The 71,313-nt window shown below is 42.5% G+C and overlaps 2 protein-coding genes and 3 long non-coding RNA genes across 9 annotated transcripts; 2 read left to right on the forward strand and 3 right to left on the reverse strand.

Annotated features, from left to right (window-relative positions):
- The first annotated feature begins 3,085 nt into the window (after positions 1 to 3,085).
- On the forward strand, positions 3,086 to 6,036 carry LOC145420677 (uncharacterized). Of its 2 annotated transcripts, XR_013901993.1 has the most exons (4): positions 3,086 to 3,322; positions 4,042 to 4,141; positions 5,238 to 5,282; positions 5,841 to 6,036. It is a non-coding gene; the product is annotated as an uncharacterized LOC145420677 (long non-coding RNA). The 2 variants fall into 2 exon arrangements; XR_013901992.1 differs by lacking the exon at positions 4,042 to 4,141 and having other exon boundaries at positions 3,238 to 3,322; positions 5,856 to 6,036.
- Positions 6,037 to 27,118: 21,082 nt separating this feature from the next.
- LOC145420679 (uncharacterized) lies at positions 27,119 to 30,381 on the forward strand. Of its 2 annotated transcripts, XR_013901995.1 has the most exons (4): positions 27,119 to 27,667; positions 28,387 to 28,486; positions 29,583 to 29,627; positions 30,186 to 30,381. It is a non-coding gene; the product is annotated as an uncharacterized LOC145420679 (long non-coding RNA). The 2 variants fall into 2 exon arrangements; XR_013901994.1 differs by lacking the exon at positions 28,387 to 28,486 and having other exon boundaries at positions 27,161 to 27,667; positions 30,201 to 30,381.
- Positions 30,382 to 32,105: 1,724 nt separating this feature from the next.
- Positions 32,106 to 37,820, reverse strand: LOC145420680 (uncharacterized). Of its 2 annotated transcripts, none has more exons than XR_013901997.1 (3): positions 35,733 to 37,820; positions 34,152 to 35,384; positions 32,106 to 32,322 (listed from the first exon to the last, which is right to left on the reverse strand). It is a non-coding gene; the product is annotated as an uncharacterized LOC145420680 (long non-coding RNA). The 2 variants fall into 2 exon arrangements; XR_013901996.1 differs by having other exon boundaries at positions 32,106 to 32,325.
- A 1,570-nt stretch (positions 37,821 to 39,390) lies between these two features.
- Positions 39,391 to 45,451, reverse strand: LOC145420678 (uncharacterized). Its single transcript, XM_080290120.1, has 3 exons — positions 44,653 to 45,451; positions 42,427 to 42,536; positions 39,391 to 40,701 (listed from the first exon to the last, which is right to left on the reverse strand). Exons 1-3 carry the CDS (start codon positions 44,703 to 44,705, stop codon positions 40,310 to 40,312), a joined length of 555 nt encoding a protein of 184 aa, XP_080146246.1. The 5' UTR covers positions 44,706 to 45,451; the 3' UTR covers positions 39,391 to 40,309.
- An 839-nt stretch (positions 45,452 to 46,290) lies between these two features.
- LOC113007005 (uncharacterized) lies at positions 46,291 to 50,715 on the reverse strand. Of its 2 annotated transcripts, none has more exons than XM_026143304.2 (5): positions 50,495 to 50,715; positions 49,547 to 49,671; positions 49,305 to 49,366; positions 48,542 to 48,880; positions 46,291 to 48,444 (listed from the first exon to the last, which is right to left on the reverse strand). In XM_026143304.2, exons 2-5 carry the CDS (start codon positions 49,603 to 49,605, stop codon positions 48,248 to 48,250), a joined length of 657 nt encoding a protein of 218 aa, XP_025999089.1. In that variant the 5' UTR covers positions 49,606 to 49,671; positions 50,495 to 50,715; the 3' UTR covers positions 46,291 to 48,247. The 2 variants fall into 2 exon arrangements, with proteins under 2 accessions (XP_025999089.1, XP_025999090.1); XM_026143305.2 differs by lacking the exon at positions 50,495 to 50,715 and adding an exon at positions 50,298 to 50,480.
- Between the last annotated feature and the right edge of the window lie 20,598 nt (positions 50,716 to 71,313).

The following is a 71,313-nucleotide window of genomic DNA, read 5'->3' on the forward strand; positions in this document are numbered from 1 at the left end:
AGGATCTCCTGTATTCTTGGGATGGGATGTCTGTCGGACAGTGTCTTTGCATTCAGGAGCCTATAGTCTACACACAAGCGAAGGCCACCATCTTTCTTCCTGACGCATACCACAGGCGAAGAATATGAAGAACAAGATTTTTGGATCCAGCCCTGATTCAGTAAGTCTTGTATGTGTGCTTTTACCTCCTGATAAAGGTGTCTGGGGATTGCATTATATGTCTTTTGCACAGGCACTTTGTCTTTTAGCTGTATCTCCAGCTCTAGATCTTTAATGCATCCTGTGTCCCAGTCATCTTTTGCAAAAACATTGCATTCCTCCCTCAGCATCTGTTTTACCTGCTGCTGTTGGTCACTTGTCAGATGGCTCAAATCCACTGGTGGGTCCCAGGGCTCAGTTTTTGTTGTCTGACTGGACTGCACTGTGGGTAAGGAAGTACTTGCATCTGATGTCTTAGAAAGCTCACCCTCCATACATTTTACATGTGGCATGTAGATAGCATCAACATTGTGCAGCCACCCCAGTGTAGTGCGACCATAGAGGGTGATATCATGGTCAGTCATGTTTTCCACAGTCACTGCAACTTTAGCATCACCTTCTGAGGGGAGCTGAATTAGCTGTTCTCTAACAACTAGGCCTGCTGGCCATGGTGTCTCACAGTTCGGCTCCAACACTGCATGTGACCCACTCAACACACTCTTATTTAGCCAACCACATTGCACTGTCATCATGTTACGCTTCGGGATGGTCACAGGTCGCCTTCCTACTCGGGCTATGTGGGGATGGCTGTCAGGCGTTTGTTTCTTTAGGACAGACAGGACAGCTCTTGCAGTTTTGCGCCCCACCTCGAATGCTGAGCACAATCTGTCCAGCATATGCCCTGGGGGGATACAGTCTTTGCTGGTGTCATTTCTCAAAGCTAATTCTTCTATCACATTAAAGCCGATGATGGGACATTCAATGTCACCGCTGGCGACTAGGATTGGAACTTGGACGGGCCTGTTGGTCATCCCAGCAACAGCATTTTTGGACAGGCTGAACTCAGTCTCTATCCATCCTTCATATGGAATACTGGTCCCATTAGCAGCTGAGAGCTCTAAAGCTCCCTCTTCGAGCAGCTCTTCCACTGACCTCATTTCAGCATCAGGCAGGTGTTTCTTTCTCCAGTTCGTCCCCACTATCGATACTTGTGAGCCGGTGTCCCACAATATTGTGGTGTCCACACCTCCTAAGAAGCCACGGACCTGGCATCTTTTGCCTACCAGCTTCGCCATTTGTTGTTGTTTACCAGTGAGGGGTGCTTTGAGGCTGAATGGGTCGGTTTGGTGCTTCTCCCCTTCAGGGTTAAGTATGATTTCGATCTTACTTGAATTAGCTGAGCACTTTTTCCTACGACAACCTGCTGCCCAATGTTCCGTACTGCCACATTTGTAACAGTGGTCACATTTGTTTCCTGTATTGGATGATTGACACTGCTGGCACTGTCTAACGTTTGTGCTCCTAGGTTGTGATTGGTATTTCCGGTCAGGTGGTTCGGCCATTCTCATGTGCTGAGGCTTAACGGTCTGCTGGAGGCTAGCAATGTGAGTGGTGAGGTTCTGCAGAGCCTCACATATAGCCTTGTTGCCTTGATCAACTTTATCCATTAATGTGTCTCGTTTGACCGCTCCACCTTGCTTGATCTTACTTTCTGATGTGTGCATACTGCTTTCTTTCTCCACCTCTTGATCTTCCCCACTTACTGCTGCAACTTTGATAATCTTTGCTCTTGATGCAGCTGACAGCTTATTCTTTCTTTCCATTTCCAGACTGTATGCCGCAGTCATTTTTTCCAGAAGAACCTCATCTGTGATTTTAGGATTTTGCAGGTATAGCTTCACATCAGCTCGGATGGTGTCATCATGGAGGCCAGTGAGTACTGTCTGAAGAAACTGATTTTGGATCAGCTCCGAACTGTACTCTGAAGCAAGAACAAGTTGTTGTCTCAAATCCATTGCTCGCATCAAAAACTGGATTGGAGTTTCTTTTGGCTCCTGTACAGCACGTGTGAGCGAGTGATACAACTCTGTGGCATCTTTCTCAATGTAATGAGTCCGTAATATTTGCCTGAGAGCTTGCAAAGTCAAATCTACTCTACTCTCAAGGTAGCTTTTCAGTTTTGTTCCTGGGGTTATAGCTTGAATGATGGCTTCAACAATGTCTCCTTCATCATATCCCCTCTTCAATGCCCTCTGGATTTGTCTTTCCAAGCTAGTGTATGTTAATTTGTCCTTTTGGTTTGGTTCTCCAATTTGTCCCATTATTTTCAGATCCCGTCGGTACAGTGGGTGTACAAAAGGGACACTTTGAGTAGCGACAGGGGTGACTCGTGTAGCATTCAGATGAGAAACAGTTTCTCTCTGCTCGTCTGAATTACTGGGTGCTATCACATTTTCAGCCACAAGGTGGTGCTCTTGTACCACTTGTTGAGACAACGGGGCATTACTTTCGCATCTCTTTTGCTTCACTTCATTAATTTTGTCATCTAATCCCAACAACAGAGACATTCCTTCATCTTCTCGTGCAGTAACATCCTCTCCCTCTAAGTACTGCAGAATACGCCACCTCAGTTTACGAGGTAAGTCTTTTTCACTTTCATCCACGGCTAAACTGAGGGCAGCACAAATCTCATTCAAATCCGGTGCTAGCAGTGTAAGTAACTTTTCCTCTATCTCCTCAAGAAGTTGCTCCCAATCAGGAGACATCTGCTGTACTTTAGACATGACGAAAAACTTTTACCTTCACTGCCTTTTCTTGGAGGGATGGCACTGCGGTATGAGTTCAGGTGGGGGGTAATGAGCGAGGCTAGTCACATGTAGCTCGTCCTTCTTTGCGGTATAAACTCCAAACCGGGCGGAAACACCAAGATTATGTTGCACCCTCAGAGAGACATGACTCCATTCTCCTTTTTCTTGCAACTTTATTCTCCTCAGTTCAGGTTTGGAGTTTACAGGCAGAATAGCGTATCATCAGCAAAACATCGCTCCCTCACGTCTCAGACACTGTTTGTTTTTTTTTTTCTCTGCGCTTACTGATGACATCACACATCTGAACTCTGACCTCCTGGAGCCAATAAACTACAAAAATTAACTAGAAATGTGTCCAAAAACAAAACACAATTAAATAAGAATAGTCTTTAAAGATTTTCCCCACAATTCAGAAAAATTTAAGTTTTATAACTACTTTTAGAGCGCAACAAATGCTACATCCGGCCTGCGACGGTACACCGCCTCCGCACCACCGTTTAAACATGAAGTGTGGATGTTAGAAGATCCCAAATATGGTGAGCTACTGGGAAATTACTCACGTTTTTGTTCTTGAGAGTGAGCGATAATAAGCGACATTTTATTGAGAAATTACAGTAGTCTGTCTACAAAAACTACAAAAATGACCTAAATAAGACAGAAGTACACATTCATTTTTATCGTTTTGTCAACAACAGGGCGCATGAGGTTTGTTCAGTATTTGTTGTGTCTACAAGGCTCAGGCGCCCCCATGAAGTGTCTTATTTGTATAGTTGAAAGCATTATAAAGGAACGCAAAACTAAATTACATATAATTATAATTCTTGGCACTTTCTGGTGTGTGTGAGTTAGTGTTTCTCTTTTATGATTTGTGGGTCCAGCATCAAATTCAGAATCCTTCCCATCACACATGAGGTCTTGAATAATCATCTTATTTTAAAGACCTCGTAGTTTGATAGTTTGCTCTCAGACTGTGGGCTTCCTTGTGGTTTTTAGGATATTTAGAAGTAGAAGGGGATCATCCTTCTGTGGAACCAGCTCCCAGTTTGAATGCAGGAGACGGACACTATCTCTACTTTTAAGATTAAGTTTCAAAGTTACCTTTTTGCCAACGCATATAGCTAGGGCTGAATCAGGTGACCATGAATCCTCCCTTAGTTACCCTGGGACTACCCTGCTGGGGGATTCCCACCATGTGTTTATACACCTCTCTGCATTCAATAATTAGTTCTTGTTCATCTCTGGCTCTCGTCCACAGTGTGTCTTTTGTCCCCTTTTTCGTCTCCTCATCCCCAAAGGGTCGCAGCGGGCTGCCCCTCCCTGACCGTGGTTCTGCCAGAGGGTGCTTCCTGTTAAAAGTGAGTTGTTCCTTCCCACTGTATTGAGGTTTTTTCTTTTTAATTGTAGACTTTCTACCTTACAATCTATACCACCTCGAGGAGACTGTTGTTGTGATTCAGCTCTGCATAAATACAATTAAATCGAATTAAGTGGGTTCAGCTGTTTTGTGAAATAAATGTGAGTGACATGGTAAGTAATAGCCTGCATGTAACTCATGGTAAGAAGAGCAATATCGCCCCCTCCTGGTTCAACCTTTTTTTCTTTGCAGTAATCTTTCCAATAATAATACATATGCACTAACCTCATGCTTGCTGTTAACAATAGCCTAAAGACACAAAATCAAGTTTAGTTTTTTCCTTAAGTTTATGTTTTTTTTTTATATGGTTGGCATTTATTTTGTTTCTTTTTAATAATTCTATTGATTCTATTGATTGTTTGCCAAGCACTGAGGTCTCTGCTTAGACTGTGCTACTGGGATCACTGATTTAAAAATGAGGCAAAAGCACCAAAGTTGTGCTCAAAAATAGTACAGTGAGCTACAACCTGTTGCTGTAGTAATTCTAACACACTTATTGTTTTTAAATACATACATGTTTAGTTCTTTTAAACCTAATTATTATTATTTTTTTTGCAAAAGTGTCACCTAAACACCCAAATATACGTAATTCAAAACTTACTTTAATTATTACCCATTTGGCTGGTAACATGGACCCAGTCTGATGGATAGTTACTGAACAGATAGTCTTTTCTTTAAAGGCTGCATTCAGAGCAAATCATTGTAAAAACAAGACAAGTCAATAAAAAACAAGTAATAACTATAATACTAAACTACAATAGAGAGAAAATCCAGTAAATATAATTATATTATGTAAAAAATATACAAATATTTACCTCTAATTTAAAAAGACATTACAAGGGTACTAGTTTCATTTTAATCTAAACATAATCTAAATTGACACTAAATCAGTTTAAATATTACAGCTGAAGGTGATTTTAATAAATGTACTGCTGCTTGACTTTGTTTTACTACTGCAGTATAATTTATCATGTACAAAAGCTCCAAATGTTGTTTCTCTGACTTAATGTTCTGATGACGTTTGTGTTACTTTGCAGGAAATAGTCAGGACCCAGATGAACCTGTGCTGGAATTCAGTGTGGGTGAGTAATATGAGCATTTATGAAGGCTGTCCATGACCTGTAATTAAATTTAGCGTCATTAGTGCCACTCATTGCAAGTGACAGTGCACATGCTTTCAGCATGGAGTCTGCTCTTATGGTAGCAAAATAAATTCAGAAAATCTCCATCAAAAAGCAGCTCAGCAGCAGAAATATATATGGTCAGCTGGTTGTGAGTTAATGAGCATGTGAAATCAGTGTGAACATTTTGAAACAACAACTCTCCAACCTCGTAATTGTAAGACTGCCTGTGCAGCCACAGGAGCCTTCAGAGAGTCTTCCTGCTTGTCTCTTGGGTTGATTTGCTCGTGTTTTCTCACCCAGTCAATGACTGTAAAAGGGCTGGACTAATTGGAGGCAGGTGTAATTGATTGCACTGATATGCTAGTCTACTTATAGCCCACATTACAAACACTGCTGTGTTATTTTGTCTCTCAGTGCAGGTATGTAATGTGACAAAACCTCTAATGATCTGATATGTTTGGGATGGATGGGCTGTGAATTATATAGTGAATTGTCTTATTTTGTCGCTCTGTGCAGGCTTTCTACTTACAGGGTGGTGGGTCTCAGAGGACAATTGCTACCCCTGTTGAAGTGAACAACGTGTGGAGTGCAACTGGCTTTGTGGCATAGCTGGCTCTGGCCTTGGACTGTGTGTTTTTACTTTGTACCTAAATGGGACACTGGACTTTTAACTACTATTCATTGTGTTTATAAATAAAATTTTAGAATTTTATTGACTGTCATCTTTTTGCCCATGGTTGGTGAGACCTAGAATCTCTTTGTGTGTGTGTGTGTGTGTGTGTGTGTAACATCAACAGGGTTTTGCATAAAAGAGTGTGAGCAGGTCAAAAGGTCAATTCATTTATTGTAGTTTTATGGCAGCACCCTCTAGTGGCCTTGAAGCAAACAGTCTCCTAACTAAGCCATGGCATCTCTGGTCTCTCCTACTTTTGTGTGCTCTGCTGGAGGAGCAGCATTGGATCTAGTGATACTGAGTAAGCTGATTAGGACAGGCCTGGAGAAATGTGGTTTGCATGAAGTATCAGGAAAAAAACAACCTTGTATTGTAAAATAATAATACACGAATAATAAATACTTTTCATGACATTCAGATTTCTGGACTCACGAGTTCATAGAACATTAATGTTACGAAACATTGAGAAGTCTTAAAACTACATTGTATACTTATTATTTATTTACTTTAATCAGATTTGACTGGTATTTTTAAACATTAAGTTTTTGTTCCTTCAACTATTGTATTTAAGCTTATGACTCACTCACAGTATGTTTATATAACTGCCTAAAAAACGGTGAGGATGTGGCCGCAGTGGCTGAGAAGCAAGAACTTTGCTTTTTCTTTTTTTTTTTCTTTTTTTAATTGGGAAGCATAAATGAACATACCAGAAAACCCTGCACGAAGGAGCCATATTTGTTTTTTGTGTGTGCATAAGATGAAGCTTTAGTATTATTACACATATGATAAGGATGTTAGCATGCAACACACAAACTCAAGTGGTGTTGCCAAGATAGTTGCTGACTGGCAAGAAACTTCTAGAAGAAATCTGGTGACAGTCCAAAGCACAAATGAACATGTTTAATACTCGTGCAAGACCCTGTGGGAAGGTGCCAGATTGCTGTATTTTGTGTGAATCAGGAAAAGTGCACGGTGATGACTAAAGCTTATAAAACATCTCTCTCCTTATGTGTGCATATATGAGAAAGAAAATTCTGCCAAAGCAACTTTAGCTTCTTGCAAGCATCAGTACACAAAGGATGCTAACACAAAGCTAGCCAAGAACCAAGAGTGATTTTAAAGTTGAACGTATGCCGACCCCAGCAGCCAAAGGGAGCTCCGGGGAGAGCTTCTTGGGGTCCAGTGATGTGTCCTGAAGAGACGACATGAGCTCTCCCTCCTGTAGGCCCACCCCAGCAGTAGGTGCTGTCTGTCTCATTCCGAGTTAACTGCTACTCCTCTACATCTAAACGAGCCAGTTGAGGAGGTTCAGGCATCTGACAAGGGTGCCTCTTGAACACCTCCTGGGTGAGATGTTCCAGGCATGTCCCACCAGGACAGACAGGACACACCCAGGACATGTTGGGGAGATCACAGCACTCAGCAGAGAATGCCTCAGTGTCCCCCAAATAATGGAGGAGCTGGCTCGGGAGAGTAAGGTCTGGGTCTTCTCTGCTTATGCTACTGCCACCGAAACTGGACACCAGATAAGCTCAGAAAAATGAACAACCTGTTTAAATAAAGGTTAATTTAAAAAAATTTTTGTCATTAGCTAGTCTGTGTACATGTACTTCTTCTCCAGTGTTGAAAATGTTAAACTCACAACCTGCACATTTTCTGGTTGCATCATCAAATAAATACCCCCAAAAGTAGTCTGAGTACTTTTACACTGGTTTTATGCTGCGATATTTTCAAAGTCTTTCACTGAACACATTCAGTCACACATTGTTCATCATTTATTGGAAGTTTATTGTTTAATGTCCTGTCTAAATAACTTCAGTCACCATTTGTATTCATTAATGAATAACTGACTTCTAATATTAAAAGAAATAGAAACTGTTGTGCTGTTGTTCACGTAGAAGGGCCTGCTGCTGGATGTCCAGACTTTGTGCGTCAGCAGGAGGGTCAGGGTACAGGGTTCGAACCTCCTCATGAGATGTCGTATCTGCTGGATAAAAGCAAGCTACATCACATCTGGGATTGTCCTAGAGCTGCCCTACAGTAACAATCAACTGACTAATATATGAAATACTTGCAGTAGCACAATAATAAACACAAAGCAAAAAAGTGTTTAGTGAAGATAAAAAACCCCATCAAAGTTTTAGTTTGGATAAAGGGAGACAGAGCACCAATCTAAACAAGTCTAAACCATCTGGCACCTCCACACTTGTAAGAACAGCATGACCAAAGTGATTGTAGGAGGAAACAACCTTGACTTCCTTTACATAGCTTAGTACTGAGAATAAAAGAAAAGCATGATTAGAATTATTTGTGCTTCTTCTTCTTTCGGCTGCTCCCTTTAGAGGTCGCTACAGTGGATCATCCGCCTCCATCTCTCTATTTCTAGCATCCTCCTCAGTCACACCAACCCCCTGCATGTCCACCTTCACTACATCCACAAATCCTTTCTGTGGTTGTCTGAAAACATCATCCACGGAGACTCTTGCCTGATCTCATCTGTCAGCCTCTCCATCACCAGTGCAAACAAGAAGGGGCTCAGAGCCTCTCTCTGATGTAATCTCAACCCATCACATACTTCTCTGCCCCTCAGGACTTTCTTATGCAGCACCACAGTTACTCTCTTCGCACCTTATCATAGCCTTCACTCCTACCCTCTCTATGCCTCCCGTCTCCATCCTCTTCAGAGTTGCCTCACTTCCTTCTCTAATTCAATTTTCGTCCAAAGTACTCCTTCTCCCTTCTCAACACACTTTCTTCACATTAGCACATTTCCATCTCTATACTTGGTTACTCTCTTCCAGCACAATTTATGTGCCTTGCCATTCATTAAAAATCATTTTCTCCTTAGTGTCCAGCCTCACATACAACTCACTACTCAGCTGTAACTTTATTAATCCCTCGGGAGGGGTCCTCTGGGGTTTTCACAAAGCTGAATAAACGTCAAACAGAAAACTGATTAAACCAAGTGTGAGACGGTGGAGAATTGACGCCAGCGCCCGGTTACATTTTAGACAGCAAGGAGCAGACGCAGTTTCACTCCACCGAGGGAGCTCGTGACGTACTACGCGGCTTTCTTTAGACCGCGAAGGCGGGTCCTCAGGTGGAAGCAGCCTCTGAATTTGGACACCCCCGCTGTTTCCGGCCAGCCAATAATAACGGTGACATTTAACGTATTTTGTCGAATAAATAAACACTGTAAAATATATTTGCCCCCCCCCCCCAACAGCCCTTTGAATGTTGGCAAGTATGAACCGTCTGCTCGGTGTTTCCTAAAACGTTAAAGCACGTTTGGCTTCACACCGACAAACAGACCCAGCTTCGGCACAAACCTAAACTAATATGACACCGGAGCGGAAAGGCTGATTATGTTTCCAAGATGGTTTGTGTTTTTTAAAAGGAAGGAAACCTTCCTCAAAGCGGGCAGAGCAGTGGAGCCGCCGAGGGAAAAGCACACGATACAAAAACTGTAGAATTAAAAATATAATTTATTATGTTTAAATAGTTAAAAATATAAAATGAATTAAAACAACCTTGGCCAAGGGAAGACACAATAAAAATCAATAACACACAACATTAGAAGTCCAGTGGAATCCACCACGGCCTAAAAGTCACAGAAAACTAAGAGGTCCAGCGTAGTATTAAAAGAGGGAAACCCAGCGGAGTCCTCGCCTTCCTCCCCGCATTCCACGTCCTGGTGCACTGAAGAAAGGGAGGGAGCGGCAGTCACTATTCCTTTGGCAGTTTACTTTATAAAAAGGATAAGTCAAAGACTTACCCGGGTGGGCAGAGCTCTCAACTCCGCCCGCCGCTTCCTCAAACTGCAATCGGCACCGCGGTCTCACTGCTTCTGTTCTCCCGCAGTGCACGAGCTGGCTCTTGTCGTTATTGCCACCAGACTGCCGCTACGCGTCCCTAGTCGCTGGTCATCTGCCTTTTTTTCCTCTGATCGTTTCCCCTTTCCAGTCGCTGGTAATCTCTCTTCCCAATCGCTGGTCGTCTGCTCCATCTGATCATCTCTACTCTCTGATCGTCTCTCGCTCTCCCCTCTGATCGTCTGTGTCTTTCCTCTGTCTGTCTCGCATTCTCCGTGTTACATTTTTGTTGAACACCGGCTCCAAACCTCTTATGTGTCCTTGAGCACTCTGTAAATTACCTTTTCTTTTCTCTCAGGTGTGTCCAATTAGTAAAAACGGGGGAAAAGGCGGAGTCTCTCCAGGACAATTTGCCAGCAACTAAAAACATGCAAACTAAATAAAACACTGCACAAAATACATGCAATATAAAAAATAAATATATACACTTCACATAAAAATACAGCACAGCAAAACAACGTCCGTCTTCCCTGGATGACACTAACTAACCGACCAAAGAGCCGCGTTAAGTGGCGATATCACTAACGTCAGGTAACTTAGCCGAAGGTTAGCTAAATTTGACTTTGTAAGACTTTTTCATTACGCTAACATTTGTGATATGACTGCACTATGCTGCTGTTGTTGACTCCACTTAATTCTACAATTCTTTCATTATGCTAACATGTGTCCTGGTGTATATATGAAGTGGGATAAAAACCCAGAACTAACTTTTAAGAGCTTATTTCTTCTCCGCTTCGACCGTCGGCCATTTCCCCAAAACGTCCTCCAACCTATGATTCCAATGAATCCTGGTGGGTCAGGAACTGCTTTTAAGCATCTTGTAATCGTCGTTCCAACACAGCGTGTTTGTTTTGATTCGTAGACCCCGAAAATGGTGCCGGGCTCCCACAATGCATTGCGGCGTGCCGTTAACTCCAAAGCGTCATTCAAATCTGTGAGCGCGCAAGGAACGCCGCCTCTCCGCGTGAGTTTCTTGTGACGTCACTGGCAGATCAAAGGCGTTCGCGCTGGTCTGTCAGTAACGTCACAGACAACCGAGCCTATAAATAACGGCTCTCAGACAGAAAAATCAGAACTCGATGCTCATCTGTTTGCAAAACGTTCAGCAGTCGGCGCTCTGTAATACAAGAAAATTCTCACACGCTCAAACGGAGAAAATCTAATTTGTGACACAACAATGGAAACCATCAACGAAAATTCAATCGTGGTTACACCAGACCAGATTATCCCGCCAATCAACAGGTGCTTTGAAAGGCTCTCTGAAGTTCAGTGGAGCATTATAGAAAATGGAAAATGCGACTCCAGCGTCCATGCCGTGCTCGCTGATATGATTTCTGAAATCATTCAGATCGCCTCTGCCAGCATCCTGAGGATTGCCCTTTCTGTTATTCAGGAACCCATGATAAGGGAAGAGTTTATGGATGAGGGGAAAATAAGGGTGTCCCTCGGAGACTCGATCTCAGCTGCCATCGCCGGCGCTCTTAATGTCTCAAAACAGCAAGATAAGAGCGCTGACAAGCTGACGCTGATGGTTGAGGAAGAGATCTCAGAAAAGGTCAGCTCAACCATTGCACTGATTGAAAAAAGCCCCGATTTCCCAGTAGACCCTGCCGTTTATGTTAGCGGCAAATTTAGTAGTATTAAGAAACTACACCGCATGGTTTGTTGCGCTGCCTCATGCCTGAAAAGGTATGCAGCATGTAAGCTGCGCTGCCAGTGTGGGACAAATGGGTCTCATTCCAGTACAGAACGTACTGGTTCAAAAATATCAGTGAAATCAGCAATCGCAGAGATTTCTGTTATTCTGTCAACAAGGAGCTCAGATGGAGAGATGACAGGAAAAGATAAAGATGAGCTCCCAGAAGAATCACAAAGCCATATAAAACCCACTGCAGAAACACAAAGTATCCAGGCTCCAACCCCAGTAGAAATGGTTGCAGCTGACATCGTAGGTGAGATACTTGCTAACATGGATTCAAGCAGTGAAGAGCTCTGTGAGAAATGTAACTTACCCAAACCTGCCTTTAATGCAGGCTTAATTATCCACAAGGTGAGACACTTCTTCTCCAAATGTGTGCCATCCACCTCACACGCCAGGCTCAAAGCACGCAAACACAACTTTTCCATGTTTGCAAAAAAACAATTTGAAAAAATGAAAACAGAGCTGAAAAAAAGAATAAAGGCAAACAGGAAACATTTTGTTTGTCTACAAAACATTTGCAATCACCCCAAGAAGGAAACTGCGCCCTCCAATGAAAGTATAGTTTTCATTCTCCCAGGGTCAGTACCTGAAACGGCTGCTCCCCAGAGTACAGAGGCTCATCGCTCCCCTTCTCCACATACGGCAAGCCTGGGAACCGCAATTAAACGTTCTTCTTCAGTCGACTTTAACGTCATTAGATCAGACGTTAATCAGTTATTTGACAAATTAACAAAGAAAGAAGAACTCTTCCTCATCGATAAGACCTTGGGGGACTTTAAAAATAGTGGGCATATCAGGAATTTTACGGAGGACTTAGTGGCAAACCTGTTTGATCTACTTACGGTGGATCGAGGCTATCAAATCCCCATACCTCTAATGGGTAGGTCCCTCTCAGACACGGTCATCTCCAGGACTCCGAAATCAGTACAGGGCTCAAAGCGTCGCATTTCTGCTGAAGTCCTCTATGTCCTCATAGATGACACAGTAGAAAGGTTTTTGCAGAAGCTTTTACTCTTCTGCAATGAAGAGAAAGATCAAATGATTCAAATGGACAAGATTTCTGGGGCCCTGGAAGACATCCACAACTTTATTAAAAGAGCACAGACCACAACACAGGAAAAAAGCCCTGATTCAGATGGCAGAGGAAAAGAATCTGGTGCATCACTTCCAACACCAAAACCTGGGAGCATTTCTCCAGATAAATGCTCTGTGGCATCTGACAAGTCACCTCGAACGCCACAACCTGGGAGCATTTCTCCAGATAAATGCTCTGTGGCATCTGACAAGTCACCTCGAACGCCACAACCTGGGAGCATTTCTCCAGATAAATCATCTGGAGCCTTGAGCCTGAAACACTCTCTCAAAGATTCCTCCAAAATATCAGAGATGGATTCTGTGTCAGGTTCATCTTGTGATGTTGAGAAAATTTCCAATGACCTTGCGTTGCTCCTTATCATGAGAGTCATCTATAAATCTAAACCTGAGACCCAAAAGTTTGCTGCTCGGATCGCAACTACTACAAAAGAAATAGACACGGTCATCAACCGTCTGAGCAATCTAATGCAGCCTGAACTCAGCAGCACAGCGTCTGCCACAAGTCTGACAAATGACAAGACAAAGTTCATCAAGAAAATAGCCAAACGCCTCATCAAGGAGTTTGGCTCCCCAGACAATGTCTTAAAGGCTTTGATGGCAAATGATTCATCTTTTGATGAGGCTCTGATTAGACATCTAAAAATCACTCTCGGAGTCATCCCGGGTCCCCCAAAGACGTCCAAAATATCCAGGTTTTTTTCTGCGGTGGGAAAAACATTGCTAAAACCCTTCAGGTGGTTCACTAAAGCCAGAGATCATTAAAATGACCATTTTGGCTTTTCCCACTGCCCTGCTTCTTTTAAAATCTTGAAGCAGACTTTTAGCACCAAATCCTTTTTTTAAAAACATCACCATAAAATTTTGGGATCAGCCCTCAAATCCAAATTTTAGAACTGTAGTTCACGCCATCTCGTCTCCTTTTGATTTCCATCCCCCCAACCGGTCGCAGCGGATGGCCGTCCCTTCTGAGCCCGGTTCCGTTGGAAGTTTCTTCCTGTTAAAGGGAGTTTTTCTTCCCCACAGTCGCCTCGCGCTTGCTCAGAGGGGGATCATTTGATTGTTGGGGTTCTCTGTAGTACAGTAGGGCTTTGACCTTACAGTACAAACAGGGAGGAGACTTTGGCTTGATTTTTAAAATATCTAATTCGGCATGAAATAAAAAAAATCCAAATTAAAAATGCATTCCAAGTTTGTTTGTGTTTTTCTTCTGTTGTCAAATATGTAGAAAGTGTTACACGTGTGATTTTAGTCATTTTGCATCAGTTTGTAGCCGACGTGTCTGTTTGTGATCATCCTGCATCTGTTTTTGTCTGATTTGTGTCTTAGTTTGGTCAATTTACATCACTTTTGTGGCCCAATTTAGTTGTTTTGCATGTATTTGTGGCAAAATGTGTGGACGCTGTTTGACGTTGCTATGTTTTGTCTTAATGCTTCACTTTGGTTGTTTATGTATGTGCTCATTTTGATTCTAGATGTAGACCTGACATCTGAAAATTAGCACCTAGTCCACTTCGAACATTTTTTTTAGTCCAAATAAAAAAATTTGGACTAATAAAAGTCCAAATAAAAAAATGTTAATACATTTTTTTTTATTTCGCCAACCTTGTAGAGCAGTGGTTCCCAAACCTTTTTTGCTAGGCCCCCCTTTGTTTTACAAGAAAAATGTTCGCTAAAAAATATTATTAGCCAAAGCTTTCACTGGAAGTCAGTTACTGGTGTCAGGCCAGCTCCCACTTCTTCTTTTGTGTTACTTCTGCATATAAGTATACACAAAGAGACATTGAGACCTGAATTACAAATAAAAGCCACCTTCAAGATTAACAAACACTGTTTAAAGAGCTCCGTATAAACTTCTGTGTGCAACAAGGCCTCTGTAGCATCCAGACCACACTGATCTAGGTCTTCTTGGTAGAAGAAGGTGTTTCCTTTTTCCAGATGTTTAAATGCCAGCCTCCCCAGATTCAGAAGAAATTTCCTTTCAGCCACCTCACTTGTTTCATGTCCCCCCACATGTTTGTTCCCCTTCTTCATCTGAACCAACAAGAAGTGTGAGTACATGTCAGTCAGGGTCTTGGGCAGCTCTCCTCTCTGCTCTGTAGTCAACATGTGCTCCAGAACTGTAGCAGTGATCCAGCAGAAGACTGGGATTCTACACATGATGTGGAGGCTCCTGGATGTCTTCATGTGGGAGATGATTCTGGACAGCTCTTCATCACTGAATCTCCTCCTGAAGTACTCCTCCTTCTGGGCATCAGTGAAGCCTCGTACTTCTGTTACCCTGTCAACACGTCTAGGAGGGATCTGATTGGCTGCTGCAGGTCGGGGAGTTATCCAGACGAGAGCCGAGGGAAGCAGATTCCCCTGGATGAGGTTTGTCAGCAGCTGGCTGACTGATGACTTCTCTGTGACATCAGACAGCAGCTTCCCGTTGGTGAAATCCAATGATCCAAGTCTGCTTTCATCCAGGCCGTCAAAGATGAACAAAAGTTTACAGACAGCGAGCTTCTCTGCTGTGACCTTCTGTAATGTTGGATGGAAAACATGGAGCAGCTCCAGAAGACTGTACTGCTCGTCTCTGATCAGCGACGCTGTTGGTCAGAACCACTCTGATGGGTCTCTGTTGGTCAGGTAAGGCTTTAAAGGTGTCGTGACACCTGACTGTAATGTCATCAAGAGCCTCCATCTTGGAAGCTGTCTCCAGCTGCATCACCTCATGTTGGTTATGAACGTCTTCATTCTGTCCCTCTGTGATGTAGAGCTCAGTGTAGATCCTGTTCGGGAGGGTTCCACTTCCTGTATTATCAGTTTCTTCAGTCACACTTTCAAACCTCCTCCTCAGACTGATCTTATATTCTTCTAAAACCTCTTCCAGACTCGCATCTGCTGATTGACAACAAGAAACCAAAAAGAATGAAATGTCTTTAGTGTGTGAAACTGCATGAAAAACAGACTTTTATCTTTTGACGGGAGGGATGGGAATGGTGTTAAGCATTGTAAATTGTAAATAAGCTTCAGAAAATAGTAAATCGTGTAACATGACATTTTCGGCATTAAGTTATAACCAGTGTGTGACTTATTTAAAACATTTTGATTCATAATCAGAACCTTTTTTTGTCACAGCAGAGACAAGAAGCAACTGTTAAAAATGTTCCTAATGAGACATTTTAAGAGGAGGGAAAATCCCCCTCATACTGGCTTCACATCATTGGCTCCCTGTTAAATCCAGAGCTGAATTCAAAATGCTTCTCACATAAAAAGGGCCATAATAAAACAGCCCCATCTTATCTGAGAGGCCTCACAGTATCATATCAGATAGATGGAGCACTTTGCTCTCAGCCTGCAGGTTTTATCCTGCCCTCCTCCCCTCATTCCAACCAGTCGTGGTGGATGGCGGCCCGTCACTGAACCTGGTTCCGTCTCAGTGTTCGACTGTACAAAGAGAGAGTTTTTCTTTCTTAATGTCTCCAAGTCGTTGCTCGTAGGGAGTTGTCTGAGGCTTTATTACTGAGGCTTTACCTAACACTATAAAGTGCCTTAAGGTGGCTGTTGTGACTTGGTGCTATATGAATAAAATTTAAGCGATAGCAGAAAAGCAACAAAAACTGTTAACCCAAGAAAATAATGGAAGGAAATAGTTCTGAATATGCTTAATACGCGAATCCTCATCTTATATAGTTCATGTAATCTGCTACATGTAATTTCATTCAGTGTGATGTTATATGTAATCTGTGTGGGAAAAACGAGTTATTGTCGTCTTAGTGAGCTCTGTGGGTCAGACGTTTCTGGCTCTGTACGAAGAGAGGGCTCGTGAGCGCGCTCCATTTGTTCTCCATGTGGTCCTTTACTCTCTCTGTGCTACTGCGTCTCTTTGCCTGCTGTGCTACACCCTGGGATTACTGTTGCTGTTGTTTGGCCATTTACATGATTCTGTTCTTGTTGTACAGTAGCTGCTTAATAAAGTGTGTACATGAACTCTGCTCTTCTTTAGATGATCTTTTGTTGAGTGTTTTTTTTTGTTTTTTATTTCATCTAAAAATCTACAAATGACCAGCTAAACTTTTGGCCCAGCAGCACACGCAGCCATACAAACTATTTCATTTTGAGCTGCTGCTATGAAATCAGAGCCAAATGGAAAAGCCTGCTGCAGCGTTTTTTACTCTGATTTTCTGTTTGTATTTGGATTCAGCCAGTATCCAGTATTTTGATCATTTATTTCCAACAAACAATTGAATCCTTTCGTTTCTAACACATCACCCAGTTTGCATCAGTATTGATCTCCAGCATGTTTTTCTCCGCGCGAGAGCCATTATGTTTTCAGTGTGTTCCTCTGATTGTTTTGAGTAGTATATATTGAGGATTGCCTGATATTGTGAGCAGGTGGGGAACATGACAGCTGAACTTTAGCAAACCAGGTGAAAAATAATTAAGACAATCACAAAGCAGGAAGTAAAACTAACGTGAGACATGAAAGGAAACAACATTCAAAGTAAAACAGGAAAAAAACCTATACCATAAAAAATCGAATGAAATCTTTTTCATGCACCTACAAAACAAGAAGTCAAGTTTTCAAAAATGTGTTCATCAGCACACGGATACCGACTCTTACTTTGGACAGAGATGCCACAACTGGTAGCGACTGAATCCTCTGAGACATCTTGACCCAAAGCACAGCAGGACAACTGCTCCTCCTCCTCCACACCAACATCACTGTTCTCTCTGAGGACACAAAGGGAAAATTATTATTACCAGTGCAACTGTCAAAGTGACCAAAGTGACTCACACGCAGGTGTTTACAGTGCATTCATCTGTAGTGAATAGTGAAGCACAGTTCAAAAAGACAACAGGACGAGTTGATGCAGGAACTTGCCTTAGTTAAAGGTACAGCTGCACAAACTAAGTTCAAACCTGATCCTTTTCTATGCAGAGCTCTTCTCTAAGGTCAAAAGTGTTCTCCTCAAGGTTTCCCACCCAATGACTGCTTTCAGTTTGTCACGTTAGGTGCAGTGTGGAAGATTATTCCACGATCAATGGTGTTGGTTATATTGTAGTGGTTTTCTTATGGGGAGGGTTTTGTTTCCCTTTGGTTTGCTGACCCCCAGACTTGGTCTATTCCAGATGCTCACCTGAATCAGGTAGAGTATAACAGGAAGCCATTTGCTTTTCAGAAGGGTTGGATTCTTTGCTGTATCACCATGTGTTCTCATTAATAAAGTACATTTTACTCCAGTCTCGTGCTATTTTAGTGGAAGTGACCCATGACCGTCGGCCAAAACTGACAATATGACTATTAAAAGTCTGAGTAATACTGTAATTTTCTGCTGCTCATTCCTGTGCAATATCCCATCTGACCTCCCGTCATATTTCTTTTCAAGATTTTCTTATTTAATCACTAGTGTACATATATTTATAGATACATATATATATATATATATTTAGTCATCTTTTCTCTTTTACCACGTCTTTCAAATATTTTGCTCTTTACTATTTTTCTATTTTTTATTTTATTTTATTATATTTTATTATATTTTCTTCTACTGTACCATGCTGCTGAGTGACTGCTGCTCGTCAAACACATTTCATTGCAATGTTGACCCTGTGCTAACTTGCATATGACAAATAAAACTGAAAACTGATAAAACTGAAAACAGTAAAGGCAAAGGGAACACATCAAGTAAGGATTTCACACTCCCACTCACAACGGCACTTTCAAAGCATAAAGCCAAATGCTTCAAAATTTCATTTTGAAGCATTTTAAAAATGAATGTGTTTGAGTTTCATTGCTCCAAAGCAATGTTTTCATATAAGCAAGATAACAACCAGTTTGCAACCATGTAAGTACAGTCCTCTATTGTGAACAGACGTGTTGGCAATCTGTCTGCGTTTATAAATTAGACAACAGTTATTTGCAGATCTTCATCAATCTGCCTGAGAGTGATTGCAGTCGGTCTGAGTTGGACTGCAACTGTTTTGAGTCAGGTTGCCTCCAAGGAGGCAGTTTATTATTTTCCTTTCCTAGTTGGACAGATGGCTGTTGTTTTGTTTTTACTGTAGTGTGCTGGGCCATTAATGGCTCAGGGGCTGCAGCGTATCCGCGCCAACACCTAAGGCCAACGTGGAATCACCGGTCAGACTAACATAAAGAAAGAATCTGTTAAATTACACATTTGTATTCATTAAGTCACAGACAATGAAAACAAGCAGAAATCAAGATGTAATATTTTTATAATTTTATTGATGTTAAATTAAAGTCCCAGCTTAGTTATGTTATCAGTGCAAGTCACTTCAATCTGTATAGCACCAAAGGAAACAATGGTGTTTTCAAGGTGCTTCACACTGTAAGGTAACAACTTACAGTATTAAAAAGAAAACCCCAAAAGAACAAACCCCTCTGAGCAAGCACGAGGCGACAGTGGGAAGGAAAAACTCCCTTTTAAGAGGAAGAAACCTTCGACAGAACCAGGCTCAGGGCGGGGTGGCCATCTGCCGCGACCATTCCTGGGGATTTCAAAAATGACTTGATCTGATCTAAATGTAAAACTAGCTCATTTAAAGTGTCCAGTGAGTTTTAGAAAATATTTTGCTGTTGATATCACGATGTCACTATAAAGTGGAAACTTTGTTTCTTCCCTTACACCTCCCAAAAAATGCCCGCACCGATGAGAAGCACTTAGATATGCAACTTGGTTCTGTGAATATCTTTCTTTTGAAAGTTTTAACAATATCTTCATCAAGATCTTGGAAGTTTAATTGCCAGAATGTCACCAAAGATGCATGCTTCCATCTTTTACAGAGGGATTTGAAAACCCTCTCGCTGAGTTTCTTGAACTTCTCTGGTGGGATTTTGTCGTATCTGGCCCTGATTTCAGTCCAGATTTTCATGGTAAGCCGGTTGGAGATAGCTTCAGCACTTTCAATGCTGAAGACTGTGCCTGATTTTTTTGAAACCTGGGAAATCAGTCCTTCCACAAAGATTTCCACTGAAAATCTGCATCTTTCTTTCTTTTCATATGATTCCAGTCTATCAGTAACTGTTACTGCCAACAGGTGTTCTTGGAATACTGAAGTAGTTATGATATTAAATATTGGTTGTTCCATTAAATTCATTGAACCCTCCTCCCCACTCCTCCCCATTTTCAATGATATTAGTGACAATTTATGTAATTTGTCACAAATATCAGTGAAAATCGCATTAGCAATGCAGTCAAAATAATTCTGCACTTTTCGGTCTAAATGCAAATCCATCCCCTTGAATTTGTCCAAGAGTAGATCCAACAAACGTTTTTGGTGAGAATGAGGGCACTTTAAAAGTTTACCAAGCTTTGAAAGCACAGCCTGAATTAATGTCTCTAACCATCTTTCAAAGTCTAAGGTTTTTTCAGGTGGCTCACAGTCTACAGAAGATCTGTGATGCTGTATCTTTTTATATGACTCCGTTTGACTTACGTTTGTTAACGGTGGGATGCTGGCTTCATGTTCAACACAGGATTTCTGCTGCTGGGGATCTGGAATTGGATTGTTTTCTGCTTTTGCAGCACTGTGTTGGTCAGCATTTTGACAGCTTTCTTCTGTGTTAGCTGTTTCTTGGCTGTTAGCATCTATATTCTGTGCTGTATCAAACTCCTGCTCAGCAGAATCGTCCAAAAATTTCACACGTGACAAAACCGTTTTGCCAGTAGTGGTGTGGACAGAACAGTTTTCATGTACAGGGGAGTTCTGGGAAGACCTCAGTGGTGATACTGCTACTGACTGTGCACACAGGTCCATTACGTCCTCTACAAAACCTACAAGCCGCTTAGCAGTGAAGCAATCCGGATAGCCTGAGATAAGCTCTCCCCACTGCTTGATCGAATAACTACTGAACAAGTTATTCAAGAGGGATACCAAAGCATGTACTGTAGAATTATCCCCATTGGTCTGAACTGTTTCATCATTTGTCATTGTGTTACAGTTCGAGCTTGCCATTTCACTTTTTTGTTTTTTATGTCTAAAATGTTGTTTTGTGTTAAACTCCGTGTTTGAACGTTTAAAGCGCTGCTGTCCCGCTGTGTGAATGCGTTTCAACTGAACAGCCAGGTCTATATATAAGGTCGGTTTAAGGTTTCTTTGTAACGTCACCTGACGTTTCTTTGTAACGTCACCAGTCAAAGGACTGGCCCGCCCCGTCATAACGAAAGGGGCGGGACAAATCTGTTGCTTAGCAACTGAAAAAAAGGCACACCGCGCTGAATGTGTTGCACCCTCAGAGAGACATGACTCCATTCTCCTTTTTCTTGCAACTTTATTCTCCTCAGTTCAGGTTTGGAGTTTACAGGCAGAATAGCGTATCATCAGCAAAACATCGCTCCCTCACGTCTCAGACACTGTTTGTTTTTTTTTTTCTCTGCGCTTACTGATGACATCACACATCTGAACTCTGACCTCCTGGAGCCAATAAACTACAAAAATTAACTAGAAATGTGTCCAAAAACAAAACACAATTAAATAAGAATAGTCTTTAAAGATTTTCCCCACAATTCAGAAAAATTTAAGTTTTATAACTACTTTTAGAGCGCAACACCCTCCCCCACAAAAGAAAAATGTTGCCACACATTTTCTTTCTAATCTTTGACAATTTACCAAAAATAGAACATTTAACCAAAGATGAGTGAGCAAACAAGTATTTTCACACATATTACACATTACTGGGTGAGAGGCTATACCATCTCTTAGTATCTCAGGACAAGTCTCTCATGGTCACGATACAAAACTAAATGTTCATAGTCCTTTTGTACTGAAGGGACAGCTGGAGCTTCAACCTCCTCCTCCAAACTGCGTCTCTCCTCCACCTGTTCCTCTTCAGGATGCCCCTCTGCTCTGAAAGCAGGCTCAGACTTCTCTCCGAGTGCGTCACTCCGGGGGCAGAAATCCTCTGTTTCTGGATTGAGGGGTGGATCAGCATATCTGAGTGCTGTCCACATGTGACAGTCGTCTTCACTAGAACTGCCTGTGTCTGTTTGGTCAGTATCGGGCTTGGTCTGATGTCTTCTTGCTGACTGTCTCCGTTTGTTTCCACGGCTTTTCTCTTTCAGGCTGCTTTCACACACCCCAGACTCTTCAACCAGGTAAGGACACGGCAACAGTAGGTTACGGTGTAACACTCGTCTTCTTCCTGTTCCCTGCAATGGCTCAACCACATACACTGGACTATCAGGACCTTTCCTCTCGGTGATGACATGAATCATATCCTCCCAATAGCTGCGCAGTTTCCCAGGACCTCCTCTGGGTGTGAGATTTCTCACCAAGACATGGTCACCTGGCTGAAGCACAGAGCTCCATGCACGTCGATTGTAGTTTTTCTGTCCCCTTCTTGCACTCTTTCTCATGTTCTGCCTCGCAATTGTATATGCCTCTTGCATAACTCCTCTCCATTTCTCTGCATAGCCACTGTGTGACTGACTCTTCTCTTCTTCTCTTTTTGGGAAGAGCAGGTCGACAGGCAAGGTTGGTTCACGGCCAAAGAGAAGGAAGAATGGAGAAAATCCTGTTGCTTCGTGCACAGTCGAGTTGTAGGCATGAACTACTTTGTTCAAATGGTCTTTCCATCTTGACTTCTGAGATTCATCAAGTGTCCGGAGCATACCTAGGAGGGTCCTATTGAAGCGCTCTGCGGGATTGGCCTGTGGGTGGTACGGGGAGGTACGAGAATGGCTGATACCGCAGTAGCCTTGAAGCTTGCGGAAAAGATTGTTCTCAAATTCTTTCCCCTGGTCATGGTGTATTTTGGATGGGAAACCGAAGCGCATGATAAAGTCATCAAAGAGCTTTCTTGCCGCAGTCTTCCCAGACTTGTCCCTTGTCGCATATGCCTGGGCATATTTGGTGAAATGATCCACAACTACGAGTATGTATTCTTCACCTCCTGTGCACTTGTCCAAATGCAGATAGTCAATGGATATCATCTCAAACGGCGCAGAGGTTTCAATGCTCTGAATTGGTGTTCTGGTTATTCTGTTAGGCTTCTTCTTCTTTATACAGCGACACACCTGAGTGACATAGTGCTCCATTTCCTGCCTCATTTTAGGCCAGAAGAAGCGCTCCCTGGCGAGAGCAACCATCCTGTCTGCTCCTAAATGTCCCATCTCCTCATGTAGATGTTTATAGACCATGGGCTTTAATGAGTCAGGAACAACAAACTGTTTTCTCCTGGTGGTCTCACGCCTCAGAATGCCATCTCCATCAATCTGCAAATGGGGCCACTGCCGAAGAAGGTACCTAACTGCCTCACTCTCCGCCATCTTTTCTTTATGCTTCAGGTAGGTGTGTGTTCTTTTCAGGGACAAAACTCGGTTTATGGCTATGTCTGCATCCTGGGCGTCTCTGATGTCGTCAACTGCAAACGGCTGAATTGGTTCTGAGACGATGCATCCCTCTGGCAGCGCGTTGACATTACAGGTGACAGCTGAGATCCAGTTCATTTCTCCTGTTTTCTCTCTCTCTAGGGCTTTCCCAATACATTCAATGTCATCTTGCTGATATTCCTCTGTGCATTCCTGCATGATGTCTTCAATGGGCTTTCCTCTTCTTGATAAGAAATCTGCATCTCGATTCGCTGCCCCTGGCCTGTACTTAAGAGTGAACCGATAATCTGCCAACTCCGCCACCCAGCGGTGTCCAGCTGCATTAAGTTTCGCTGACTTCATGACGTATGTCAGTGGGTTATTGTCACTGTACACAGTAAAATGAGGCGCATGAAACAGATAATCACGAAAGCGTTCTGTTATGGCCCATTTCAGTGCCAGGAATTCCAGCTTGCCTGAATGTAGCTTGTAGTTTTTTTCTGCAGCTGTCAGTGTCCGTGATCCATAGCCTATGACTCTCAGGGCAGTCCCTTGACGCTGGTACAAGACTGCACCCAAACCATCCTCAGAGGCATCTACATGAAGAACAAATGGCTTCTCTAGATCTGGATATGCCATGATTGGTGGGTTTGTCAGCTGGTTTACTATTTTGTCCAATGTCTCTTTGTGAACTGTCATCCACTGGATTGGGTGGGATGGTGGCAGCTGGGCAGATTTGCGGTGGCACTCCTTACCCTTTCCACGCTGCTTGTGTTCAGACTTAGGCTTTGCTAAGAGTTCATAGAGGGGTTTGGCTGCCCTTGAGAAGTCCTGTATGTAGGGTCTGTAGTAGCTAAGGAAACCCATCAACTTTCTCACCTCTCTCACGGTCGATGGTTTCTCCTGTTTCAGTGCTTGCACTGCTTCAACTTCTTTGGGGTTCATCTTGTATCCCTTTGCTGAAACCACTCGCCCCACATAGCAGACTTCACGTTTGAAAAAGTCACACTTCTGTGGCCTTAATTTGATACCACATTCTCTTTGTCGCTGTAGCACTCTCCTCACATTTTGGATGTGTTGTTCGAAGCTTGAGCTAAAGACGAGTACATCATCCAAATATGGGACACACATTTCATCCCTGAGGTCTCCCAGGCATCCCTCCATGTAGCGCTGGAATGCTGCTGGGGCATTAGTAAGGCCGAATGGGACCCTCACCCACTCATAGAGTCCCCATGGTGTTATAAATGCAGTACAGGGTCTGCTGTTCTCACTCATGAAACCCTGGTGATAAGCCTTTCCCTGGTCCAATACTGTGAACCAGGAGTTGCCCCCAAGGTTTTCCAGGATCTCCTGTATTCTTGGGATGGGATGTCTGTCGGACAGTGTCTTTGCATTCAGGAGCCTATAGTCTACACACAAGCGAAGGCCACCATCTTTCTTCCTGACGCATACCACAGGCGAAGAATATGAAGAACAAGATTTTTGGATCCAGCCCTGATTCAGTAAGTCTTGTATGTGTGCTTTTACCTCCTGATAAAGGTGTCTGGGGATTGCATTATATGTCTTTTGCACAGGCACTTTGTCTTTTAGCTGTATCTCCAGCTCTAGATCTTTAATGCATCCTGTGTCCCAGTCATCTTTTGCAAAAACATTGCATTCCTCCCTCAGCATCTGTTTTACCTGCTGCTGTTGGTCACTTGTCAGATGGCTCAAATCCACTGGTGGGTCCCAGGGCTCAGTTTTTGTTGTCTGACTGGACTGCACTGTGGGTAAGGAAGTACTTGCATCTGATGTCTTAGAAAGCTCACCCTCCATACATTTTACATGTGGCATGTAGATAGCATCAACATTGTGCAGCCACCCCAGTGTAGTGCGACCATAGAGGGTGATATCATGGTCAGTCATGTTTTCCACAGTCACTGCAACTTTAGCATCACCTTCTGAGGGGAGCTGAATTAGCTGTTCTCTAACAACTAGGCCTGCTGGCCATGGTGTCTCACAGTTCGGCTCCAACACTGCATGTGACCCACTCAACACACTCTTATTTAGCCAACCACATTGCACTGTCATCATGTTACGCTTCGGGATGGTCACAGGTCGCCTTCCTACTCGGGCTATGTGGGGATGGCTGTCAGGCGTTTGTTTCTTTAGGACAGACAGGACAGCTCTTGCAGTTTTGCGCCCCACCTCGAATGCTGAGCACAATCTGTCCAGCATATGCCCTGGGGGGATACAGTCTTTGCTGGTGTCATTTCTCAAAGCTAATTCTTCTATCACATTAAAGCCGATGATGGGACATTCAATGTCACCGCTGGCGACTAGGATTGGAACTTGGACGGGCCTGTTGGTCATCCCAGCAACAGCATTTTTGGACAGGCTGAACTCAGTCTCTATCCATCCTTCATATGGAATACTGGTCCCATTAGCAGCTGAGAGCTCTAAAGCTCCCTCTTCGAGCAGCTCTTCCACTGACCTCATTTCAGCATCAGGCAGGTGTTTCTTTCTCCAGTTCGTCCCCACTATCGATACTTGTGAGCCGGTGTCCCACAATATTGTGGTGTCCACACCTCCTAAGAAGCCACGGACCTGGCATCTTTTGCCTACCAGCTTCGCCATTTGTTGTTGTTTACCAGTGAGGGGTGCTTTGAGGCTGAATGGGTCGGTTTGGTGCTTCTCCCCTTCAGGGTTAAGTATGATTTCGATCTTACTTGAATTAGCTGAGCACTTTTTCCTACGACAACCTGCTGCCCAATGTTCCGTACTGCCACATTTGTAACAGTGGTCACATTTGTTTCCTGTATTGGATGATTGACACTGCTGGCACTGTCTAACGTTTGTGCTCCTAGGTTGTGATTGGTATTTCCGGTCAGGTGGTTCGGCCATTCTCATGTGCTGAGGCTTAACGGTCTGCTGGAGGCTAGCAATGTGAGTGGTGAGGTTCTGCAGAGCCTCACATATAGCCTTGTTGCCTTGATCAACTTTATCCATTAATGTGTCTCGTTTGACCGCTCCACCTTGCTTGATCTTACTTTCTGATGTGTGCATACTGCTTTCTTTCTCCACCTCTTGATCTTCCCCACTTACTGCTGCAACTTTGATAATCTTTGCTCTTGATGCAGCTGACAGCTTATTCTTTCTTTCCATTTCCAGACTGTATGCCGCAGTCATTTTTTCCAGAAGAACCTCATCTGTGATTTTAGGATTTTGCAGGTATAGCTTCACATCAGCTCGGATGGTGTCATCATGGAGGCCAGTGAGTACTGTCTGAAGAAACTGATTTTGGATCAGCTCCGAACTGTACTTTAAACCAGACTTAACTCTCTCTGAAGCAAGAACAAGTTGTTGTCTCAAATCCATTGCTCGCATCAAAAACTGGATTGGAGTTTCTTTTGGCTCCTGTACAGCACGTGTGAGCGAGTGATACAACTCTGTGGCATCTTTCTCAATGTAATGAGTCCGTAATATTTGCCTGAGAGCTTGCAAAGTCAAATCTACTCTACTCTCAAGGTAGCTTTTCAGTTTTGTTCCTGGGGTTATAGCTTGAATGATGGCTTCAACAATGTCTCCTTCATCATATCCCCTCTTCAATGCCCTCTGGATTTGTCTTTCCAAGCTAGTGTATGTTAATTTGTCCTTTTGGTTTGGTTCTCCAATTTGTCCCATTATTTTCAGATCCCGTCGGTACAGTGGGTGTACAAAAGGGACACTTTGAGTAGCGACAGGGGTGACTCGTGTAGCATTCAGATGAGAAACAGTTTCTCTCTGCTCGTCTGAATTACTGGGTGCTATCACATTTTCAGCCACAAGGTGGTGCTCTTGTACCACTTGTTGAGACAACGGGGCATTACTTTCGCATCTCTTTTGCTTCACTTCATTAATTTTGTCATCTAATCCCAACAACAGAGACATTCCTTCATCTTCTCGTGCAGTAACATCCTCTCCCTCTAAGTACTGCAGAATACGCCACCTCAGTTTACGAGGTAAGTCTTTTTCACTTTCATCCACGGCTAAACTGAGGGCAGCACAAATCTCATTCAAATCCGGTGCTAGCAGTGTAAGTAACTTTTCCTCTATCTCCTCAAGAAGTTGCTCCCAATCAGGAGACATCTGCTGTACTTTAGACATGACGAAAAACTTTTACCTTCACTGCCTTTTCTTGGAGGGATGGCACTGCGGTATGAGTTCAGGTGGGGGGTAATGAGCGAGGCTAGTCACATGTAGCTCGTCCTTCTTTGCGGTATAAACTCCAAACCGGGCGGAAACACCAAGATTATGTTGCACCCTCAGAGAGACATGACTCCATTCTCCTTTTTCTTGCAACTTTATTCTCCTCAGTTCAGGTTTGGAGTTTACAGGCAGAATAGCGTATCATCAGCAAAACATCGCTCCCTCACGTCTCAGACACTGTTTGTTTTTTTTTTTCTCTGCGCTTACTGATGACATCACACATCTGAACTCTGACCTCCTGGAGCCAATAAACTACAAAAATTAACTAGAAATGTGTCCAAAAACAAAACACAATTAAATAAGAATAGTCTTTAAAGATTTTCCCCACAATTCAGAAAAATTTAAGTTTTATAACTACTTTTAGAGCGCAACAAATGCTACATCCGGCCTGCGACGGTACACCGCCTCCGCACCACCGTTTAAACATGAAGTGTGGATGTTAGAAGATCCCAAATATGGTGAGCTACTGGGAAATTACTCACGTTTTTGTTCTTGAGAGTGAGCGATAATAAGCGACATTTTATTGAGAAATTACAGTAGTCTGTCTACAAAAACTACAAAAATGACCTAAATAAGACAGAAGTACACATTCATTTTTATCGTTTTGTCAACAACAGGGCGCATGAGGTTTGTTCAGTATTTGTTGTGTCTACAAGGCTCAGGCGCCCCCATGAAGTGTCTTATTTGTATAGTTGAAAGCATTATAAAGGAACGCAAAACTAAATTACATATAATTATAATTCTTGGCACTTTCTGGTGTGTGTGAGTTAGTGTTTCTCTTTTATGATTTGTGGGTCCAGCATCAAATTCAGAATCCTTCCCATCACACATGAGGTCTTGAATAATCATCTTATTTTAAAGACCTCGTAGTTTGATAGTTTGCTCTCAGACTGTGGGCTTCCTTGTGGTTTTTAGGATATTTAGAAGTAGAAGGGGATCATCCTTCTGTGGAACCAGCTCCCAGTTTGAATGCAGGAGACGGACACTATCTCTACTTTTAAGATTAAGTTTCAAAGTTACCTTTTTGCCAACGCATATAGCTAGGGCTGAATCAGGTGACCATGAATCCTCCCTTAGTTACCCTGGGACTACCCTGCTGGGGGATTCCCACCATGTGTTTATACACCTCTCTGCATTCAATAATTAGTTCTTGTTCATCTCTGGCTCTCGTCCACAGTGTGTCTTTTGTCCCCTTTTTCGTCTCCTCATCCCCAAAGGGTCGCAGCGGGCTGCCCCTCCCTGACCGTGGTTCTGCCAGAGGGTGCTTCCTGTTAAAAGTGAGTTGTTCCTTCCCACTGTATTGAGGTTTTTTCTTTTTAATTGTAGACTTTCTACCTTACAATCTATACCACCTCGAGGAGACTGTTGTTGTGATTCAGCTCTGCATAAATACAATTAAATCGAATTAAGTGGGTTCAGCTGTTTTGTGAAATAAATGTGAGTGACATGGTAAGTAATAGCCTGCATGTAACTCATGGTAAGAAGAGCAATATCGCCCCCTCCTGGTTCAACCTTTTTTTCTTTGCAGTAATCTTTCCAATAATAATACATATGCACTAACCTCATGCTTGCTGTTAACAATAGCCTAAAGACACAAAATCAAGTTTAGTTTTTTCCTTAAGTTTATGTTTTTTTTTTATATGGTTGGCATTTATTTTGTTTCTTTTTAATAATTCTATTGATTCTATTGATTGTTTGCCAAGCACTGAGGTCTCTGCTTAGACTGTGCTACTGGGATCACTGATTTAAAAATGAGGCAAAAGCACCAAAGTTGTGCTCAAAAATAGTACAGTGAGCTACAACCTGTTGCTGTAGTAATTCTAACACACTTATTGTTTTTAAATACATACATGTTTAGTTCTTTTAAACCTAATTATTATTATTTTTTTTGCAAAAGTGTCACCTAAACACCCAAATATACGTAATTCAAAACTTACTTTAATTATTACCCATTTGGCTGGTAACATGGACCCAGTCTGATGGATAGTTACTGAACAGATAGTCTTTTCTTTAAAGGCTGCATTCAGAGCAAATCATTGTAAAAACAAGACAAGTCAATAAAAAACAAGTAATAACTATAATACTAAACTACAATAGAGAGAAAATCCAGTAAATATAATTATATTATGTAAAAAATATACAAATATTTACCTCTAATTTAAAAAGACATTACAAGGGTACTAGTTTCATTTTAATCTAAACATAATCTAAATTGACACTAAATCAGTTTAAATATTACAGCTGAAGGTGATTTTAATAAATGTACTGCTGCTTGACTTTGTTTTACTACTGCAGTATAATTTATCATGTACAAAAGCTCCAAATGTTGTTTCTCTGACTTAATGTTCTGATGACGTTTGTGTTACTTTGCAGGAAATAGTCAGGACCCAGATGAACCTGTGCTGGAATTCAGTGTGGGTGAGTAATATGAGCATTTATGAAGGCTGTCCATGACCTGTAATTAAATTTAGCGTCATTAGTGCCACTCATTGCAAGTGACAGTGCACATGCTTTCAGCATGGAGTCTGCTCTTATGGTAGCAAAATAAATTCAGAAAATCTCCATCAAAAAGCAGCTCAGCAGCAGAAATATATATGGTCAGCTGGTTGTGAGTTAATGAGCATGTGAAATCAGTGTGAACATTTTGAAACAACAACTCTCCAACCTCGTAATTGTAAGACTGCCTGTGCAGCCACAGGAGCCTTCAGAGAGTCTTCCTGCTTGTCTCTTGGGTTGATTTGCTCGTGTTTTCTCACCCAGTCAATGACTGTAAAAGGGCTGGACTAATTGGAGGCAGGTGTAATTGATTGCACTGATATGCTAGTCTACTTATAGCCCACATTACAAACACTGCTGTGTTATTTTGTCTCTCAGTGCAGGTATGTAATGTGACAAAACCTCTAATGATCTGATATGTTTGGGATGGATGGGCTGTGAATTATATAGTGAATTGTCTTATTTTGTCGCTCTGTGCAGGCTTTCTACTTACAGGGTGGTGGGTCTCAGAGGACAATTGCTACCCCTGTTGAAGTGAACAACGTGTGGAGTGCAACTGGCTTTGTGGCATAGCTGGCTCTGGCCTTGGACTGTGTGTTTTTACTTTGTACCTAAATGGGACACTGGACTTTTAACTACTATTCATTGTGTTTATAAATAAAATTTTAGAATTTTATTGACTGTCATCTTTTTGCCCATGGTTGGTGAGACCTAGAATCTCTTTGTGTGTGTGTGTGTGTGTGTGTGTGTAACATCAACAGGGTTTTGCATAAAAGAGTGTGAGCAGGTCAAAAGGTCAATTCATTTATTGTAGTTTTATGGCAGCACCCTCTAGTGGCCTTGAAGCAAACAGTCTCCTAACTAAGCCATGGCATCTCTGGTCTCTCCTACTTTTGTGTGCTCTGCTGGAGGAGCAGCATTGGATCTAGTGATACTGAGTAAGCTGATTAGGACAGGCCTGGAGAAATGTGGTTTGCATGAAGTATCAGGAAAAAAACAACCTTGTATTGTAAAATAATAATACACGAATAATAAATACTTTTCATGACATTCAGATTTCTGGACTCACGAGTTCATAGAACATTAATGTTACGAAACATTGAGAAGTCTTAAAACTACATTGTATACTTATTATTTATTTACTTTAATCAGATTTGACTGGTATTTTTAAACATTAAGTTTTTGTTCCTTCAACTATTGTATTTAAGCTTATGACTCACTCACAGTATGTTTATATAACTGCCTAAAAAACGGTGAGGATGTGGCCGCAGTGGCTGAGAAGCAAGAACTTTGCTTTTTCTTCTTTCTTTTTTTAATTGGGAAGCATAAATGAACATACCAGAAAACCCTGCACGAAGGAGCCATATTTGTTTTTTGTGTGTGCATAAGATGAAGCTTTAGTATTATTACACATATGATAAGGATGTTAGCATGCAACACACAAACTCAAGTGGTGTTGCCAAGATAGTTGCTGACTGGCAAGAAACTTCTAGAAGAAATCTGGTGACAGTCCAAAGCACAAATGAACATGTTTAATACTCGTGCAAGACCCTGTGGGAAGGTGCCAGATTGCTGTATTTTGTGTGAATCAGGAAAAGTGCACGGTGATGACTAAAGCTTATAAAACATCTCTCTCCTTATGTGTGCATATATGAGAAAGAAAATTCTGCCAAAGCAACTTTAGCTTCTTGCAAGCATCAGTACACAAAGGATGCTAACACAAAGCTAGCCAAGAACCAAGAGTGATTTTAAAGTTGAACGTATGCCGACCCCAGCAGCCAAAGGGAGCTCCGGGGTGAGCTTCTTGGGGTCCAGTGATGTGTCCTGAAGAGACGACATGAGCTCTCCCTCCTGTAGGCCCACCCCAGCAGTAGGTGCTGTCTGTCTCATTCCGAGTTAACTGCTACTCCTCTACATCTAAACGAGCCAGTTGAGGAGGTTCAGGCATCTGACAAGGGTGCCTCTTGAACGCCTCCTGGGTGAGATGTTCCAGGCATGTCCCACCAGGACAGACAGGACACACCCAGGACATGTTGGGGAGATCACAGCACTCAGCAGAGAATGCCTCAGTGTCCCCCAAATAATGGAGGAGCTGGCTCGGGAGAGTAAGGTCTGGGTCTTCTCTGCTTATGCTACTGCCACCGAAACTGGACACCAGATAAGCTCAGAAAAATGAACAACCTGTTTAAATAAAGGTTAATTTAAAAAAAATGTTTGTCATTAGCTAGTCTGTGTACATGTACTTCTTCTCCAGTGTTGAAAATGTTAAACTCACAACCTGCACATTTTCTGGTTGCATCATCAAATAAATACCCCCAAAAGTAGTCTGAGTACTTTTACACTGGTTTTATGCTGCGATATTTTCAAAGTCTTTCACTGAACACATTCAGTCACACATTGTTCATCATTTATTGGAAGTTTATTGTTTAATGTCCTGTCTAAATAACTTCAGTCACCATTTGTATTCATTAATGAATAACTGACTTCTAATATTAAAAGAAATAGAAACTGTTGTGCTGTTGTTCACGTAGAAGGGCCTGCTGCTGGATGTCCAGACTTTGTGCGTCAGCAGGAGGGTCAGGGTACAGGGTTCGAACCTCCTCATGAGATGTCGTATCTGCTGGATAAAAGCAAGCTACATCACATCTGGGATTGTCCTAGAGCTGCCCTACAGTAACAATCAACTGACTAATATATGAAATACTTGCAGTAGCACAATAATAAACACAAAGCAAAAAAGTGTTTAGTGAAGATAAAAAACCCCATCAAAGTTTTAGTTTGGATAAAGGGAGACAGAGCACCAATCTAAACAAGTCTAAACCATCTGGCACCTCCACACTTGTAAGAACAGCATGACCAAAGTGATTGTAGGAGGAAACAACCTTGACTTCCTTTACATAGCTTAGTACTGAGAATAAAAGAAAAGCATGATTAGAATTATTTGTGCTGCTTCTTCTTTCGGCTGCTCCCTTTAGAGGTCGCTACAGTGGATCATCCGCCTCCATCTCTCTATTTCTAGCATCCTCCTCAGTCACACCAACCCCCTGCATGTCCACCTTCACTACATCCACAAATCCTTTCTGTGGTTGTCTGAAAACATCATCCACGGAGACTCTTGCCTGATCTCATCTGTCAGCCTCTCCATCACCAGTGCAAACAAGAAGGGGCTCAGAGCCTCTCTCTGATGTAATCTCAACCCATCACATACTTCTCTGCCCCTCAGGACTTTCTTATGCAGCACCACAGTTACTCTCTTCGCACCTTATCATAGCCTTCACTCCTACCCTCTCTATGCCTCCCGTCTCCATCCTCTTCAGAGTTGCCTCACTTCCTTCTCTAATTCAATTTTCGTCCAAAGTACTCCTTCTCCCTTCTCAACACACTTTCTTCACATTAGCACATTTCCATCTCTATACTTGGTTACTCTCTTCCAGCACAATTTATGTGCCTTGCCATTCATTAAAAATCATTTTCTCCTTAGTGTCCAGCCTCACATACAACTCACTACTCAGCTGTAACTTTATTAATCCCTCGGGAGGGGTCCTCTGGGGTTTTCACAAAGCTGAATAAACGTCAAACAGAAAACTGATTAAACAAAGTGTGAGACGGTGGAGAATTGACGCCAGCGCCCGGTTACATTTTAGACAGCAAGGAGCAGACGCAGTTTCACTCCACCGAGGGAGCTCGTGACGTACTACGCGGCTTTCTTTAGACCGCGAAGGCGGGTCCTCAGGTGGAAGCAGCCTCTGAATTTGGACACCCCCGCTGTTTCCGGCCAGCCAATAATAACGGTGACATTTAACGTATTTTGTCGAATAAATAAACACTGTAAAATATATTTGCCCCCCCCCCCCAAACAGCCCTTTGAATGTTGGCAAGTATGAACCGTCTGCTCGGTGTTTCCTAAAACGTTAAAGCACGTTTGGCTTCACACCGACAAACAGACCCAGCTTCGGCACAAACCTAATGTTGCACACTTGAATTAAAATGAATTGAAACCAGTGTGGCTTTGTGAGTTCGCCTTTACTGCATCTGCAAATATATACATGGACATAGCACAGCGTTACACACTTTTGCAGTCTCACATAACGCTTATAGGCGCACTGCCTTATGGGTAGTGTTTAAACTCAAACCACTAATATTTCTTACAGTGGAACAATGAAATAAACAAACACAAGGTAGTGTGATCCACCAGTCTACATCTGCTGTGATTACAGCCCGGTACAGGTATAAAGCCACAAAAGTGCCACGAGGTTTCCGCACAAACTAATGAATCAGATCTAGCTGCTAATCGTTAGCATCACAGCTAATTCACATCGCTACCAATAACTTATACACTAATGACACATAGTGGGGATTAACGGCCAACTTTCCCACATTCTCTGCAACCTCGTGGACTCATCTGTAGACACATTTTAAGTTATTTACCATCTTGTATCTGCTTACCTGCAAATATATACATGGACATAGCACAGCGTTACACACTTTTGCAGTCTCACATAACGCTTATAGGCGCACTGCCTTATGGGTAGTGGCTGGCTTCTTTACTCCCGCTAGAGCTGCTCATTTTAGGGGATACTCCCTCTTGTGGTGTAACGGGGGAATAACTACGCTTCCTGCACTATGTCATTTTTGGAGACTGGGGCACACATTATTTTACCACAATCAAAGAAAATACAGATGTGAACAATCAGACCATTTAACTAACTACAATATTGTCACTAAAGATTATGGGGGGTGTCTTGTTTTGTCCACAATGTCTTTCTTGTCCTTACACTAAACTAATATGACACCGGAGCGGAAAGGCTGATTATGTTTCCAAGATGGTTTGTGTTTTTTAAAAGGAAGGAAACCTTCCTCAAAGCGGGCAGAGCAGTGGAGCCGCCGAGGGAAAAGCACACGATACAAAAACTGTAGAATTAAAAATATAATTTATTATGTTTAAATAGTTAAAAATATAAAATGAATTAAAACAACCTTGGCCAAGGGAAGACACAATAAAAATCAATAACACACAACATTAGAAGTCCAGTGGAATCCACCACGGCCTAAAAGTCACAGAAAACTAAGAGGTCCAGCGTAGTATTAAAAGAGGGAAACCCAGCGGAGTCCTCGCCTTCCTCCCCGCATTCCACGTCCTGGTGCACTGAAGAAAGGGAGGGAGCGGCAGTCACTATTCCTTTGGCAGTTTACTTTATAAAAAGGATAAGTCAAAGACTTACCCGGGTGGGCAGAGCTCTCAACTCCGCCCGCCGCTTCCTCAAACTGCAATCGGCACCGCGGTCTCACTGCTTCTGTTCTCCCGCAGTGCACGAGCTGGCTCTTGTCGTTATTGCCACCAGACTGCCGCTACGCGTCCCTAGTCGCTGGTCATCTGCCTTTTTTTCCTCTGATCGTTTCCCCTTTCCAGTCGCTGGTAATCTCTCTTCCCAGTCGCTGGTCGTCTGCTCCATCTGATCATCTCTACTCTCTGATCGTCTCTCGCTCTCCCCTCTGATCGTCTGTGTCTTTCCTCTGTCTGTCTCGCATTCTCCGTGTTACATTTTTGTTGAACACCGGCTCCAAACCTCTTATGTGTCCTTGAGCACTCTGTAAATTACCTTTTCTTTTCTCTCAGGTGTGTCCAATTAGTAAAAACGGGGGAAAAGGCGGAGTCTCTCCAGGACAATTTGCCGGCAACTAAAAACATGCAAACTAAATAAAACACTGCACAAAATACATGCAATATAAAAAATAAATATATACACTTCACATAAAAATACAGCACAGCAAAACAACGTCCGTCTTCCCTGGATGACACTAACTAACCGACCAAAGAGCCGCGTTAAGTGGCGATATCACTAACGTCAGGTAACTTAGCCGAAGGTTAGCTAAATTTGACTTTGTAAGACTTTTTCATTACGCTAACATTTGTGATATGACTGCACTATGCTGCTGTTGTTGACTCCACTTAATTCTACAATTCTTTCATTATGCTAACATGTGTCCTGGTGTATATATGAAGTGGGATAAAAACCCAGAACTAACTTTTAAGAGTTTATTTCTTCTCCGCTTCGACCGTCGGCCATTTCCCCAAAACGTCCTCCAACCTATGATTCCAATGAATCCTGGTGGGTCAGGAACTGCTTTTAAGCATCTTGTAATCGTCGTTCCAACACAGCGTGTTTGTTTTGATTCGTAGACCCCGAAAATGGTGCCGGGCTCCCACAATGCATTGCGGCGTGCCGTCAACTCCAAAGCGTCATTCAAATCTGTGAGCGCGCAAGGAACGCCGCCTCTCCGCGTGCGTTTCTTGTGACGTCACTGGCAGATCAAAGGCGTTCGCGCTGGTCTGTCAGTAACGTCACAGACAACCGAGCCTATAAATAACGGCTCTCAGACAGAAAAATCAGAACTCGATGCTCATGTGTTTGCAAAACGTTCAGCAGTCGGCGCTCTGTAATACAAGAAAATTCTCACACGCTCAAACGGAGAAAATCTAATTTGTGACACAACAATGGAAACCATCAACGAAAATTCAATCGTGGTCACACCAGACCAGATTATCCCGCCAATCAACAGGTGCTTTGAAAGGCTCTCTGAAGTTCAGTGGAGCATTATAGAAAATGGAAAATGCGACTCCAGCGTCCATGCCGTGCTCGCTGATATGATTTCTGAAATCATTCAGATCGCCTCTGCCAGCATCCTGAGGATTGCCCTTTCTGTTATTCAGGAACCCATGATAAGGGAAGAGTTTATGGATGAGGGGAAAATAAGGGTGTCCCTCGGAGACTCGATCTCAGCTGCCATCGCCGGCGCTCTTAATGTCTCAAAACAGCAAGATAAGAGCGCTGACAAGCTGACGCTGATGGTTGAGGAAGAGATCTCAGAAAAGGTCAGCTCAACCATTGCACTGATTGAAAAAAGCCCCGATTTCCCAGTAGACCCTGCCGTTTATGTTAGCGGCAAATTTAGTAGTATTAAGAAACTACACCGCATGGTTTGTTGCGCTGCCTCATGCCTGAAAAGGTATGCAGCATGTAAGCTGCGCTGCCAGTGTGGGACAAATGGGTCTCATTCCAGTACAGAACGTACTGGTTCAAAAATATCAGTGAAATCAGCAATCGCAGAGATTTCTGTTATTCTGTCAACAAGGAGCTCAGATGGAGAGATGACAGGAAAAGATAAAGATGAGCTCCCAGAAGAATCACAAAGCCATATAAAACCCACTGCAGAAACACAAAGTATCCAGGCTCCAACCCCAGTAGAAATGGTTGCAGCTGACATCGTAGGTGAGATACTTGCTAACATGGATTCAAGCAGTGAAGAGCTCTGTGAGAAATGTAACTTACCCAAACCTGCCTTTAATGCAGGCTTAATTATCCACAAGGTGAGACACTTCTTCTCCAAATGTGTGCCATCCACCTCACACGCCAGGCTCAAAGCACGCAAACACAACTTTTCCATGTTTGCAAAAAAACAATTTGAAAAAATGAAAACAGAGCTGAAAAAAAGAATAAAGGCAAACAGGAAACATTTTGTTTGTCTACAAAACATTTGCAATCACCCCAAGAAGGAAACTGCGCCCTCCAATGAAAGTATAGTTTTCATTCTCCCAGGGTCAGTACCTGAAACGGCTGCTCCCCAGAGTACAGAGGCTCATCGCTCCCCTTCTCCACATACGGCAAGCCTGGGAACCGCAATTAAACGTTCTTCTTCAGTCGACTTTAACGTCATTAGATCAGACGTTAATCAGTTATTTGACAAATTAACAAAGAAAGAAGAACTCTTCCTCATCGATAAGACCTTGGGGGACTTTAAAAATAGTGGGCATATCAGGAATTTTACGGAGGACTTAGTGGCAAACCTGTTTGATCTACTTACGGTGGATCGAGGCTATCAAATCCCCATACCTCTAATGGGTAGGTCCCTCTCAGACACGGTCATCTCCAGGACTCCGAAATCAGTACAGGGCTCAAAGCGTCGCATTTCTGCTGAAGTCCTCTATGTCCTCATAGATGACACAGTAGAAAGGTTTTTGCAGAAGCTTTTACTCTTCTGCAATGAAGAGAAAGATCAAATGATTCAAATGGACAAGATTTCTGGGGCCCTGGAAGACATCCACAACTTTATTAAAAGAGCACAGACCACAACACAGGAAAAAAGCCCTGATTCAGATGGCAGAGGAAAAGAATCTGGTGCATCACTTCCAACACCAAAACCTGGGAGCATTTCTCCAGATAAATGCTCTGTGGCATCTGACAAGTCACCTCGAACGCCACAACCTGGGAGCATTTCTCCAGATAAATGCTCTGTGGCATCTGACAAGTCACCTCGAACGCCACAACCTGGGAGCATTTCTCCAGATAAATCATCTGGAGCCTTGAGCCTGAAACACTCTCTCAAAGATTCCTCCAAAATATCAGAGATGGATTCTGTGTCAGGTTCATCTTGTGATGTTGAGAAAATTTCCAATGACCTTGCGTTGCTCCTTATCATGAGAGTCATCTATAAATCTAAACCTGAGACCCAAAAGTTTGCTGCTCGGATCGCAACTACTACAAAAGAAATAGACACGGTCATCAACCGTCTGAGCAATCTAATGCAGCCTGAACTCAGCAGCACAGCGTCTGCCACAAGTCTGACAAATGACAAGACAAAGTTCATCAAGAAAATAGCCAAACGCCTCATCAAGGAGTTTGGCTCCCCAGACAATGTCTTAAAGGCTTTGATGGCAAATGATTCATCTTTTGATGAGGCTCTGATTAGACATCTAAAAATCACTCTCGGAGTCATCCCGGGTCCCCCAAAGACGTCCAAAATATCCAGGTTTTTTTCTGCGGTGGGAAAAACATTGCTAAAACCCTTCAGGTGGTTCACTAAAGCCAGAGATCATTAAAATGACCATTTTGGCTTTTCCCACTGCCCTGCTTCTTTTAAAATCTTGAAGCAGACTTTTAGCACCAAATCCTTTTTTTAAAAACATCACCATAAAATTTTGGGATCAGCCCTCAAATCCAAATTTTAGAACTGTAGTTCACGCCATCTCGTCTCCTTTTGATTTCCATCCCCCCAACCGGTCGCAGCGGATGGCCGTCCCTTCTGAGCCCGGTTCCGTTGGAAGTTTCTTCCTGTTAAAGGGAGTTTTTCTTCCCCACAGTCGCCTCGCGCTTGCTCAGAGGGGGATCATTTGATTGTTGGGGTTCTCTGTAGTACAGTAGGGCTTTGACCTTACAGTACAAACAGGGAGGAGACTTTGGCTTGATTTTTAAAATATCTAATTCGGCATGAAATAAAAAAAATCCAAATTAAAAATGCATTCCAAGTTTGTTTGTGTTTTTCTTCTGTTGTCAAATATGTAGAAAGTGTTACACGTGTGATTTTAGTCATTTTGCATCAGTTTGTAGCCGACGTGTCTGTTTGTGATCATCCTGCATCTGTTTTTGTCTGATTTGTGTCTTAGTTTGGTCAATTTACATCACTTTTGTGGCCCAATTTAGTTGTTTTGCATGTATTTGTGGCAAAATGTGTGGACGCTGTTTGACGTTGCTATGTTTTGTCTTAATGCTTCACTTTGGTTGTTTATGTATGTGCTCATTTTGATTCTAGATGTAGACCTGACATCTGAAAATTAGCACCTAGTCCACTTCGAACATTTTTTTTAGTCCAAATAAAAAAATTTGGACTAATAAAAGTCCAAATAAAAAAATGTTAATACATTTTTTTTTATTTCGCCAACCTTGTAGAGCAGTGGTTCCCAAACCTTTTTTGCTAGGCCCCCCTTTGTTTTACAAGAAAAATGTTCGCTAAAAAATATTATTAGCCAAAGCTTTCACTGGAAGTCAGTTACTGGTGTCAGGCCAGCTCCCACTTCTTCTTTTGTGTTACTTCTGCATATAAGTATACACAAAGAGACATTGAGACCTGAATCACAAATAAAAGCCACCTTCAAGATTAACAAACACTGTTTAAAGAGCTCCGTATAAACTTCTGTGTGCAACAAGGCCTCTGTAGCATCCAGACCACACTGATCTAGGTCTTCTTGGTAGAAGAAGGTGTTTCCTTTTTCCAGATGTTTAAATGCCAGCCTCCCCAGATTCAGAAGAAATTTCCTTTCAGCCATCTCACTTGTTTCATGTCCCCCCACATGTTTGTTCCCCTTCTTCATCTGAACCAACAAGAAGTGTGAGTACATGTCAGTCAGGGTCTTGGGCAGCTCTCCTCTCTGCTCTGTAGTCAACATGTGCTCCAGAACTGTAGCAGTGATCCAGCAGAAGACTGGGATTCTACACATGATGTGGAGGCTCCTGGATGTCTTCATGTGGGAGATGATTCTGGACAGCTCTTCATCACTGAATCTCCTCCTGAAGTACTCCTCCTTCTGGGCATCAGTGAAGCCTCGTACTTCTGTTACCCTGTCAACACGTCTAGGAGGGATCTGATTGGCTGCTGCAGGTCGGGGAGTTATCCAGACGAGAGCCGAGGGAAGCAGATTCCCCTGGATGAGGTTTGTCAGCAGCTGGCTGACTGATGACTTCTCTGTGACATCAGACAGCAGCTTCCCGTTGGTGAAATCCAATGATCCAAGTCTGCTTTCATCCAGGCCGTCAAAGATGAACAAAAGTTTACAGACAGCGAGCTTCTCTGCTGTGACCTTCTGTAATGTTGGATGGAAAACATGGAGCAGCTCCAGAAGACTGTACTGCTCGTCTCTGATCAGCGACGCTGTTGGTCAGAACCACTCTGATGGGTCTCTGTTGGTCAGGTAAGGCTTTAAAGGTGTCGTGACACCTGACTGTAATGTCATCAAGAGCCTCCATCTTGGAAGCTGTCTCCAGCTGCATCACCTCATGTTGGTTATGAACGTCTTCATTCTGTCCCTCTGTGATGTAGAGCTCAGTGTAGATCCTGTTCGGGAGGGTTCCACTTCCTGTATTATCAGTTTCTTCAGTCACACTTTCAAACCTCCTCCTCAGACTGATCTTATATTCTTCTAAAACCTCTTCCAGACTCGCATCTGCTGATTGACAACAAGAAACCAAAAAGAATGAAATGTCTTTAGTGTGTGAAACTGCATGAAAAACAGACTTTTATCTTTTGACGGGAGGGATGGGAATGGTGTTAAGCATTGTAAATTGTAAATAAGCTTCAGAAAATAGTAAATCGTGTAACATGACATTTTCGGCATTAAGTTATAACCAGTGTGTGACTTATTTAAAACATTTTGATTCATAATCAGAACCCTTTTTTGTCACAGCAGAGACAAGAAGCAACTGTTAAAAATGTTCCTAATGAGACATTTTAAGAGGAGGGAAAATCCCCCTCATACTGGCTTCACATCATTGGCTCCCTGTTAAATCCAGAGCTGAATTCAAAATGCTTCTCACATAAAAAGGGCCATAATAAAACAGCCCCATCTTATCTGAGAGGCCTCACAGTATCATATCAGATAGATGGAGCACTTTGCTCTCAGCCTGCAGGTTTTATCCTGCCCTCCTCCCCTCATTCCAACCAGTCGTGGTGGATGGCGGCCCGTCACTGAACCTGGTTCCGTCTCAGTGTTCGACTGTACAAAGAGAGAGTTTTTCTTTCTTAATGTCTCCAAGTCGTTGCTCGTAGGGAGTTGTCTGAGGCTTTATTACTGAGGCTTTACCTAACACTATAAAGTGCCTTAAGGTGGCTGTTGTGACTTGGTGCTATATGAATAAAATTTAAGCGATAGCAGAAAAGCAACAAAAACTGTTAACCCAAGAAAATAATGGAAGGAAATAGTTCTGAATATGCTTAATACGCGAATCCTCATCTTATATAGTTCATATAATCTGCTACATGTAATTTCATTCAGTGTGATGTTATATGTAATCTGTGTGGGAAAAACGAGTTATTGTCGTCTTAGTGAGCTCTGTGGGTCAGACGTTTCTGGCTCTGTACGAAGAGAGGGCTCGTGAGCGCGCTCCATTTGTTCTCCATGTGATCCTTTACTCTCTCTGTGCTACTGCGTCTCTTTGCCTGCTGTGCTACACCCTGGGATTACTGTTGCTGTTGTTTGGCCATTTACATGATTCTGTTCTTGTTGTACAGTAGCTGCTTAATAAAGTGTGTACATGAACTCTGCTCTTCTTTAGATGATCTTTTGTTGAGTGTTTTTTTTGTTTTTTATTTCATCTAAAAATCTACAAATGACCAGCTAAACTTTTGGCCCAGCAGCACACGCAGCCATACAAACTATTTCATTTTGAGCTGCTGCTATGAAATCAGAGCCAAATGGAAAAGCCTGCTGCAGCGTTTTTTACTCTGATTTTCTGTTTGTATTTGGATTCAGCCAGTATCCAGTATTTTGATCATTTATTTCCAACAAACAATTGAATCCTTTCGTTTCTAACACATCACCCAGTTTGCATCAGTATTGATCTCCAGCATGTTTTTCTCCGCGCGAGAGCCATTATGTTTTCAGTGTGTTCCTCTGATTGTTTTGAGTAGTATATATTGAGGATTGCCTGATATTGTGAGCAGGTGGGGAACATGACAGCTGAACTTTAGCAAACCAGGTGAAAAATAATTAAGACAATCACAAAGCAGGAAGTAAAACTAACGTGAGACATGAAAGGAAACAACATTCAAAGTAAAACAGGAAAAAAACCTATACCATAAAAAATCGAATGAAATCTTTTTCATGCACCTACAAAACAAGAAGTCAAGTTTTCAAAAATGTGTTCATCAGCACACGGATACCGACTCTTACTTTGGACAGAGATGCCACAACTGGTAGCGACTGAATCCTCTGAGACATCTTGACCCAAAGCACAGCAGGACAACTGCTCCTCCTCCTCCACACCAACATCACTGTTCTCTCTGAGGACACAAAGGGAAAATTATTATTACCAGTGCAACTGTCAAAGTGACCAAAGTGACTCACACGCAGGTGTTTACAGTGCATTCATCTGTAGTGAATAGTGAAGCACAGTTCAAAAAGACAACAGGACGAGTTGATGCAGGAACTTGCCTTAGTTAAAGGTACAGCTGCACAAACTAAGTTCAAACCTGATCCTTTTCTATGCAGAGCTCTTCTCTAAGGTCAAAAGTGTTCTCCTCAAGGTTTCCCACCCAATGACTGCTTTCAGTTTGTCACGTTAGGTGCAGTGTGGAAGATTATTCCACGATCAATGGTCTTTGATCAATGATTGTTGATCAATGGTCATGACAATTTGCATATTCATGATCAAGGAACTGACGTCACAGCCAGTGGGCTGGTTTCAGTCATTGTACAAATGTACTGTTTATAAGACTGGAAAGCTGCAGTCAGCTGTGTGTGACCACCCAACAATTTATCGTTGATGGAGTTCATCTTGTTCCAGAACAAGGAAGGGAAAATGCAGCTTTTTCCCTTCTGCTGTCTTTCTCGAACTGAGCAAAACTATGACGTGGGAGAAGTGGAACTGCTAGCTGGCGGGAGGGAGCAGAACACCTGCTCATTGTTCATCGTTTGACTGACCACAAGCATCTTGCATATCTCACAGCAGCCACTCAAGACAAACCAGGTGGGCCCTCTCCTTTGCTTGGTTCAACTGTGTTATGATCTATAGACCCGGCAACCCAAAACGAGAAACCCAACACTTTGTCCCGTCAATTCTCAACTTCTGATGCCACGGCAGAGGAGACCATTATTTTCCCGCCCTCCTGCATTGTTTGTTTGCTGTACTAAGAGATTGAGTCATTTTCTGCAATGCATAGCGGGACACGTGTCCCAGATGTTGAACTTCACATCATATCATGCTTTGTAGATACTTGCAAATCTCTATAATATTAAAGCTTGGCATTCTACACAAAAAAGCTATGAAACCCTGAAAAAGAACCAGCTGTTTTTCTGTGTTCTTTAAATTAATATATTGACCATTATTAGCTGCAAAGGCCTTCGAAACGGATTTGCACAGGGCAGATGTATTCAGGTGAAAATGTATGACTATATTATGCCAAGCTTTTGAGGATCTTAATGTCTTTTTCCTTTTTGGCAGTTTTGTTCGCTGACTGTGGCAGATCAATACTGAACTACAGGTTAAAAGTCTTCATATAACAGGAAAATTTTTCAGCTGCATTATTCACTTGGAAACTCAATCTCTGATTTTCAGAATCCATTTGTTCCATTCCAATCATATTACCAAATCATACACTTTTGTTGTTGTTATAAATGTTATTTTGGTTTTAGCGACAGCAATTCTTCGCTTCTTTTTGACTTTTTAAAGATGCATCTTGTGGGCTTCAAGTATTTGGAGTTTCCATCCAAACTTCTACATTCTGAAGCCTCTACAGCTCTGAAGATATTCAGAGATGCTGAACCAAACAACCAACCGTGTCTTCTAAGCCTACATTTTATTTCTTTTTAGTTTGATGACAAAAAGTAGCCCCTCACTCAGCCGTACATCTCTGGGCTCAACTCTAAAGTCCAACCTCCTCCTTAGGTTTGTCCTTAAGGCTAAACGTCCAAATTCTTGAGACGTAACAAAATTCAGTTAAAATGAAGTCTTTATTTTAAACTAATCTTACAAACCAATACCAACTAAAAATTGGCAACTAATATTACCAAAGTCACTTTGACTATTCTCATAAACTGATCGGACTGCATTCATTTTATATATAAAGCTCCAGTCACCTCAAAGTGTTACTGGGCACTGCGCTGGTATGGAATGAGTGATAAACATCTGTACAGGTGTTTTTGAAGTAATAATCATCATAATCTCAAACTTCCAGGAGTAAACTCCACTGACACCAAGTCCACCTGTTTGTCCACATTCTTTTAAAGATTTCAAAGTGAAACTTTTTGCACGGATACTGTGGAATTTTCTCTTCTTCCTGTTAAACCAGTCCTCTCCCACTCAATCTTACTTGTCCTTTTAAACTTGTAATTGTTTCTACATACTGATTTCACCTATGTTCTCTATTTCCTTCGTGTACATTAGAGACAGTATCTTACTTTGTGTCGGTCACAGACAGACGGCTGGATCCTGGAGACTCCAGATCACTCATCTTCAGTCAGTCTGAGAGAGAAACCAGCAGTACTGACTGTGAAAGGAGAACCAGAATCATGGTGAATCTCTTTTCAGGAGTCACATCCAAGACTGACAGAACAAAAAATGAAACACACTCATGGTCTCGTAAAAAGTGACTGTGAGGAGAAGGAGGCAGGCCTTCATCAACACAAATCAAACAATTATTAATTAATTCGATTTTTGATGGAAACGGAAACAAGCAAAATACGCACTTACTTTGACAGTTAATGATAATTATACTACTGTTTAACACCGCGTGTTTCCGTTTGAGTTAATCTAATTATGGTTCTGTGAAATAACACTCAGTGATTTTCAGAGTTCAGTCAGACTGATCTCAGAGTTATGTCCGTGATCACCACTGTATGAAAGCTTTAGTCACATTTAAGGGCAATATCACCAAAATACAGTAAAAGATCTCCTCCTTGAATGTTTCAGATAAAATGGAAAACAGACTCATGCAGTAAATATTCTTTTATTGGAGAGAAAACTGTGCAGTATAATTTACTCGAGATGTTGAAGATATGAGAGCATTAAACAGGCTGATGTTTGGAAGAGGCTCTGACAGGAGAGAGATGATACAGAAACATGGCATCCTTATAAAATACTGACACACTTTATGAACGGACAACTTTTCACAGCTCTTTGAACATTTAAATGAGCTGCATACTTTCCCCACTGAAACCAGCACAATCCCTCTGTGATGGAAACAATATTTGAACTAAATGTACTGCGGATAAATCAAAGCATTATCAAAGTTGTCCGTGGTTCCCTTATTTTTCCTTCTTTCCCTGTCAGATCCTGTCCTGCAGGATAAACATGACTGAGTGGTTCCCTGCATGCAGCTGTTACAGTTTGTGTTGGAGATACTTCTGCAAATACAGGAAGCAAATATCTAAAAACTGTTTTCAATGTTTTTACCAGTCTGTCAACTACAGAGAGCTGTCTGTTGTCCCCCTGTTCTCCTCTATATCTCTCAGCTGATGCTGGCTCCTTTAAATGTAACTTTATTAATCCCTCGGGAGGGGTCCTCTGGGGTTTTCACAAAGCTGAATAAACGTCAAACAGAAAACTGATTAAACAAAGTGTGAGACTGTGGAGAATTGACGCCAGCGCCCGGTTATATTTTAGACAGCAAGGAGCAGACGCAGTTTCACTCCACCGAGGGAGCTCGTGACGTACTACGCGGCTTTCTTTAGACCGCGAAGGCGGGTCCTCAGGTGGAAGCAGCCTCTGAATTTGGACACCCCCGCTGTTTCCGGCCAGCCAATAATAACGGTGACATTTAACGTATTTTGTCGAATAAATAAACACTGTAAAATATATTTGCCAAACTGATCCATTTTATCATTAGGCTAGTATATATGTGTATCGTCACACCTATCTTCCATTTGACAGTCCTCATATTCTCAATTAAAAACTAAAACAGACATTGAAAATAACAAAAGCTAAACATTTAAAGAGGAAACAAAAATGTAAACTAATAAAAAAAAATAAAACGCAAATTCTGCTCTACATTATCTTTATGTGAACCATAAAGACTCAACAAGAGCGGCACACTCAAGTGAAAGAATAAATAGATCTTTATTGGTCTCAGGGTCATGATTGTACAGAGCATGTGCAGAACATACAAAAGAAACGATGGCACTTGGAATGTTCCATTGTAAAAATGTTTTTTAAAAAAGCACAGTTCATAGCAATATACAGACTCACAAAGTAAGAACAAATATTCAAAGTTTGTTTCAAGGCTTTAGTGTCATCATGTCATCATCACAGTAAAAAGTATGGATGCTTTGCCCTTTGTAAAATACTAAACCCAAACTTTTTTGGACCAAGGAAATAAAAACAAACACAATGTTAAATAGTGTAACATAGGAAAGCACATTGAAAGACATGAAACTGTCGCTATAAATATAATGATAGGGCCACTTATCATTACCCTTTTGTTAGAGATACCAAGGAAATTTCATTAACCAGGTAAAAATGTGATCATGTACCTGAAAACATCCATTTCAACAGTTAAAGAGCAGTTATTATTGCTACAAAAATGTATACTCTGTATGTGCCTAATGCATTTCTTGGGGAGTCAAAAAACATACAGTATGGTCCCACAAATTCACTGTAATCAGGCCATGAAGCAGAAAACGACAGAAGATAAAAACGTAAGGCATGAATCACCTTTCTTTCCTTTAGTGATAAGCAGCTGGTAGCCAATGTCCCACAGCCCTCTGACTATGATCCTTCACATTCAACTTTCAACATTTGATAAAGTATCTAATAAAGTGCCCTAATGCTTAATGGGCACATTGTCTACCATACAGTATCACATAATACATAACCACATCTGGAATGCTACTCAAAGTTAAAGACTTCTATTATTCAGTATAATGCAGTGCTTTAGTGAAAATACAATAATGCTTAAATACTTGAACAGCTTGGGGTCGACTGGCGATTTACTTTGTGAACTCTGTAAACATCTCCCAGATGAGTTCATGCTGTCAGCCACCTTTTTCTAGTCTTATGAGATAAACATGATGCTCACTTTCTAAACCATGATCCCCATGAGAGTCATAAGGGAGATGAAGCAGGGTAATACCTTAAGCGTGTGGGTACCCTGTAAGTAAACTCAGTTTTTCAGAGAGATCCATCCCTCATTGTCATGTCCAGTTCGAAAACATCAAGACGGTGTCAGTAAAAATCCCTCATAATTTAAATCTTACTAAACAATTTACGGGACTTTTCCCTCTTAGCACCACAACACTGTTGTTTTTGGCAGCTAGAACAACCTAAAGACAAAACGGATCTGCGAACATGAAAACATTTTACTGGCAGAAAGTAACTTCAATAAAAACATGTTTCTCTTTTCAGGAAATTTGTGCTTGGATGTAAAACACACAAAATTCTGTCGGGAAAACGTAGGACCTTTTTTCATTTAGGAGTTTTAAAAGCACCTTTATACTAAAAACCAAATAAATAAATAAGAAAAAGTTTCAGTGCATTATAATAAATACTTTTGCATAAGGTTTACACATTTAGTGTATGACTTGTTAAGGTTCATGTTGTGAAGTAAAGCTTTGAAAGAAACTTAATTTGGACTCGTTCCAAATTTGGTGCATGAACTTGTTGTGCGCCATAATGTTTGCTCTGTTGACTTCGTTATGAAATATAAATTCTTTCGGTAATTTTTTTAAAATCAAAGTTAAAATTTCATTCTCGATGGGCTCCAGAGCGCTCTTAGTGGTAAACAGTGCAAAGAAATCTCTAAAAAATCCCAGCCAATCTATCACGTGACATATATACGGCCAGCATTAGAAAACATATGACAAAGGCACAAATCAAAGTGGTTCCGAGCCGAACCACAATCTGAATTTGCTTAATGTAGGTTAAACGATAAATGGATCCGAGCTTCTATTATTCTACTCTAATTAACTTCTCTGTGCTTTTCACTACAAGCCACACCTCAGCTTTTAACTGTCATTTTAAGTTTTAGATGTTTGGAATAAATTTGAGGGTCTTTCTAATTTAGACATGCTGAGATGTTGATGTCATTTCATAGTGGGGGGAAGCTGAGGATCCAATGTTAGTTTGGCACCTAATATAGATTAAGAGAATACCAGCCACCAGAATGATCCCTGCAATAACTGACAGTGACACAATGAGACCAAGATGGTTTCTTCCTGTAGCTGCGCCACTGCTGACTCCATTCCTGCTTCCTTCATCTGTCGAGAAAAAAAAATGCATTGGTGTGAATTGTCAGGAGTCAGGGAGGTGAAAACTCTTTTAAAGTGTCATCATTTGACATGAGCACAAACTCACCTGACTGACTGACATTCAGGTTTACGATGCTGAGGATTTCAGAGTCCATCCCTGGTCTTCTCTGGAAGGCTATACACTCGTATGTTCCAATGTCAGCAGTCGTCATGTTCATCAGTATCATTGAGAAATCCCCATTCTGCATGTGGGTATTGGTCAGGTTTACCCGGCCCGTATAAGACGGATCCTGGTCGTCTGGATCAAGTTGGTCATCACGATAGTGCAGCACGTATTCTGTCAGGTCACGTCTGGACCACTGCATGGCGAGGACTACCATATTTCCAGGAGCATTACATGGCAGAATGACCTGCTGGCCAAGTGAACATATGATGTTTTTGCAGTCTGAAGGACAAAAGAAACAAGACAGAGGTTTAAGAATAAAAATATACATCAGAAATGCATGTACTAAACAAGAAGCACTCCAAGAGCGCAAACCTCCACCAAGGGAGCTCACTGTCTAGCCAGTATTTACTTTTAAGGGAATACTATCATATTTCTTTCATATATTTAAGTTGTTTTCTGAGTGCAGTTGTTTGCAGTGCAGTAAAAGTTGATTTTCTAAATCGATACATATAATATCCCACAGCCATAGCAGGGAATGAGCAAGAGAAGAAGAGAGGTGTGAGGAATACGAGGGTGAAGGAAGAAATGACTTTATAACCTATTAATACAGTCAGTTATAACTAATCTTGTTCTCAGTTATAGCAATCTAATGTAACCGAGGATTTAACAGTAGTTTACAAACTTTTTAGCAAAACCTACTTACCCACAGCGTCAACTATTGAAGTAAGCGCCAAAGAAAGCCATATGCAGATTTGAAGACACATCCTGAAGAAACAATAAAGACAGAGGGATACATCCTTTAAATCACAAAGTGTTTCCTGGGTAAAGTTATTTGCTAGAAAAGCTGGTTTATTCTGCCTCAAAAGAACTTTCAAACTAACAGTTTTGAAAACTTTCAGACATATGACAACTCTAATACTAAGTCTATCACAATAAATAACTTACTTCGAGAGGTTTTTGCACGATCTTTGTGGTGACAGGATTGAACGGGCTGTGAAAATCATCTTCTTCCTCTTGAGTGGTTATTGGCAGCTGAGGTGTGGAAATGGAGCATGGGCACAAGTGTCAGACTGCAGGAAATAAGAGAAAAAACGGTTTCATGTAAAATAATACAAATATCTGCGGTTTTCAGGAGACAAAACAATGAAAAATCAGAGTGTCTTCCAAATGACTAAAACAGCTGATTTGTCCGTTTCCTATTTTTTTTGGCAGTAGTACAATGTTAAACTCTTTCTTCTTGGCTACCTGCCTGGTTTTTAATTTGAGACTCAGATGTTATATCCGTTAACACTATAGGGAGGGAAGCAGGAAGTTTAAATGATGGACCTTACATTACTCTGTGCTTTATGCCAGCTCATCCCAAACTCATTAAATTTGATAGATCTGGCAAGTACAGTCTGCTGTGATGCCGAGTGAATATCCATAATGCCAAAATCAGCGAGCAACACATCACAAAAGGACCATCAAGAAAACGCTCAGCATCTGTGCAACAGTTCCTAATATAATGACACCGATGAGTCACATCAAGTGATTTAGCAGTGATTACTCCCAGTACAGTCTTGTATACGATACGAGCTCTGTGCAGCAAACTCTCCGGTGCTCTTCAACACAAACACTGCGTCACACAGCGAGCCACCACTGCCACCACAGATATGCGGCGTGTACTTAGCATTTACACAGCACATAATGAGCGCACGTTTTCTTTGTACAATTACGGAAATCGACACCGTTGAATATAAGTTGGCATCTTGGCTGGCTTCAGACGGTCAGGTCAGACGAGCTAACGTGTCACTGTACTACTGTACGGTCATTTGCTGTTACCGGTTACACAAATACTACCCAAATGTAGGAAGCTAAAGCTAGCAGACTCAGCAACTGGTTCATAGAACTTACTCAGAAGTGCATATCCGAGAAGAAAGTCCTTCAATAAATACAGGAAGAAACCCGCCACACAGACCACTTCCAATCCGAATGATGACACCCTGGACTCAGGTTGCTTCACCCCCTTCGGACAGAAAACCATAGGGGCGTGCTGATTGGTCGGTTGAGTACGAGCCCTGTTTTTGCTCGTACCCTCATTGGCTCGTACTCAACTCACGCGGTGTTTCACGAAGTTTCTGTGTTTTTATCCTTAAATTCCAATATCTTTCCTTATGTTGGCAGAAATCACCGGTTTTCCGAGTATATTTATGACTCAGCATTATTGTACGGACCTTGTATTCTACTTATAATCAGTCAAGTCATTTTTAGAAACTGTCATGTTATATTTGTTGCAATTTAAGTCATTTTTAGAAACTGTCATGTTATATTTGTTGCAATTTCTGACTCTTTCTCTGTTAGTGACAGTTTTTACTGGATAAATGCCAAAACCTGTTGCAGCTTGTACCTTTTTAAGGTAATGTACTTTCTGTCTGTTATGAACCAAATAGGGCCAGGCAATGACATGAGTGAGGCACTCGCCGTCACTTACATGAACAAACTCAGGTGCAGTACACACACTGTCTAGTTGGGTGCTTACCTATCAGCTGCAGCACCTGTGTGTCCTACCCCGAGACAAATGATTTCTTCTACTCCACTCCTACCCACTCCTCCCACAACCAACATGTTTTTCAATGTTGTATAGATGCTTTCCTGTATCACTGATGTCTCAGTACTCCTGCCATGATCTGTAGGTTTAAGTTCAGCTTTGCCTAATGGTATCTGTAAATTAAATGACTGTAATTTCACCTAATGTTTTGGTAATATGTACAAATCCTCATTTCCTTCTACACTTACATATGCAGGAACCCCAAAATCCAACATTTACACCCCCATTTCACAATCTTTGCGAACTTTGATATATTTCCTATATAATATCTAATCTATGTGATTTACCAAATCTAAGACCCATCAGTGCTTATAAACTACCAGATGACTTCTGCTGCTTCTTCTATGTGTCCAGAGAATGCATGGCAAACACCCAAGGAGGGACTGTCGGACAACACTGTAAGCCTAGATGTTCACTCTTTATATATGAAACCAGCAATGAATGGAATTTGCATGCATTCACATTCATTTACTCTGTTGGAGCTCCAGCCACTAGAAAGCAGATCAGCGTGTAGGCTAATTATTAGCAATAATATCACTCAATAAAAAGAGAAGTTCACTTTGATCTGTTGACAAACTGCAGCGATTGCCTTTGTTTACTTTATGAAGCTACAGGACAGAATCAGTGGAGGGGTGGCGATTCGGACACCTTGCAGTCACTGAGATGACCATGAACATCTCTGCACACCAAAGTATTCTACAGTCAAATCTGAGGCCATGTGCATGACAGCTAGAGTTTGACCAAAATGGGTCAGGAAACAGGACAATGATCCGAAGCACAGCAGCAAATCTCCATAAGAAGAGCTTAAAGAGAATCAAAGTGCTGCAGCGATCCAGTCAAAGTCCAGAACTCAACCCGACTGAAAAGTGGGTCCACCATGTGCCATGCTACAGGTTTCTTCAATGTGTTACGTTCTTAGTCTAGGCGTGTATTGAACGCAACAACAAATTGGCCCCACTCACGCACCACCCAAGAAAGAACACAAACAGTAGTATCTTTTAAAGCGCTAAGAAGCCATTTATTTGCTTCAGCAGTGAGCAGTGCCAAAAATAACAAACAAAACTCCCTAATGGTCCCTACACTTTCCTACACAAAATGAAAACCAACCAAAAGACAATTCACTTACCTAACTTTCTAAACGAAAAACAGGAGAAAACTTAATCAACAAAAATGGTTTGTCACGCCTACTAGGCTGCTGCAGTGAACAATATATACAAGGTGAACAAAATACACAATTGCTATTTTACAAATCTCCTGATTGGTTTTGCCTGCTCTGCCGCCGTTGCCGTGTGCACGGTCGGCCTCCGGAACTGTCTTGGTCCTTGTGTTGTCGACCCCCGTGTCGACCCCCTGAACTTTTCTCGGACTCTTGTTGAGCTCTGGTTTTGTTTTTGATCTGTTGTCCTGTGTTCTTGGACTGTTTTCTTGTGTTTTTGGTTTACTCTGGACTCTTGTGCTCCTTGTTTTTTGTTTCGGACGCTCCTTCCTGGATCCCCTCCGCCCACCCTGGTCTGGTGCTCGGTTTTGTTTTGGGTTTTTGTTTAGAGCTGTCGGGAGCCAGCCCTTGGAGGGGGGGTACTGTCACGGTTCTGGGTCAGTTTCGAACCAGTATTTTGAGTTTTGATTGTTAGTTTATTTTTGAATGATTGTTGTGGTTTTGGGTGCTATGATGATTATTATTAGAGTTCCATGTTTCTATTTATTTGTGTTCTCATGTTTTGTGTGGGTTTAGTTCCATGTGTCATTTTCTGTCTGTCTCTCAGTGTCGAGTCTGCGTCTTTGTGTAGTGTTCTTGTTTCCTGTTTTATTGTGAAGGTCTGCGTCTCGTGTGTGCGTGTTCAGTTTTACCTCTGTCTCGTCTTGTTGATTACTCCCAGCTGTGTTCCCTACCTGTGTGTAATCTCCCTGTGTTCTCTGTGTGTATTTAAGTCGCGTCTTCTGTCATTGTAGTTGGTCCGTCTATGTATCCACCATGTTTCATCTGTGTGTTTTTTTTCTACAATTTTGCTTTGAGCGCTTCAAAGCTACACAGTTAAATTCACCTCTGCCGCTTTTAAACTGTAACCGTAATCAAGACCAAATCTGTCTGTGTGGATAAATACATGCACAGAAAAGTAGACCTAAGCTTTCTAAGTAAAGTAAAAATGAGTTAACTTCTTCTCTGCAGTGACAGCCTGTGACTGGCTCTGCCTCTTATTGTAACGTCATAAATAATTCATTCCTGTAAAAACATAAGCTCTAACAGTCCTGCTGTTGTTTAGCATCAAACCTCAAATGAAACGTGACGTATTATTTAACATCTGTTTGTCCTCCAGGCGACATTTAGAAATAATTTCCTTAATTTACTCAGTGATAAAGCAGCTTTAGAAACCACAGAACAGCATAAGGCTGGTACGGCTGTTTGATTTTATTCACTCGCTGCTTCGCTCGTGAGTCAGCACCGCCCCTCTCCTCGGCGTTAGTTGTCGGTGTTTGTCGTCAATACAATACTGTTAATTCTACTCTCTGCAGTGTTTAAATGCTTACATATACACACAGTTACTGTCCCTCCACACATACGACTCGGTTCTGCTTCTATGCCCCAGCTTTGTTTACTTTTTCCCACCGAGGCTTCTAGACTTCTGATTGGCCAACATTTCCGCACGGTTAGGAATCTAGCGCCACCTGCTGCTTTGGCATGTTCATAGCAGCGTTTTCCTTCATTTCTGCCTTTATGTGTGGACGGGATTATTTTTTTAAACGAAAACGGAAAATCTCAGTTTTCAAAAATACCCGTGTACGTGTGGACGTAGCCTCAGTCTCTGACTGGAAGCGCTAATTCGTCATTCGGCTTTTGTCAGACTAAAGTAACTGTTAAAACTGTTTGAAAAGCTCAGCTATACAACAAGGAGAGATTGAGAATTTCCTTTTAGTTTTCAGTTTATTTGATATTGACAAAAGTTAGTCAGTTTTGTCTGTTCTTCTGTAAAACAAACTAAGATTTATTTTTAGAATAAGTGGAATTGACAATTTAGTCTGTTTCGTTTGTTCTATTTTGAAACTTAAACGCTTTAGCGGCTGCCTTTTGTGTAGTTTGCAATATTTGCCTTTATTTATCTGAAAAAGTCTCATGTTCCTTAAGTACATCTACCCTGTTGAACTTATTATGGGAAATAAATATTTAAATAAAAACAAGCTGCTGATTATTTCACATTTTACTTGTGAGCAACGGCACATTTAAATCTTACAAATATAGTTATTTGGCTTATATCGTGATAGATATCGTTATCGCCTGAAATGAAAAAAAAAAACATATCGTGATATGAAAAAATCTCATATCGCCCAGCTCTAGGTCATGGTACTGCCTATTGGACCTTAACTTCCTCTTGAGGTGTTGCAAACGAGCTTCAGCCAGTCGCTTGTTGTTTGGCAGCATGGGTGGAGAGCTGCCCTTGAAAGGAAGTGGCATCTCATAGTGTCCATCCTTCCTTTTTGTGATTGTGCTGCCGAGGAGTTTTACAAAATGAACATCATCTTGAGAAACATATTTATCTTGATAGTTTCTTTCGCTGAAATCCATTTCTAGGACCTTTAACACATCATTGACCGGAGGCAATGGCATTTCCTTTACTGCCACTCTGTGTACAAAGCTTTGATGTTCCTTTCTATCAAGATATGGATTTGCTGATCCTATGATGCTCCAGCCAAGCACGGTTCTTTGAGCAAATGGATGGTTTTCTGACCCTACAATGACTTCTAGAGGGGCCAGTGCTGATGGGCAATCATAGCCAATCAGCAATCCCACTTCACAGTCTTGAAGTGGCTGCAGCTTGTTTGCCAGTTGCCTCAGATGTGGCCACTGAAGTGCGGTGTCCTTTGTAGGAATGTGAGACTTATCGACTGGGATGAAATCCCTTGTGTATGCCTGGCGTAGCTGAACATGCGACTCACTATGGAGCCCACGAACTTGCAATCCACAAGCCACTTTGCTAGCTATGACTGTGTCTACTGCTGTCATTGTACTGAGCCTTAATTGCACTGGCTGAGTCTTCACATTTAGTGCAGAGACCAGATCTCCCAAGATGAAAGTTGAATCGCTCTGTGTGTCGAGCAGAGCATATGTGAGAATCTCACTGTGGGGGTCTTCTGTCAATGACACAAAAACTGGAACAATGCTAGACGTAGCTGAGGAGTATCTTGTCAATGTGTGTGACATGACATTACGGACTTCCTTTGTCTCATTTCCTGCAGATGGTGAATCACTGTTTAACATTTCACTGGCTCCCTCAATTCTCTCTATGTGCAAGCAAGTTGGATGATTTCGACCACATATAGTGCATGTGTGCCTTCTTTTGCATTCTTTACTAGTGTGGCCCTTTCTTAAACAGCCGAAGCAAAGACGGTTTTCACGAATGAAAGCTCTCTTTTCATCAGGAAGCCTTGTGGCAAAGGTTGGGCACTTGGCGACACCGTGTGTTTCATCGTTGCAGACGAAGCATGGTGGTCTTGGCTTTGAAATTAAGGTCCCTGGTTTACCTGCAGAGTGCTTAGCTTGAGCATTGGTGCTGAGTGCCTTGGTTCTCTTAGGAAGCCTTTCATCTGTTACTTTAGTGGTTAATAAGAAGGGAGAAGCAATGGGGTTGCAGGCTATTCTAGCTTCCCTTTGTAGAAATCTGGTGAAATGAGCAAATGGTGGATACTCTTGACATCTGTCTAGTTCATCCACAACAACGCGACCCCATCTGCGTACCAGCCATTCGGGTAGTTTTTTGAGAAGTTTATGATTTTCTTCACAATCATTTAGAATTGCCAGCCCTTTAACATGAGGGATGGCCTCGGCACAACTTTGAAGGAAATCTGAAAACTCTCTGAGGGCTACTGGGTCATTGGGAGCTATTTTTGGCCATTTCATCAGTTTATCCCTGAAAGCCTTTTGGACGACAAATTAACTTCCATACCTCTCCTGAAGAATCTCCCAGGCACCCTGATATGCATCTTCTGAGTTTCGATAGAAGAATCCTTCGACCGCCTTCCGTGCCTCACCTGCAAGATAACTTTTCAAGTACAACATTTTTTCTCCTGCGGGGAGGGGTTTGTGGCCAATCAATGCCATAAAGGATATCTTCCAGTGTATAAACTTTAAAGGGTTACCAGTGAACACTGTGGGTTCAGGTGCAGGCAGACGGTTGGAGACGAACAAGCTTGCAAGCTCCTGTGTTAAGCTGACCTCCTGTTGCTTTTGCAAAATCTCAGGTGGTGCACACTGAGGTCGAAATGATTCAGCCTGTGGATTCAATGGATTCTGAGATTCAATGATTTGGCTATCAAGTTGTGATTTGTCATCTGCTTCATACTTAAGGCTTTCCAATCCATCGTAGTTGTTGTAAGCTCTCACTCTGGCTGCTGCTACTTTTACCTCATTTTCTGCCTGTAGCTGTTGCAGTTTAGTTCTCTCTTCCTCTAGCTTTGCTGTCATTTCTGCAATCATTTGTGCTTCCTTGATTTTCCACTCATGCTCTAAGCTACTCAACTTGGCTTGCTGTTCATGTATTCGTTGCATTGCCTTCGCCTGTTCTAGTTTAGCTGCAAGGTCAGCTTCGGCATCCACACGTTTGCTAGAAGTCGTAGAGGTGGCTCCAGAGTATGAATCTGAGCCCTTTGAATGCTCTGAAATAACTGTTTCTGTTTTCCCAAAAACAGATCCATACTCCTCCTTACTTAATATCATCCTTACACGCTCCTTCTCGAGCCTGTCATTAAAAGTCTTATCTATATCTTCTAGTCGTTTACTAATGAGATCACAAATTTCTGTTGTTAGGGCAACACACGCATTTTCTTGACAACATCTGGAGTAGAAGTATGATTACGTCGGATAGGCTCATACAGTTCATGCATTAATACTTCTTTAGCCTTAATGTCCGTTTGTGTTCTAACAAGGTCTTCGTTTGAGCAGAAACCTTTCAGCTTTGTTCTAACTCCTCTTGCAAACTCCTTCCAGGACTCATATGCCTTGCTAAATGACCTTTCATTTTTCTTGGCTTCCTGTTCATGCATCTCCTGCCCCTTTTCTGTTAGTCTTCGCTCTATGGAGCTGGACCTGGCCTCTTGTGCCTCTGTAGATTTGTCTATTTCTTCAACAGGGGACAACATTATTATTAATTTTATTTTTGGCTTGTTGCACCTGCCCTTTTAAGTGTATATATCTGAACTCAAATGGGTTGAGTGGTGGTTTCAAACTTATTAATGTCACACAGTGGAAAATTGTGTTTTTATATTTTGTTTTGGATCAGACTGTGTTGGTACAGGGTGTCGATTTTATTTGCATGATTTTATTGTAATAGTGATATTGCATGTTTGTTTATTGATATTCCTATTGCATGATTTTATCTCCATATTTATAGTGTGTGTTTAGTGTTGATTGAACAATATGTTTTTTATTATTCCACTGTGGATTAAGCGGACAATTGTAGGCACCTGTGAGGTGGGGGCGTTCCCCGTGGTGGCCTATCAGCCACCAAACTGACTTAAGGGAGATAGTGAGCGCAAAGACTAAAAAGAGAGAGACACACGAAAAGTGGAGAGCTGGAAAACAAAACGTGTGCAAGCCAGCATATGAGAAGAAGGACCTCTGGCCTGACTGTGGGGCGCCACGAGACATTCGGCGATCGGCCAGCACAACCCGGCGATCCAGTCCCGACGGACAGAATAGCGACCGTGGGAGGCGACGCGTGAAATCCACAGTAGGGCAGGGGTACGCCTCTGCCTGCATCTGGCGGAGCTACGAGGGAGGCCGTGCGCGGAGGTGGAGAGTAGCTGGACTGCACGATTGCGCACAGTCAGGTGGAGATAGGAGCCTCCTCCCTGGTCTTCTGCTGGCGAGAGTCCACATCCCAGAAGAGGAGTTCCTCTCCTGTCTCTCTCAGCTCAGGAGAATTTGCCCGTGTGTTGCGGGACTGGGAGAATTAGGACCCTGGGGGGGAGTTTTTAGTATAGGGAAAAACATTCATTTAGCTTTGTGTTTTTAGCGTTTAATCATTCCTGCCGGCAGGGTTTTTAGCGGGTTGTAAACACTATTTTTATTGTATACGGGGATTTTAGCTTGTATTTGGGGTTCTGACTGTGTTTTATCCTGAAAATAAATGGTGTGTTTGAAGCCAGCTAAATTTCTGTCCTCTGAGCTCTGACCCACTCACTCCCCTTTCTGCTTGTATAGGCGTGGTGGTGAAGATTTAGTTCCACCAGTTTAGCGGCTACATAATTTTGGCGTTTGTCGACAGGATACACGTTTGGGGAGCAGTGTTCCGCACCTGGAGTGCAGATATAGAGATGATGATGCCGGTGTATCCGGGTGCCCCTTGGGTACCAAAATATAAGGGTCCTGAAGCAGATGTTTCATATGGAGATTGGAAAGAACAAATACAAGGTTTATTGAATGCTCAAGAAATAGCTGAGGCCCGGAAAGTAGAAATTTTAATTGGGGCTTTAAGCGGTGAGGCAAAGCGTCAAGTAAGCGTGTTAGAAGAAAAAGATAGAGACCAGATTAGGAAAATATTCGCATATCTAGATTCTCTATATGGTGACAATAACTCCCTAGCGGTTTTGAGGTCGCAGTTTTTTAGCTGTATACAAAAACAAAATGAGTCGGTAAAATCTTTTACCTTAAGGTTGAGGGAGTTGCACTGCAGGCTACAACAGCGCAATCCAAATCAAGCACCTACTGAAAAGTGTTTACAGGACCAGATGCTGTTGGGCCTGCGGGAGGGCCCGTTGTCACAAACCCTGCGAGCCTACGTGCGTCACCATCCAGAAGAGGATTTTGCAACAGTCCATTGGGAGGCGTTGCTCCTAGAGGAGGAACAGTTGGGACACCAGGGATTGCAAACTACGTGCTTGGCAGTGGGTGAGTCCAGGTGTGTTAAGCCACCTTATGAACCAGACTGGAAAGAGACATTTAAAAAAGAAATTATGGAGGATGTCGAGGGTCAAATGCGAGATCTCGTCAAAGATGTTGTTAATGAAATTAAACCGCTCTTGCCACAGCAAAGCCCAGCCGGCTCAGCTTTTAATAAATCAAGGTTTAAGCCAAAACGTTCTGGATATGCTAATAACTGGACCCGAGAGGGAGAACCCATTTGCCATCGTTGTAATCAAGCTGGGCATATTGCCAGATTCTTTCAGAGCACACTAGACCAACAACCACCTTTAAACTAATAAACCCCGCTGCCGAGGCCCAGGCGGTGGGGACAAGGGACTATTCAAACAATCAGGGGGCCAGTACAGCTTTTGTGGGAGAATGTCCACTCATTGAGGTGTGTATGGGAGGGGTCAAGATGACGGGATTATTAGACACAGGCTCTCAGGTTACACTAGTGCAACAGCAGGTAATGGATCTCCATTTCCCTGAAGTGAATAAAACTGACACACCCCTGTTGTTCGCCTTAAAGGCAGCCAATGGACTTGAGATACCATACTCAGGCTATGCGGTCATGGATTTTGAGGTAGAAGGGGTGGAGATACCAGGAAAAGGGGTTGTGGTTGTGAGAAATGACTGTTCCACGCACCCTTTAATTATTGGTATGAATGTTATTAGTGCATGCTGGGATGATGTTTTTGCCGAAGGCAAGTCTGCTTTTCATCCTCAAAAGCTGAAGTCCCGCAGAGCATGGAAAGAGGCGTTTGCCGTCTGTCAACAGACTGCTACCACCAAGACTGATGGCTTTCTAGGCTATGTTCGACCTGCTAGCCGCAGAGGAGTCAAGGTGCCCCCGAACTGTGAAGTGATGGTCTGGGGCCGGACGTGTAAAGGTAAGGGTGGGACAGAACGCTTGGCACTAGTGGAGGCCTTACCTGATGCTGGACCCTGGGGGGTAGCCCGAACCCTGTCAGTAGTCAAAGGAGGGAGGCTCCCTATCCGGGTCTGTAACCCTAATCCATACGAAGTGACTATAGGACGCTACCAGAAGATGGGCCAGTTGTACCAGGTGGAGGAGTCGGACGTGGAGATGGACAGTGATCTTAGCCTGACAATGGGATCCGATGGTGTGATCGAGGTGGGCGTAGTTGAAGCAGCTGGGCCCGAAGAGCCTGCGATCCCTGAAGAGGAGGTGAGTCAACTGCTTAACGGCATAGACTTGACCCCCCAGCAGAAGGTCGAGCTCCAGACCCTGCTGCAGAGGTGGCGAAAGGTGTTTGCTGTGAACGAGGAGGATTACGGAAGAACTGATTTGGTCCAACACTAGGTGATACACCACCCATTAAACAAAAATATCGCCCTTTACCACCACTGATGTACAAAGAGATTAAGATACTTCTAGCAGATATGCTGAAAAAAGGTGTCATTCGGGAGAGTAGCAGTCCCTGGGCAGCCCCCATTGTGTTGGTGAGGAAAAAGGACGGCAGTTGGCGATTTTGTGTAGACTACAGAAAATTAAACGCAGTAACTCATAAAGATGCGTTCCCGCTCCCCCGAATTGAAGAGACTTTAACATGTCTGACCAGAGCTGAGTGGTTTTCCACACTGGATCTTGCCAGTGGATACTGGCAAGTGGAAATGGATCCTAAGGATCGGGAGAAAACTGCATTTACCACTCCTCTGGGTTTGTTTGAGTTTGATCGCATGCCTTTTGGACTCTGTAATGCCCCTGCCACCTTCCAGCGCCTGATGCAGCGGTGTCTAAGTAGTCACCTTTCTGAATCTGTTTTGGTATATCTGGATGATATAATAATCTACTCACCTGACTTCTCTACTCATCTACAGCAATTGGAGAATGTCCTGCAGAAGCTGTGGCAACATGGTCTGAAGCTGAGGCTGGACAAATGTAAGCTGTTCCACTGTCAGGTGAAGTTCATGGGGCATCTTGTCGACCAACAAGGGGTAAGACCGGACCCTGAGAAAATCCAAGCTGTCCAGAACTGGCCTGTTCCCTCGACCACCCGTCAGGTCAGAGCTTTCCTTGGCCTGGCAGGTTATTACAGGCGATTTGTCCCAGGGTTTGCTAGGTTGGCTAGACCTTTAAATGCTCTGCTCGTGGGAATTTCTAGCAGGTCAAGCATGCAGGTCCAGTGGTCTGCTGAATGTCAGGAAGCCTTTGACAGCTTGAAATGTGCTCTGACCGAGCCCCCTATTTTGGCTTATGCAGATTTCCTGGAGCCCTTTGCACTTTATACTGATGCCAGCAATCAAGGCTTAGGTGCTGTGTTAGCTCAGGTGCAAGATGGCAAGGAACGGGTGATTGCATATGCCAGCAGGAGCCTACACCCCACCGAACGAAATGACAAAAACTATAGTTCCTTCAAACTGGAACTTTTAGCTCTAAAATGGGCCATTACTGAGAAGTTCAAGGATTACTTGACAGGTGCCAAGTTTGTCGTGTATACCGACAACAATCCTGTGGCCCACTTACAGAATGCTAGACTTGGGGCAACAGAGCAACGCTGGGTGGCACAGCTGGCATCCTTTGACTTCGAGGTTAAGTACAGGGCTGGAAAAGAGAATGCTAATGCTGATGCTCTCTCTAGATTTCCCACAGACTGTCAAACAGCTTACATAAACACCACGAGTGCTCCACGTCGGGATGCACAGGGGCTGGTGCCGCAGATGAATGACTGGAAGGAGGCTCAAGAAAAGGACATGGATCTGCTCATCCTGAGGGAGTATGTGGAACAGGGAATCCCCCCTGATGCACCAACGAGGAGATCCCTACCTAGCCCTGTACAGAAGTTATTACAGCAATGGAGAAGGCTGCAGGTTTGCGAGGATACGCTGTGCAGAGAGGTAACATCACCCTGCGCGCCACCTTTTCCATCTGCTGCCCTCAGGGAGAAGGTACAGGTCTATACAGGCCAGAACATCCAGACTGGCCAACAGCCTGTATCCACAGGCTGTGAGGCTCCTGAACTCTCTGCCCCCCTCTCACGGACAATAACCATATCCAACTTCTTAATAGCAATGAACTGGTCTGCATTGGTGCATCATATCTTTATTCTCTTCCCCCTCCTGCCCCCCCCCCCCTCTTTCTTAAATAGATAACTATCATATCTGATATCATATCTCACAGTACAATAATATTGAATGGGTTGCATTGTTGTATTTTGTCATGTTTCTCAGGTCTTTGTCTGAATTTCTACGAACATTATTGCTAAGGATTGTCTTATTGCATTGGAGTCACACTGGGTTAAATATGTACACTTGGGTTTTAAGGGGTATTTATTATTTTCTTCTTTTTTTTGGGTTGTATGGAAGCCCCAAACGCAATTTCATTGTTCTTGACAATGACAATAAATAAATAAATACTAAATACTAAGGGACCCTAACACTAACGAAATGTACCTTCAGATTCTATGTCCTGCAGAGAGACACAAGGAGGTGTGGGAGAAGTATCACGAGGCAGCGGCACATGCGGGAGTGGAAAAGACACTGTCCAGGATACGTCGCTTCTTTTATTGGCCCAGCATGGAAGAGGAGGTGCGCGAATTCCAGCTAGGGTGTGCTGCGTGTGGCCTACGAGATAGAAATAGGCCTAGAGCCCCTTTGGATCCCGTTATTGTGTCCTATCCCCTTGAGGTTGTGGCCCTGGACTTTCTTACATTGGGGAGGCCCACAGACAGGTACCAGAATATTCTGGTTATGACCGATCTTTTCACACGGTACGCCTGGGCAGTTCCTACCAAAGACCAGACTGCTCAGACTGCGGTGCATGCTCTTTGGGCTCACGTGATTCAGACCTTCGGTTGCCCGACCAGGCTACACTCAGATAGAGGTGGTAGTTTTGAGTCTGCCCTGATGTACCAGCTGTGTAAGTGCTATGGCATTACAAAAAGCAAGACCACCCCATACCATCCGGCTGGAAATGGTGGGGTTGAGAGGATGAACCAGACATTGCTGCACATGCTTCGGTCCCTAGAGTCAGAGAGACAACAGAGGTGGCCAGAATATCTCCCAGAGCTCTTACAAGCATATAATAATACTGTCCATAGTGCCACAGGGTATGCGCCGTCGTACCTGATGTTTGGGCGGCATTTGAGGCAGCCAGTGGATTTGAACCTAGGTGTTGAGCGGGATTCTCCATGCCACAACCTGGGAGGGTGGGTTAAGGACCATCACCAGAAACTATCCTTTGCCTATGAGATGGCTAAGAAGAAGATGAGGGCAGCAGCCACGCAAAACAAGAGGGCTTATGACCAAAGTGCACGGGCCCTGCCGTTGGTGCCAGGCGAGAGAGTTTGGATAAGGGACAGGAATAGGCAGGGACGAGGCAAGTTGCACCCAGGTTGGAGCTCAGAGCCGTATGTGGTAGTGGAAGAAGTTGGCAATAGTAGTAGTAGAAGTAGTATATAGGGTGCATCCGGAGAAGGGGGGGGGGGGGGAGAAGGTCCTCCATTGGAATGCACTAAAGTTGTGCGTTACCCCTGCAGCAGACTACCACTCAGAGGGGCAGGAAGTCAGCGTTGAGGGAGAGGTGCTAGTTGAGCCTCCATTTTATGGTTTTGTGCCCAGCGCCCCAGCCCAGCAGCCGGGAGAGTTGTCAGAGGTGCGGCGCTCGACAAGGCCTAATTTTGGTCAGCCACCCGCCCGTTACAGGTCGCTTGACTAGGGTGACAGGGGCTGTCACAGGTAAAATGTGGGGGGATGTCACACAGTGGAAAATTGTGTTTTTATATTTTGTTTTGGATCAGACTGTGTTGGTACAGGGTGTCGATTTTATTTGCATGATTTTATTGTAATAGTGATATTGCATGTTTGTTTATTGATATTCCTATTGCATGATTTTATCTCCATATTTATAGTGTGTGTTTAGTGTTGATTGAACAATATGTTTTTTATTATTCCACTGTGGATTAAGCGGACAATTGTAGGCACCTGTGAGGTGGGGGCGTTCCCCGTGGTGGCCTATCAGCCACCAAACTGACTTAAGGGAGATAGTGAGCGCAAAGACTAAAAAGAGAGAGACACACGAAAAGTGGAGAGCTGGAAAACAAAACGTGTGCAAGCCAGCATATGAGAAGAAGGACCTCTGGCTTGACTGTGGGGCGCCACGAGACATTCGGCGATCGGCCAGCACAACCCGGCGATCCAGTCCCGACGGACAGAATAGCGACCGTGGGAGGCGACGCGTGAAATCCACAGTAGGGCAGGGGTACGCCTCTGCCTGCATCTGGCGGAGCTATGAGGGAGGCCGTGCGCGGAGGTGGAGAGTAGCTGGACTGCACGATTGCGCACAGTCAGGTGGAGATAGGAGCCTCCTCCCTGGTCTTCTGCTGGCGAGAGTCCACATCCCGGAAGAGGAGTTCCTCTCCTGTCTCTCTCAGCTCAGGAGAATTTGCCCGTGTGTTGCGGGACTGGGAGAATTAGGACCCTGGGGGGGAGTTTTTAGTATAGGGAAAAACATTCATTTAGCTTTGTGTTTTTAGCGTTTAATCATTCCTGCCGGCAGGGTTTTTAGCGGGTTGTAAACACTATTTTTATTGTATACGGGGATTTTAGCTTGTATTTGGGGTTCTGACTGTTTTATCCTGAAAATAAATGGTGTGTTTGAAGCCAGCTAAATTTCTGTGCTCTGAGCGCTGACCCACTCACTCCCCTTTCTGCTTGTATAGGCGTGGTGGTGAAGATTTAGTTCCACCAGTTTAGCGGCTACATTAACACTCAACTTAGATATTTACACCTTTAACCTCACAGACTGGCAACAAAACCCAAATAATACTGATGATGCCCTCAAATCAGACAATTTGCCACTTAAGTTTTTACAGAAGTACAACTGATAGCATAAAGCCCAGATTCAGTCTTAGACATTCTGATGCAAGAAATGTGGGATATTCAGCATCACAAGTTTACATGCTACTGTGTTAAATACAGAAGAGGCCTTTCTTTCTTGCATTACTTTAGACTGCCATGTTGAAGATCATTTGCTCACACAGCTTACAAGATGAAGGTGTGCATGACATTGTATTTATAATGTCCTTATTTTGAGTCCTTTACTGATCCAGCAGTCTCTGGATGATGCGATACACTCCTTTACTCACAGTTCGACGAAAGAATAAGATGAGTGTAGATGGCTGCAAGGCAGCGTTGAGTTTTCACTGTAGCAGCCCTTGGCATCAAGAACGACAGAAGAGTCTCTAACGGGTGCAGCCATTTATTTCCTCACCACACACGGCTCATTCTCTGGACGTTGAGCACCGTGAAAACTATAAAATAAGAAAAAAATTGATACCCGTACAGTACTTTTTGAACTATAACAATGAGCAATAACAACAATGAGCTTAAGTTAATTCAGGCAAGTTCAAGCAAGTAATTCTGAGATATACAGTCACAGATTAAATAAAACAAAAGGGGTTACTTCAAACAGCATCAAGGGATTACACAGTTCAGTTAAATAAAATATAACAACAGATTATCTCTCATCACATACCTCAGTCCGCTTGCCAAGGGTGCAAAACTCCGGTAAACACTTAAACACTTCGGCCCGTTTCTCATGGGGTGCTGCTAGCTTGCATGACACACATGTCTAGCTAAAAAATAGCACATGGATGTAAGTAACGTAAATACAGAATAAAAAGGTTTTCAGATAGCTCACAATCCAAACGCAGCAACATACCTTACATTAGAAACACACTTATCATACTTATCAAAGTATTATCGTAACTTACATGGACTTTGTACAACTTATTCCTGCCGCGACAGACTGCTCTATACGCGTTACGGGGCATGCCTCTGAGCACATCTGTCCTTAGTGCGACTGCGCATACAGTTCCGACAACCCCCGCAAGGATGACTTATGGTACAGATCAGCGGTTCATTACACAAAAACTCAGGTTTATTGCTCAAACAAAACAAAGAATAGAACACAGCTGGTATGAGGGAGAACGTGACACCGGACATAGGGAAACAGAGGGCTTAAATGCACAATACAAAGACGAGGGAACAGAAAACACATGAGGAACACAGCTGAGATGAATTAGACACAGAGAGACCAGGAAAGCAAAACTAAACACACTGAACAAGAAAAGCAAGACTTTCACAATAAAACAGGAAACAAAAGAATGCAGGACTGACACATGAGCTTGGCAGAGGAATGGAGGAAAGGCAGACGGGAGAGGTAGTGAGGGACCAGGGGAGAGAGAGGGGACGAGACATGGCAGGCTGGGGAAACATGGATAAACGTGATAGGTGGGGGGAACATAGAATGTCACACAGGGAAGTGAACATGGGCACAGAAGAGGGAACCAAGACATGAGGACTCACACAAACATATGAGCACCGACACACAAAGAGAAAGAGACAAAGAGGGAGCCTAAACGTACAAGAAGCAAACATAGGTTACAAAAGGGACCTTAAATAATAAAACATAATACAAACTAACACCAAAACACAGGAACGCAAAAACATTGGATCAAAATGACCCAGAACCATGACAACAGCAGCATGTGTTTTGTAAAAATATCATGGAGTAACTGAAACCAGTCAAAATCACTGTGGTTTACTGGACAGAGCTCTTTAACATACAGCAAAAAAAAAAAGTGCAGTGTGGGTTTTCTGCTCTGATTCATGTGTACAATAAACATCAATACATCACATTTTATACTGCAGCTACCTTTTCTATTACATAGCTCATACATATATACACACACTGTAATATTTGAGTAATATGTGCAAACAAAAGCAAACCTTTAGTTTATTATTAAAAAAACACTAAAAGGAATAAAAAACATGATGTGTCAAAATAATATTTCTTTCTCCTCAAGTCATTTTTATTTTTCTGAGAATGATGAAAATAACATAAATAAAATGTTATATCTCCCAAAGGAGCCCTGAAGTTCAAGCAAAGCACTGACAATGCCAACGCTGCGGCTTTGACTCCTGCGAGAATATCTGCAGTCATGTTGGTGGAAACCTGGCAAGCAGTGATATTTCAGAGTGATATTTACCTCTGAAACCGCAGCATTATCCTGACCAGAAGCCAAGAAAAAATAAACACCGTCGTACTCAGAGATCTATTTTAGAACTCACTGAGGAGCGAGCTTTTTCACAGAAACAGAGTTCACACTTTCCGAGACATGTCTGAACATATGACGCTTTCCACATTCCGCTTCAACGTGACACAAAAAATGTGCTCTTTTATGTGTTCAACCTGGTGAAGTCCCTGATTTTTCACTTTTAGGTGTAGAGAAATGGCCCAGTGGCACTGTACTGTAGGGTAGAGTGTAGGGTGAAGAAAACAGCATGATAGTGAAGGACATGGCTAATGCCTGGAGGTGGTCTGCACCTTGAATGCTCACTAAGTATTCAGGCTTTGTGTTTGGTAACACTAGTGAAATCTTTACAGCCTGATCTTATATTCTCACTTTTTCTCATTTTTTTCAGCTCCTGTACTGTCCAGTATCTTTGTACTTCAGCAGGGATGCATCTACAGATTGAAACAGCGCCGTCATGGTCTGAATATGATGACCAGAGTTAAATAGCTGCGCACCTCCCCTCCAAAACCTAAACGCAGACACGCTTCTGACAATCTGTTATTCTACAAAAATGCTTTAAATAAGTTACAGACAGTTTCCTTTAAGAAATACAGAAAACAGTCAGAGGGAAAAACCAGGAAAAAACTTTATGTTCAAAGAGAAACGGCTTCCCAAATTTCCAAGAATTAAAAAAGAAAAGAAAAACTGGTTTTGAAAAAATTGAGAAAGAAAAGACTTCAGCCAAACCAAAGTTTGTTTCCTGAGACCCAAATTGAAAGAAAATGTTTGAATCCATAATCTATTTAAATTTATACATTATAAATATAAATAAATTATCTATAAATTAAGTTAACCCACCTTTAAAAACTAATAAGACTAAACTCCATCTGTCCCTGAAATCAGGTCAGATCAGTGTTTGACATCAAAGATTTTAAACCCAGCCCACTGGGTTTAAAATCTTAAAAAAAAAAAAAAAGATTAAAAACGTCACTGAAACAAACTGAGCCCAGTTTTGATGAGGAAAAATTGGGAGTTCATATTAATAAAGTTGTGGTCATAAAGTGTTTAATGTGCACCAAGACTCTTACACTTGCAGGATTTTTCAGCTGCAAATAACTTTGACTAAGAATAAATGTGAAACTACTTAAGGTCAAATGAGAATATTATAACCCACAGTAATAATAACTGTCACAATAAGCCATGGTTGTTGTGAATGCTTTGTAATGCCTCGCATGTAATTATGACATTTGGCGCTAGATGGCAGCACTCTGCAGACAATCGCCATCCATACTGTGACATTAAAGCAGGTATTCTTCACGATGTTTAAATAGGCCTATGTGCAACCTCACAGGTTCACACCACCTGTGTGTGTGTGTGTGTGTGTGTGTGTGTGTGTGTGTGTGTGTGTGTGTGTGTGTGTGTGTGTGTGTGCTCCAGCTTTTAAAACCTTCCTTCTTGTTAATTCTTGTTTCATTTCAAACAGCATTCGCTTCAGACAAGATTGAGAATGTAATTTGACTTTGTTCATAGATACAAGAATACAAATAGCAACACCACAGAGTTTGTAGATGCAGATCATAGCTTAGTTATTTTCTCTTTCAGTGCTCTAACCTGTAGGTTTATTTAAAACCTGAGAATTTTTTTGTCCTGTTTGGCTTCTTTTCAATTTGGTGTGTAACTGTGTAACAGAGATAAATAATGAACAAAACTAAAAATGTAAGAACTGTGCAGTCCTATCTTATGTTAGGATGATTAAGCCTGACCTCGTCTCAAATATCTTTAACTTGAATTTAAGGTCAGTCGCTGCTGCATGAAGCAACTATAACAGGAATCTGTACCGCCCATGGATTCACCTCTGTATAGACAACAGCCCACCAGCAGTTTAACTGCACTGCTGAGCGCGCGCGCACACACACACACAAACTGTTGGTTCACAAAGATAACCCTGTGGGCGAAGCACATTCTCCACAGTGACTCGAAACCTCTTCCCAGAACAGTTCACAGCCCAGCAGCAGCCCTCCGTATCTGATGCGTGTGTTTGCATTGTCGGCTCTGCACCTTTAGCATGAAGAGGAAGAGTGTTTAATTGGGAAATGCACAACAAGTATGCCAGTCACCTGACCTGTCACTCTGTCCCACCTGCCCACACCCCACAGAAATCCAGTTTTTTTGTAGTTGCTATATTTTAATCTTTTTTTCTAAATGAATCACTGTGTTTGTGGTTCTGGGCACTCTGTTAGGTTAATTTTCATTTCTAAATTAACTGTGAATTATTGTCTGTTTCTATGTATCAGTCCTGTGATGGACAGGGTGTACCTCACCTCTCACCTAAAGTGGACTGAGTATCTGAAAACTTAAGTGAAAACTTTCTCAGAACTATTTTGAAGCTAAAAAAATAATCTAGTTGTGAAGGAAGAGCTAGCTAAACTGTAGCTGGAGATCCAGATCAAGGCACGGTTCCTGGAATTTTATTCAGTTTCTTGAACAATGACATTGCGGGATATGGCTTGGCGGAGGTACGTGCTCTCTGAGGCTCTTCTAGGTTTGTGTTGTTCTTAGAGGATTGGTTTTTCACTCGTAAACTCAAATTAGCCCATCCATCAAAATAAAATCCAACAAAATGAGGCTACAGCACTTCTGTCTGAGATATTAAACCTTCTCTCTTCTCGTCTTTATGAGCTTCTCCATTGTTTTCACAGCAGAGCAGAAAAAAAAGAGACCGATCCACATGAAGTCACGGAGTCAGATCCACCCATGTGTGTTATTACTTCTGCCTGTTGTGTACAGTGAAGCAGCCCAGCCAACAGCCTGCCGCCTCTGATCTCCGTTATGGCGGTCTTGGAGGCCCGTAACCGCATCCTCGCCCCTCTGACGTCAAACCCCGACCGGTTGGTCCACCGTGACCGAACGCGGAGGGGACCGCAGACAAAACAGAGGCGAAAGAAGTCCCAGACCTCGATGTCTTTCACCATCTGTCCTCCTCCACCTCTGAGTCTGGACACAGGTCTCCCAGGGGAGCACAGCCGCCGATGCATTGAGCTCAAGGAGGGCTTGGCAGCCATCTTGTTTTTGCAGCCTCTCCATCTACTGGAGTTTAAACCACATGACCTCAGCTTATAGCTCCACTGAAAACGATAAAACCAGGACCAAAAATGGGCACCGTGGGGTTATAGCTGACGACAACTTAGGCAACATCCCAACAAAATAGCTCACCTCGTGTGAAAACATCACCTGCATGTTGGTGATGATGAGCAGCAGGAGGAGAAAGATAACACAGTCCTCTTGGTGTCACCTGTAGACTCGTCTGTTTCCCATATTTGAGCTTTTCCATGCACAATAGAACAAGTATCATCCCATCACTGTTCATTACAATCCACCTACTCTTAACTTGTCACTGCAGCGCTGGCGGGTTATAAATCAGTCACAGGATTCAGTGTCTAGTAAACACTGTGCATGTTTTTCCAGGTGTAAAAAAAAGGTTTTGTCTAATAAATCAAACCTACAACAACTTTTCTCAATCACACATTGATTAGATACTTAGATTAGTATTGGTCTTTCAGGACACATCACTCAGAATTCTGGAATTACATCTAGTCTAACTGAGTTTTTAACACAACAAACCAAATCACACACCTCCTTACCTTTAATCACTTTTTATACATGACACACTCATACGCGCTTATGAATGCATAGAAACACTTGAACGTACAGACCGAAGGAGCTAGATATTAAACCGGTGTTGTAGATTTCACATTGTTGAAAATGCAGCAGCAAGACTTCTTACAAGGACCAAGAAAAGCCAACATATTGCTGATTTTAATAACGCAGCTCTGACTTCCCATTTCTTTGAGCTTCTTCTAAGTGCTTTAAAGACCTTCCCTCTTTTAAACTGCAGTATATTATTCTAGTAACAGAGGCAAGTAGAATGACGAGAGAAAATTACAGTCTGTAGAGACACAAACTTGAATCTTCAAGCAAATGATTCACAGACAGCAACAAACTGTGGCGTGCGAGCCGCACCTATTTAAAAACAATGGAGTTTATTTTAAAAGTTTAAAATAAATCATTCAGTGTGTCTGTAAAGTTTCCACTACACTCGTTAAATACTATATTTTGACATGGTCATTGTTATGAAGGTTAGATGTATGAAATGACAGAAGCACAAAGAAAATTCATGTTAATAAAAAAGAAA

The sequence above is a fragment of the Astatotilapia calliptera genome, chromosome 15, assembly GCF_964374335.1.
Source record: "Astatotilapia calliptera chromosome 15, fAstCal68.1, whole genome shotgun sequence".
NCBI lineage: Eukaryota > Metazoa > Chordata > Actinopteri > Cichliformes > Cichlidae > Astatotilapia > Astatotilapia calliptera.

Bases quoted from the DNA above. Each gene is read 5' to 3' on its own strand.
- LOC145420678 (XM_080290120.1), bottom strand. From the start codon at position 44,705: ATGAGTGATCTGGAGTCTCCAGGATCCAGCCGTCTGTCTGTGACCGAC. The intron at 42,537-44,652 runs GTAAGATACTGT...TTGTGTCCTCAG, and splicing joins CTGTCTGTGACCGACACAAA to AGAGAACAGTGATGTTGGTG. The intron at 40,702-42,426 runs GTAAGAGTCGGT...GTCAATCAGCAG, and splicing joins TTGTGGCATCTCTGTCCAAA to ATGCGAGTCTGGAAGAGGTT.
- LOC113007005 (XM_026143304.2), bottom strand. From the start codon at position 49,605: ATGATTTTCACAGCCCGTTCAATCCTGTCACCACAAAGATCGTGCAAA. The intron at 48,881-49,304 runs GTAAGTAGGTTT...TTTGTCCTTCAG, and splicing joins TTCAATAGTTGACGCTGTGG to ACTGCAAAAACATCATATGT. The intron at 48,445-48,541 runs GTGAGTTTGTGC...TTTTCTCGACAG, and splicing joins CCTGAATGTCAGTCAGTCAG to ATGAAGGAAGCAGGAATGGA.